This window comes from Salmo salar, unplaced genomic scaffold, assembly GCF_965601325.2.
Source record: "Salmo salar unplaced genomic scaffold, fSalSal1 ptg000588l, whole genome shotgun sequence".
Classification (NCBI taxonomy): domain Eukaryota; kingdom Metazoa; phylum Chordata; class Actinopteri; order Salmoniformes; family Salmonidae; genus Salmo; species Salmo salar.
In genome coordinates, this window is record NW_027675428.1 from 197,253 (window position 1) to 269,341 (window position 72,089).

The 72,089-nt window shown below is 43.5% G+C and overlaps 1 protein-coding gene across 1 annotated transcript; it reads right to left on the reverse strand.

Moving 5' to 3' along the window:
- Positions 1-4,867: 4,867 nt before the first annotated feature.
- Positions 4,868-26,691, reverse strand: LOC145876428 (deoxynucleoside triphosphate triphosphohydrolase SAMHD1-like). Its single transcript, XM_082972200.1, has 16 exons — positions 26,385-26,691; positions 19,586-19,652; positions 19,339-19,408; positions 17,289-17,449; positions 16,542-16,657; positions 16,338-16,408; positions 16,022-16,201; positions 15,467-15,567; positions 12,644-12,752; positions 12,410-12,501; positions 8,282-8,397; positions 7,873-8,012; positions 6,147-6,242; positions 5,877-5,981; positions 5,642-5,779; positions 4,868-5,446 (listed from the first exon to the last, which is right to left on the reverse strand). Exons 1-16 carry the CDS (start codon positions 26,566-26,568, stop codon positions 5,345-5,347), a joined length of 1,848 nt encoding a protein of 615 aa, XP_082828326.1. The 5' UTR covers positions 26,569-26,691; the 3' UTR covers positions 4,868-5,344.
- Between the last annotated feature and the right edge of the window lie 45,398 nt (positions 26,692-72,089).

Genomic DNA, 72,089 nt, shown 5'->3' on the forward strand with positions numbered 1-72,089 from the left:
GCTGATGTGTCTGGGTTAGAAGTGCAATGGGAAGTTCCACAAAATTTTGCTACACTGCAGAAGTCTGATGCAACCTTGAAAGGTTTATTTGATAAGGCCTTAGCTGGGGACAGCCAATCTTCATGTGGGGGAATATACACAGTAGACAACCACATACTCTACCTTGGGTCAGAAGCAGATAGCAGGAAGTTAGTGGTGCCATCTACATGTAGACCACTTGTTCTCAACCTTGCACATACAGTTCCATGGGCAGGCCATCTAGGGCAACATAAGACCTATCTTAGGCTAGGCTCCCATTTCTTTTGGCCCTCCATGTATACTGATGTACAAACATACTGCAAAACATGCCCCACGTGACAGAAAACCAGTGCTGTCCGTAGGTCTGACCGGGCTCCTCTATGTTCACTGCCAGTTATCTCTACCCCATTCAAGAGAATTGCAATGGACATTGTTGGACCCTTGGAGAAGAGTAGTGCAGGTTACCAGTATATATTGGTGATCTGTGACTATGCCACCCGGTTCCCAGAAGCCTTCCCACTCCGTTCCATAACCACTCCAAAAATAATCAGTGCTCTTGTTCAGCTCTTTTCTCGTGTAGGAATCCCAGATGAAATCCTGACGGACCAAGGCACAAACTTCACTTCACGACTGATGGTTCAACTCCACCGACAGCTGGGCATTAAAGGCTTGAGGACCACTCCCTACCATCCCCAAACGGATGGGCTTGTAGAGAGATTCAATCAAACGCTCAAGAATATGCTGAGGAAGTTTGTGGCTGACACTGGTAAAGACTGGGATAAGTGGTTACCCTTTCTGCTTTTTGCTTACAGGGAGGTGCCTCAGGCATCGACAGGTTTCTCACCATTCGAACTCCTCTATGGATGGCCAGTGCAGGGACCACTGGACCTGCTGAAGAAGTGCTGGGAAGGTTCCCCAGTAGCTACCTCAGGACAGGGGATTGTCCAGTACGTTCTCCAGATGCGGGACAGGCTGGAGCGGTACCGAGAGGAGGCTAGGGCAAACCACCAGAGGGGGACCGCAATGATGATACACAACCAGGACATCCCGTGGTCATTTTTATGGTGGGTTGCAACTTGCAGAATCCTTCCAAGGTTGAACCCACCAGATGGGGACTGTCATGACTCTCCTGACAGTGGAACATTATGACTGCTGAATATTTTTTGAAGGTAAGATGGACCCCTAAGCTCCACTCTACGTTTAATTCAAAATGCCTATTTCTTTCTAAATCAATTTTTTCAAGTATACATTCTTTCCATTGCAGGACAAGGATTGTCCTCACTTTCAAAAATTCCCAAATTGCTTCAACTTGCATTTCTGATTGACTGGCAAGTTTCACCATCCAATTATTTTAGATCTATAGGAGTGCAAGTTTCACCATCCAATTATTTCAGATCTACAGGAGTGCAAGTTTCACCATCCAATTATTTCAGATCTATAGGAGTGCTAGTTTCACCATGGGGTGAACTAGCCTAGGCAGCCGATAGCAGTGCTTCATTTTTGCTGGATCCTGCCAGCACAGGATCCAGCAGCACAGGATCCAGCAGCACAGGATCTTGTCAGCACAGGATCTTGTCAGCACAGGATCTTGTCAGCACAGGATCTTGTCAGCACAGGATCCAGCAGCACAGGATCCAGCAGCACAGGATCCAGCAGCACAGGATCCAGCAGCACAGGATCCTGCCAGCACAGGATCCTGCCAGCACAGGATCCAGCACCTCTCAGTTTTGGACTGATTCGTTCCGGAAACCATTTGCCAGGATTTGCCTCTTGAGCATTGACCACAAGTTCTCAATGGGATTAAGGTCTGGGGAGTTTCCGTGCCATGGACCCAAAATATCGATGTTTTGTTCTCCGAGACACTTAGTTATCACTTATGCCTTATGGCAAGGTGCTCCATCATGCTGGAAAAGGCATTGTTCGTCACCAAACTGTTCCTGGATGGTTGGGAGAAGTTGCTCTCGGAGGATGTGTTGGTATCATTCTTTATTCATGGCTGTGTTCTTAGGAAAAATTGTGAGTGAGCCCACTCCCTTGGCTGAGAAACAACCCCACACATGAATGGTCTCAGGATGCTTTACTGTTGGCATGACACAGGACTGATGGTAGCGCTCACCTTGTCTTCTCCAGACAAGCTTTTTTCCGGATGCCCCAAACAATCGGAAAGGAGATTCATCAGAGAAAATGACTTTACCTCAGTTCTCAGCAGTCCAATCCCTGTACCTTTTGCAGAATATCAGTCTGTCCCTGATGTTTTTCCATGAGAGAAGTGGTTCTTTGCTGCCCTTCGCCTTCTTCACAACAATTGAACCGCTCTCCTTGAAGTTCTTGATGATCCGATAAATGGTTGATTTAGGTGCAATCTTACTGGCAACAATATCCTTGCCTGTGAAGCCCTTTTTGTGCAAAGCAATGATGACGGCACGTGTTTCCTTGCAGTTAACCCTAGTTGACAAAGGAAGAACAATGATTCCAAGCACCAGCCTCCTTTTGAAGCTTCCAGTCTGTTATTCAAACTCAATCAGCATGAGAGAGTGATCTCCAGCCTTGTCCTCGTCAACACTCACACCTGTGTTAACGAGAGCATCACTGACATGATGTCAGCTGGTCCTTTTGTGGCAGGGCTGAAATGCAGTGGAATTTTGGGGGGGGAATTCAGTTCATTTGCATGGCAAAGAGGGACTTTGCAATTAATTGCAATTCATCTGATCACTCTTCATAACATTCTAGAGTACATGCAAATTGCCATCATACAAACTGAGGCAGCAGACTTTATGAAAATTTATATTTATGTCATTCTCAAAAGTTTTGGCCACAACTTTATATAGACCAAGGAGTGGCCATTGCTGTGGTGGGAGAACTAGGAGATTCAGTTTCTATAATCTCCCTCTCTCTCTCTGCTCTGATAGAAACGAGCCTGCAACTCTTATCTCTCCAGCAGTTGCACTTAATCATTTATTTCCTTATAGAATCATAGCCCCGCAGGAAGGGTGCTTGAGTTGGTGCAGCACCCGATACATTAAAATACATTTGCCTAAGTGATAGATTACTTCTGTCTGTTCAGAAAGAAATGAAATCATTCAGATTACTACACCAGGAGTAGGCCTGTAATTTAGCCAGAGAGGATCAATAGCTTATTTAAAAAAATAGCTGTGGATTGTGTGTAGCCCAATCACAAGGCATGCCTACAAGTTGGGAACATGTGGCAAATCTGTCAGTGATGCAGCTACAACAGGGCTTTCGCAATATTTCAAATACAATTGCAGGTTGGAAAGCAAATGGATCCTGCTGAAAAGAGAAGATTATTCTGTCTGTAGGCTACCAAGTTATCAACTTCCAAATAGGCCTATTGAGCGAGCAGCATTGTTAAGGTAAGGGTTAAGGTTAGGGGTTAAGGTTTAGGGTAGGAATGTCCCAAGGAACCCAGACAGCACTGACCCTCTCACAACGGGATGGAATGCATAGTATAACCTAAGATGAACGACTCAAGCCGTTTACCATAGACCCCCCCCAAGGTCTCGGTCTGTGTAAGTGTTAGCACACAGGGATACCTCTGCGGGTCAGGGGCAATAAGCAGACCAGAGTGGCCCCGCCCCGATCAGAAAACATTGAGTCGGATGTCTCAGCTTCCTCTTCCGTCTCTGGTATAAGGAGCAGCAGTAATTCCACTGAGGAATAATAACTGGAAACTGCGTCCAAGATGCCTGACCATTGTTTTCAAGGTAATCTACTCACTTTCGCATGCCGATTTATGGAACGTCTATATCCAGGTTACATCTGGTTTACGGCTGAGAGTTTCCTTTTGTGAGGTGGAGACTTCGCAAACCGGAACTCCCAATTTCTAATAGGTATGGACCCAGAACTAAATCACGCAGCTGATCAAATAACGCAAGATTTTTGTTCTGGGTTAACCGAGATTTGTTTTCTGTTCACCCCTATAATGGTTAAATTGAGGATTCAGGATGCTAGAGCTGTCTTCTACACAAAGTTCTAAGGAAACAGAACTCAGATAGCCAGGCAGAGAAGAGGGTTGTATTTCGCAGATGTGGCCGGTTACATTCTGTATTACAAAACCCTTCAAAAAGTGAGACTCTCCACCTCATTAGTCTTTCATTCAAAATTATATTATTTATTTAAAACAAAGTGCATAACTTAAATCAACAAACATGTCTGTCTGATCAACAGCTGTGGGCTCATCGAGGCAGACTTTAGGGTAAACATTGTGTTCATGTTGTTTAAATGAAGATAACGAGACTCCCAAATGATACCAAACACTAGACAGATAGCTGCTTGCCTCAGTAGGGTACATGGATGAAAACAAAGATAATATGATAACTTAACATTGTTTGTCAGTTAAAGTGGTGGCTTTTCTGAAGATAATTAAGCTACATTGTACCCTGATCTTTGATCTGTATGTGCTTAGCCAACTCCTACTTTAGTCTAGATACTGTAGATATGCATGACCAGGCTAACTATGGTAGCTGGGTATATAACAACTAAAACAGCGTAGAAACCATGCATAAAAGAAAGACAATGCCCTGAAACACAAACAACGGTTACCTGTTTGTTTGCATGTTGATCAATATAACACCAAGGATAAGTTCCCATTCAGCTTTGGGAGTATTACAAGGTAAAGCATGATTGTCCAAAGAGTAACTTCCACCAGGATGGATAAATATGTAAAAGTCGTTGCTTGGCTATCTGAAAGAGCCATGTGTGATAGTGGCACGTCAACATGCATAGCCTGGGAGAACAGGTATGTATACTCACATACTCCTACACTTATCTTATCATGAAATAGCATAACGTTAAGATAACCAAACCTAAAATGTACGCTTGAAATAAAACATCAAAAGTAAATAAAAGAAAGACTACATGATCTAATCCCTGGAAAACTGAATCAGAGTGAACAGAACCCTGAGTAAAGTGACTTCTTTCGAAAGCCTGACTCACATTTTCTTGAGGTGGTGGTCACCAACCCCTGGTCCTAGGGAGCAACAGGGTGTGCAGGCTTTTGTTCCAACCCATCGTGAACACACCTGATTCAGCTAGTCAGTTCATCTTAATGACCTAGATTAGCTGAACCAAGTGTGTTAGTGCTGGGTTGGAACAAAACCTTGCATACCCTGTGGCCCTCAAAGACCATGATTGGTAACCACTGCCGTAAACAGAAGGATTCTCTGTTGTTTCTCATCTTCCTCTTAAAAGAGTCTGGTCATCATTGATTGCAGCCCAGCCTCTTCCTCCCCTCATTATCCTCAGTGGCCCAGCCTCTTCCTCCCCTCATTATCCTCAGTGGCCCAGCCTCTTCCTCCCCTCATTATCCTCAGTGGCCCAGCCTCTTCCTCCCCTCATTATCCTCAGTGTCATTGTTGTGTGCCCAGCTTGCCTTAAGAGGGGTGAGCTCTGGTGCAATCACATCTCCATCCTAAACAAATGTGAACACAAACACACAGGGATACCAGTGTAAATTTTAAACATTGGGAAAATACTCTGTGTGGTGCAGGTAAGATAGTGATAGCTAGCTGGCTTGGCCTTGCACTGTCATCTTCCCCACACAATGTAAAAACGCTAAAAGCTTGAGGTAAAATGATATATAAAGGAAAGAGCGAGGCCTCCTGACCTGAGGTTTGGAGAAGTTCATATCCATACACCACTGGACAAAGTTCTTCTTAGCTGCCTCCATGGTCCTCTCATCAGTCTTCTTACAGTAGACCCTGATAAGCTGCTCAGCAAACCTTTCTGGCAGCAGCTTGGACACCTACAGGAACAACAATTGCCTTATATCATGTTTCCAAGCTCCAAAGATTATTGGATAATTCTAAAATAGGTATACGTAAGTGCATTGAAGTAGTGACCTGGTCCTTGCTGATCTGGTAAGCTTTGGTTGGGTCGTTCTTACAGTAGAAACGCATGTTGTTGATGGGGTTCTTCTCCTTCATACCCCAGTCCATGTTGATGATCTGATGGAGAGAAAGATAGGGAGGAGAGATGGACATGCAAAGAGATACCCATTTTCAACAGAGCAACTGGTAACAAAGGGTTACCTATAGAGAAGGCGGGGGGGATGGTATGGTAAAATGTATTCAATCAGTTCCCTGATTGAGGTGAAAAGACTGGACACTCACATGGACAACAAAGTCCCCTGGCTGCAGAGTAACATTTTGAAGGTCATTCTGAGGCCTGGACCTCGCCACACAGCCTGCCCAGTCCAGGAGCTTTTCCTGGGGGAAGAGAAGACGAGGATGAGAGGCACACAGGGGCGGAAATCACGACCCCCCCATCCTGGGAAAAATATGATTTGTCCCCCCCAATATATCACTGAAACATAACTATGTCATTTAAATAATATTCATAATACGCAATGAAAGCAATTGTGCTGATTATAGACACTTAATAGCGCGTTTTTAAGTTTCAAAAGATTGCGACACCCCCGCCCTTTGCCTCACAATGGTTTGATCCATTGCCAGTTCCTTAGCTTGCTAGGTAACAGAGAGGTCGTATCTACTGTCTGAAAGGCACTCAATGCACGTAACTGCCGTGAGGTTCATCCAGTCAATCGCGTGCACACACACTAGCTGAATATGCAGAGCTAGCGCGCAAATATTAACTATTAAGCTAGCTAGTACCAATTCCATTTATGTGGCCTCGTCAAAGATGGAATCAGCATGCAGATGATGTAAGTTACTGCTTCAAAGTCCCTGTGATAAGGTTAGCGATAAACTGAAGTCCAAACTGAACAGAACTACACTCTCTTCTACCATTGTCTTAAATATATTTAATGGTCTCGTTGCAAAAGCTAAATTGTCGCAAGGGAACTTTTATTTATTTATTTTATTTCACCTTTATTTAACCCGGGTAGCAAAGATTATAGCAAACACCACTGAAACTGAATTGGTGCTCGCTAGCTTTGCAAATTCAGCTATTGTTGGAAGCCAGCCAATATGAAACAAACTATTAAAATTACAAAAGGTTGCAGCATATGTTGTGTAAATGGTGAACTCATACAGCTGTCAACTCTTGTCATTTTAATCTGTTTCACATTTGCTAGCTACCTTTTAGATCGAAGCCCAAATAGAATGATTGAAGATGATAGAAGCCCATCTCCTACTGTAAATAACCTACACACTGTGTGTGTAGCCAGCCAGCCAGCCAGCCAGGTAGAAAAATGGCAGAAAAATAAAAGACGGACATCAGAGTATTTTTCAATACACCAAAACGCAAAGTAAGAACCCTAGTAGCCTAATATCTCAGACTAGTTGATAAAATGTTCATAAGAAAGAAATGAAATTCTAATGGAAATGTTTCACAATGATGTCATTAGGCAGAGCAGGCAACAGATGGCACACAGATAGCAGAGTTGGGGACAGATATGCAGGGACAGACTGGCAGAGACAGGGAGTCTCAGGTAAGTTTGTTGAGTCTTTGTTTGGCAACATTATGAAAGGTTCTCAATTTGTTTGACTTGTAAAATAGGAACATAATTGGAAAATGCCATGGATACCCCCACTCTCAACTTAAACTGGTGACTGAACTAAGATTTGTTAAAGGCAATGGTATTGCTGTTGTGATTAGTTGTGTAGTTTTGGGTACCGGTAGTTAGGAGTACGGCAAACACCTTATTTCTTTGGTTCCTCAATATACATTTACCATATTACAATGTAGGCTATGTGTTACAGCACTACTTTTGGTGTCCCCCTCAGGAATGGCTCTTGAGAAAATCTCATGTAATTGTCCCCTCCAAAGTGGATATCAGATTTTCGCCCCTGGAGGCACATAATATGAATCTCGTAGAAAGCTCCGCTAGTAAGCCCTGGAAGGATATCCTCTCTCCAAACACACGCACACACACACCTGTGAAACCTCCACGCGCTTCTCAGCCTGTGTCTCTCCCACACACTTGTAGAGGCGTCTGCAGGTGATGTTTTGGAGGATCTCTCTGGCCTCAGCCAGCTCAGAGGACGACGAGTACAGAATCTGCTCAATCACATGGTCTACAGGGGAAGGGAGGAGAGAGGGAGAGAGACAGGGGAGAGGGAGAGACAAGGTGATAAGGAGCGTGGGAAGATGATAGGTAATCATGCAAACCAAAGCCAGCAGTAATTGTATGGACAGGAATGTACCACACAAAAAAAACAGGTATGGCAAACCCAGCCTGTTTGGACAGCCTTGACGCATAAAACTCTCAAAGCTCTGGTTGTCTGGGTAAGTAGAACAGACCAGAGCCATTGTACACTTTATATTTCTATGGGGTTGAACGGACCAGTGAGTTTAGTGTAGGCCTCCATGTCGTCTATTGCTGTGGAGATGGTGAACATCTTTCCCCCTGAACCTTGAATCTGGATGTGGGGGTCCGCCTTGATAAAGGCCTCTGTGATCCTGAAAAAAGACAATATAACATCTCATTTTCAACATATAACATACAGCAGAAAAAAAACGAAATTTCTGAGAACCTGTATGAATGTATAAAAGATAGGAAATAAAACAGATATACAGTACCAGTCCAAAGTTTGGACACACCTACTCATTCCAGGGTTTTTCCCTTTGTTTTCTACTTTGTAGAATGATAATGAAGACATCAAAATTAAGAAATATTAAACAAATCAAAATATATTTTATATTTGAGATTCTTCAAAGTAGCCGCCCTTTGCCTTGATGACAGCTTTGCACACTCTTGGATCCTGGGGTAAACGTTGAACATTGTTATACTCAGAGTATAGGAACATTAGTTACAAAGGAGACATGAGGGGTCCATAATGAAGCTTGGGAGGGATATCATGTCTCTCAGGATTGGGTTAGAGGTTAGTTTAACATGGATCCAGATATCATGTCTCTCAGGGTTGGGTTAGAGGTTAGTTTAACATGGATCCAGATATCATGTCTCTCAGGGTTGGGTTAGAGGTTAGTTTAACATGGATCCAGATATCATGTCTCTCAGGGTTGGGTTAGAGGTTAGTTTAACATGGATCCAGATATCATGTCTCTCAGGGTTGGGTTAGAGGTTAGTTTAACATGGATCCAGATATCATGTCTCTCAGGATTGGGTTAGAGGTTAGTTTAACATGGATCCAGATATCATGTCTCTCAGGATTGGGTTAGAGGTTAGTTTAACATGGATCCAGATATCATGTCTCTCAGGGTTGAGTTAGAGGTTAGTTTAACATGGATCCAGATATCATGTCTCTCAGGATTGGGTTAGAGGTTAGTTTAACATGGATCCAGATATCATGTCTCTCAGGATTGGGTTAGAGGTTAGTTTAACATGGATCCAGATATCATGTCTCTCAGGGTTGGGTTAGAGGTTAGTTTAACATGGATCCAGATATCATGTCTCTCAGGATTGGGTTAGAGGTTAGTTTAACATGGATCCAGATATCATGTCTCTCAGGATTGGGTTAGAGGTTAGTTTAACATGGATCCAGATATCATGTCTCTCAGGATTGAGTTAGAGGTTAGTTTAACATGGATCCAGATATCATGTCTCTCAGGTTAGACGTTAGTTTAACATGGATCCAGATATCATGTCTCTCAGGATTGGGTTAGAGGTTAGTTTAACATGGATCCAGATATCATGTCTCTCAGGATTGGGTTAGAGGTTAGTTTAACATGGATCCAGATATCATGTCTCTCAGGATTGGGTTAGACGTTAGTTTAACATGGATCCAGATAGCATGTCTCTCAGGATTGGGTTAGAGATTAGTTTAACATGGATCCAGATATCATGTCTCTCAGGATTGGGTTAGAGGTTAGTTTAACATGGATCCAGATATCATGTCTCTCAGGGTTTGGTTAGAAGAAACCACACTTTGAAACCAAGATAAATAAAATAAAAGAATGATAGTAAAAAGCTTTGGAGCACATTGAATTAAATTCTGGGAAAAAGGCAAACTCAGCACCATAATTCATTGAAACAGATGGCTCATTCATCACACAACCAACTGATATTGCCAACTACATTAATGATTTTTTTCCATTGGCAAGATTAGCAAATTTAGGCATAACATGCCAGCAACAAACGCTGACACTACACATCCAAGTATATCTGACAAATTATGAAACAACAATAATTATTCTTTTGAATTCCTTAAAGTGAGTGTGGAAGAGGTGAACAAATTATTGTTGTCTATCAACAATGACAAGCCACTGAGGTCTGACAACTTGGATGGAAGTACTGTGGATAACAGGGGATGATGTTGACACATCTTCAATTTGACCCTACTAGAAAGTGTGTGCCCTTAGGCCTGGAGGGAAGTTAAAGTCATTCCGCTACCTAAGAATAGTAAAGCCCCCTTTACTTTTTAAAATAGCCGACCAATCAGCCCGTTACCAACCCTTAGTAAACTTCTGTAAAAATAGTGTTTGACCAGATACAATGCTATTTCACAGTAAACAAATTGACAGACTTTCAGCACGCTCATAGGGACACTCAACAAGCACAGCACTTACACAAATGACTGATGATTGGCTGAGAGAAATTGATGAGGAAATGATTGTGTTGTGAGACTTCAGTGCAGATTTTGACATTATCGATCATAGTCTGCTGATGGAAAAACGTATGTGTTATGGCTTTACACCCCCTGCTATAATGTGGATAAAGAGTTACCTGTCTAACAGAACACAGAGGGGGTTCTTTAATGGAAGCCTCTCCAACATAATCCAGGTAGAAGCAGGAATTCCCCAGGGCAGCTGTTTTTTCGATCTTTACTAATGACATGTCACTGGCTTTGAGTAAAGGGTTAGGGTTAGGCTTTGAGTAAAGGCAGTGGCATGCTGTCAACCTGTTGGGGCTAGGGGGCAGTATTTTCACGGCTGGATAAAAAAACGTACCCGATTTAATCTGGTTACTAATCCTACCCAGTAACTAGAATATGCATATACTTATTATATATGGATAGAAAACACCCTAAAGTTTCTAAAAGTGTTTGAATGGTGTCTGTGAGTATAACAGAACTCATTTGGCAGGCAAAAACCTGAGACATTTTCTTCCCCTGGTTTTGTCGCACCTGGACTACTGTTCAGTCGTGTGGTCAGGTGCCACAAAGAGGGACTTGGGAAAATTGCAGTTGGCTCAGAACAGGGCAGCACGGCTGGCCCTTGGATGTACACAGAGAGCTAAAATTAATAATATGCATGTCAATCTCATGGAAGAGAGATTGACTTCCTCATTACTTGTTTTTGTAAGAGGTGTTGACAAGCTGAAGGTACCGAGAAGTATTGACATGTTGAATGCACCGAGCTGTCTGTCTAAACTGCTGGCACACAGCTCAGACACCCATACATACCCCACAAGACATGCCACCAGAGGTCTGTCTAAACTACTGGCACACAGCTCAGACACCCATACATACCCCACCAGAGGTCTGTTTAAACTACTGGCACACAGCTCAGACACCCATACATACCCCACAAGACATGCCACCAGAGGTCTGTTTAAACTACTGGCACACAGCTCAGACACCCATACATACCCCACAAGACATGCCACCAGAGGTCTGTTTAAACTACTGGCACACAGCTCAGACACCCATACATACCCCACAAGACATGCCACCAGAGGTCTCTTCACAGTGCCCAAGTCCAGAACAGACTATGGGAGGAGCACAGTACTACATAGAGCCATGACTACATGGAACTCTATTCCACATCAGGTAACTGATGCAGCAGTAGAATCAGATTTAAACAGCTGATAAAAACACACCTTATGGAACAGCGGGGAGTGTGAAATAGGCACATACACAAGATAACAGATTTTTCGTTGTAGATGTGTAGTAGTGGAGTAAAGGCCTGAACACTCAGTGTGTTGTAGATGTGTAGTAGTGGAGTAAAGGCCTGAACACTCAGTGTGTTGTAGATGTGTAGTAGTGGAGTAAAGGCCTGAACACTCAGTGTGTTGTAGATGTGTAGTAGTGGAGTAAAGGCCTGAACACTCGGTGTGAATTCTGTAACGAATGTATTGTAATGTTTTTAAAATTGTATAACTGCCTTCATTTTGTCAGACCCCAGGAAGAGTAGCCGCCGCCTTGGATCCATAATAAATACAAGATACAAATACCCCCACACACAGGGCATGAGTGGTCACTGAATGGTTTGATGAGCATGAACATGATGTAAACCATATGCCATGGCTGTCTCAGTCACCAGATCTCAACCCAATTGAACACTTATGGGATATTCCACCACAATCAACAAAACAACAAATGATAGAATTTATTGTGGAAGAATGGTGTCGCATCCCTCCAATTGACTTCCAGACACTTAGAAACTATGCCGAGGTGCATTGAAGCTGTTCTGGCTCGTAGTGGCCCAACAGCCTATTAAGATACTGTGTTGGTGTTTACTCTATTTTGGCAGTTACCTATATTAAAACACCTGCTGAGGTGAGAGTACTTACATTGTCTCTATGATGTTGCCCACCTTGTGCTGGTAGGCTCTTCTATGCAGGCAGTTGCGTGTGTGGAACATGTCATACAGATTACCCACTTCCTGTATGTGGACAACACACATGGATATCACCACTAAACTAGGTTAATCCCTAACTACTTTACCAATAATGAAAAGTTGAAGGAAAACATAAATGAAGGGAATGAATGGGAGGTGTAATCGAGGGCCAAGCTGAAGCATTTACCTTGTCTCGGGTGCAGATGTGCTTCTTCCCGTCCACCTCACACACACGGGCAAACTTGAGAAAGCGACGGTAGTCAAAGTTATTTTGGATACCCAGGTGGAAGCAGTCCCTGTGGGGTGAGAAAGTGAGGGAGTCTCTGTTGGTTTTGTCTGGGTTTTCCTTTACCTGTCAAACTGTTTTTGATGTATCCATTATGTTAAAATGTTGTTTAAAAATAAAAATAAATAATAATTTCAATGTTCTTGTTGTCATTTATGTAAAAAAAAGATCTCACTAAACAAAATGTAAATGTTTATGCATTTCCTCGAGACTAGGGTTGCAAAGGGTCGGAAACTTTCCCGGAATTTTTCCATGGGAAGTTAAGCCCGGGAATTTTGCTTAAATTCATTAAAAAAAAGTTATTTTATAACAGTGAACCTTTTTTATGGGATACACATTAGGCAATTCTAGGTCTTGTGGCATATTTTGGTTAAACTATCCCCAATTCAATGGAATTGCAACCCTCTGCATGCACAGTGCATTCTTCCATCACATGTACAGCTGATTCTCAAGATCTGGTACTCTAATGAGATGCTATTGAGCCCACACTACTACACTGTCTGAGCCAAGGACTACATGCTTTCTGGTAAGTTTTGATTACAATACTGGGTGGGGTGAATATATTTTATGACAGATTATTTTTGGTTAACTAGTAAATAGTAGCCTACATCAAAGTGTGTTTAAATCATTTCTAACTTGTTAACAATTTCTGCTAGTTATTGCTACTATGTGGGTTTTAGCTTGAGCCTGTTAATTCAGCTGTTTTCATACATGTTTCATTTTAAAACATTTATCTGACAAATGAGTTGTTTAATCTAACTACTTAATTATTTATCTGTATATGGAATTGTATTTGTTGTTCTTTTACTCATGTTTTTCTAATCTTCACAGGAAAAGGCCACAGGCACTATCTGATGTGTGGAGACATTTCACTGCAGCTAATGTAGAAGGACAAGCTGTGTACATTTGCAAATACTGTTCCAAATCATATGTGAGACAGAATAGCAACAACAAAAAAACCAGAAAAACACATGTCAAAAATGTTATAAATTGATTAGCATTTTAATGAGGGAAATAAGTATTTGACCCCCTCTGCAAAACATGACTTAGTACTTGGTGGCAAAACCCTTGTTGGCAATCACGGAGGTCAGATGTTTCTTGTAGTTGGCCACCAGGTTTGCACACATCTCAGGAGGGATTTTGTCCCACTCCTCTTTGCAGATCTTCTCCAAGTCATTAAGGTTTCGAGGCTGACGTTTGGCAACTCGAACCTTCAGCTCCCTCCACAGATTTTCTATTGGATTAAGGTCTGGAGACTGGCTAGGCCACTCCAGGACCTTAATGTGCTTCTTCTTGAGCCACTCCTTTGTTGCCTTGGCCGTGTGTTTTGGGTCATTGTCATGCTGGAATACCCATCCACGACCCATTTTCAATGCCCTGGCTGAGGGAAGGAGGTTCTCACCCAAGATTTGACGGTACATGGCCCCGTCCATCGTCCCTTTGATGCGGTGAAGTTGTCCTGTCCCTTAGCAGAAAAACGCCCCCAAAGCATAATGTTTCCACCTCCATGTTTGACGGTGGGGATGGTGTTCTTGGGGTCATAGGCAGCATTCCTCCTCCTCCAAACACGGCGAGTTGAGTTGATGCCAAAGAGCTCCATTTTGGTCTCATCTGACCACAACACTTTCACCCAGTTGTCCTTTGAATCATTCAGATGTTCATTGGCAAACTTCAGACGGGCATGTATATGTGCTTTCTTGAGCAGGGGGACCGTGCGGGCGCTGCAGGATTTCAGTCCTTCACGGCGTAGTGTGTTACCAATTGTTTTCTTGGTGACTATAGTCCCAGCTGCCTTGAAATCATTGAAAAGATCCTCCCGTGTAGTTCTGAGCTGATTCCTCACCGTTCTCATGATCATTGCAACTCCACGAGGTGAGATCTTGCATGGAGCCCCAGGCCGAGGGAGATTGACAGTTCTTTTGTGTTTCTTCCATTTGCGAATAATCACACCAACTGTTGTCACCTTCTCACCAAGCTGCTTGGCGATGGTCATGTAGCCCATTCCAGCCTTGTGTAGGTCTACAATCTTGTCCCTGACATCCTTGGAGAGCTCTTTGGTCTTGGCCATGGTGGAGAGTTTGGAATCTGATTGATTGATTGCTTCTGTGGACAGGTGTCTTTTATACAGGTAACAAGCTGAGGAGCACTCCCTTTAAGAGTGTGCTCCTAATCTCAGCTTGTTACCTGTATAAAAGACACCTGGGAGACAGAAATCTTTCTGATTGAGAGGGGGTCAAATACTTATTTCCCTCATTAAAATGCCAATCAATTTATAACATTTTGACATGCGTTTTTCTGGATTTTTTTGTTGTTATTCTGTCTCTCACTGTTCAAATAAACCTACCATTAAAATTATAGATTGATCCTTTCTTTGTCAGTGGGCAAACGTACAAAATCAGCAGGGGATCAAATACTTTTTCCCCTCACTGTAAATGTGATCATACTTTTTATTCACAAATGCGAGTGAAATGCTTGCACTGTGGAGCCCTGACCACCCACCAACATGGCTGGTGAAATAGACATCTTACCTGCCAATGCCAAAATCTACCCGCATTTGGCAGGTGTTCATTTTAGGCCCTGAAGATAATTTAAGAAAAGTTGCCCATAGTGCACTATTTTCCTAATATACTCCAATGGTCCTATGTATTGTTACATCTCTAATATAGCTTACTCCAGAAATGATCATAGTTTCTAAAAGGGATAAACTCCAACTGGGGGACTCACCTGGCAAAGTAGTCCCACTTGTCCACGTCGATGCCGTTCCTTTTGTTGGCCACAATCTCATAGAGGAAGGACTTCTTCTCTGGTCGGCCCTTATATGGCCACTGTGAAGAGAAAAAGAACAGACTCAGAATCCTGTGAGAACCGAGCATGAAACTCCAAATTAAATTCAACCCGTAGACAATTAACTGCTAGAAAGCATAAATAAATCATATTCATGAAGTAATATTGATTGATGTTTGTTGACTGATTAATGCTGATAGATGATTGTAACGTTTACCGCCCCAGCGGTGAAGGTTTCAGTGAGGAGGCAACAAGGGTCAGAATGGCATGCTGCCGGATTTCAGGCGTTGATTGAGGTCTGGTTTCATTTGAGAGCTCTACTATGATTTGATTTATTCAGTTTACCCCCAATTTATATTTTCTGTTTTGTTATCGTCATCTTTGGGCCTCTTCACCGAAACTTCTACCGCTCGGGCGGTCTCTGTTACCATCGGTGTCAGAAGTGGGGAAACGAACCCACGCCTACATGATTCTTAAATTGATTGATTGACTAACCGGCTCACTGGCTGGCTGATTTACTCCCTGGCTGAGAAGGACAGTGTTCTGTGGTCCAGCAATCTGCTCCTTGATGAAGACCAGGTCATCAGGAAGGACCAGGCCATGCTCCTTCATCACCGGCTCTAAGGCGTTCTCACGCACCAGGTGGTCAAACATTGCCAGGGACGCCTCCTCGTGCTGCAACACACACAAGGTGAGCGTACACACAAATACAGGTGACCTGCACATTTTTGAGCAAACACAGGAAGATATAGACACAAACATCAGACATGGAGAGCGAAAAAGAAACAGAATGAGGAAAGAAAGGTCTTACCTTCCACTTAGATTCTGGACGCACTTTAGGGATGAACATCCCATCAAACATATGGGAGAAAGGACCATGACCTGGAGAGTGAGAGATATCACATTTATGAGACAGTAAGATTGAAAAAAGTGTGTATATATATATATATATATATATATATATATGTGTGTGTGTGTGTGTGTGTGTGTGTGTGTGTGTGTGTGTGAGACTCACCCAGGTCGTGACAGAGACTGGCGATCTGGACACACAATATGTCTCTATGGGAGATGAAGAGCTCTGGTTGTCTCTCATTCAACTCCTGGACCAGCAGACCTGCCAGGTAACCCACCCTGAAACACACAACCACAACAACCATAACAACCATTTTCCAACTCATGAAACCTGCTAGGTAACCACTGGGAACTGAGAGCTTAAGGAAGAGGCTGAAAAGGATTTTTCTGTTGTGCCTGTTCAAATCAATGACAAGACAAATTTCTTCAGCCTCCTGAGGTTGAATATTGCGCCTTCTTCACCACGCTGTCTGTGTGGGTGGACCATTTCAGTTTGTCCGTGATGTGTACGCCGAGGAACTTAAAACTTTACACCTTCTCCACTACTGTCCCGTCGATGTGGATAGGGGGGTGCTCCCTCAAGTCCACGATCATCTCCTTTGTTTTGCTGACGTTGAGTGTGAGGTTATTTTCCTGACACCACACAAACACTTTGAATGCAGGGTAGCGCCTCTAAAACCACATAGACTAAATCCCAATTTGCGCATTACACTCTGCATCATGGATTTAAAAAGGTGTACACACCCTCTATAGGTCAAGCCCACACACCTTTAAACTATGAAGTGCTCAGGCACCCACACTTGTACTCTATGCTAGTGCAAACTTACACACACTCCTACATACCCTATGGAGTGTTCAGGCACCCACACTTGTACTCTACGCTAGTGCATACTCACACACTCCTACATACCCTATGGAGTGTTCGAAGCGGTTGTGGGAGGCTCCAGGGAAGACGAAGTATGTTCCTCCCAGCTGCTTAATGTGGCGGAGCCTCTGGAACTGAGGGGTGTCGATGATACAGACCAACAGAGGATGCATCTCTATATGTCCATGGATGGGGTCATTAAACACCTACAGGAGACAATAATACATCTTAGTGCTGATACTACTTTTCCTCTATTGTTCCCTCTCTGGAATAGAAAAGGGTGCATCTCTAGTTATGTGGCCGTGGGTAGAGTAGGGTCATTACACTTGCAATAGAATTGAAAAACATTATAAAACAGGGAATAGAGAACATGATGGAATAGAAAAACAGCTATTACTCAGGGTGTTTTACTTCTTTCACCATAATAAATAAATAAATTAAATGAAGTACAATGTGGTTGAGGTGATTTTCTCTCCCATGGATTATTCTCTCTCTCTCCCTGTCCGTCAGTCTCTCTATGTGGGCTCAAAGTCAATGTTTCCCCTTTTGCTAATCATTTTCAGGATGGTCAAACGTTTTCAGTGTAAACTTAAATGACTAAAACCAGATATAAAGTATGTAGAAAAGACAGTGGAGCAATATTGTTTTTTAATAAGATCATATTTAAGAACTAACAATCACCAAAATAAAAAATAGACAAATCAGGGAGAATCTGAAATGTTGGGGCCTCCATGTATTTTGTTATAATGTTTGAGTCACTCAGATAGCATAAGAACAAGGCATAATGTTAACTCAGCCCCATGGCAAAGTGTGTAGAATTGCAGGATATTAACTTTGAAACTGCAACTTTTCTCTCAGCACAATGACAAATATGTAGAACAGCAGGAAACTAGCTTTAAACTTTAAAATGGTATTTCTGACCCATAGTAAAATGTGTAGAATTTCAGAAAATTCAGATTAAAAGAGCAACACTTGGGCTCTGCAGCCAAGAGGGCCTCTAAATCCTCTATTGTGTCCCCTGTGCTCTGCAGCCAAGAGGGCCTCTAAAACCTCTATTGTGTTACCTTGGGCTCTGCAGCCAAGAGGGCCTCTAAAACCTCTATTGTGTTACCTTGGCCTCTGCAGCCAAGAGGGCCTCTAAAACCTCTATTGTGTTACCTTGGGCTCTGCAGCCAAAAGGGCCTCTAAAACCTCTATTGTGTCCCCTGGTCTCTGCAGCCAAGAGGGCCTCTAAAACCTCTATTGTGTTACCTTGGGCTCTGCAGCCAAGAGGGCCTCTAAAACCTCTATTGTGTTACCTTGGCCTCTGCAGCCAAGAGGGCCTCTAAAACCTCTATTGTGTTACCTTGGTCTCTGCAGCCAAGAGGGCCTCTAAAACCTCTATTGTGTTACCTTGGTCTCTGCAGCCAAGAGGGCCTCTAAAACCTCTATTGTGTCCCCTGGGCTCTGCAGCCAAGAGGGCCTCTAAAACCTCTATTGTGTTACCTTGGTCTCTGCAGCCAAGAGGGCCTCTAAAACCTCTATTGTGTTACCTTGGGCTCTGCAGCCAAGAGGGCCTCTAAAACCTCTATTGTGTTACCTTGGGCTCTGCAGCCAAGAGGGCCTCTAAAACCTCTATTGTGTCCCCTGGGCTCTGCAGCCAAGAGGGCCTCTAAAACCTCTATTGTGTTACCTTGGGCTCTGCAGCCAAGAGGGCCTCTAAAACCTCTATTGTGTTACCTTGGGCTCTGCAGCCAAGAGGGCCTCTAAAACCTCTATTGTGTTACCTTGGGCTCGGCAGCCAAGAGGGTCTCTAAAACCTCTATTGTGTTACCTTGGTCTCTGCAGCCAAGAGGTCCTCTAAAACCTATATTGTGTTACCTTGGGCTCTGCAGCCAAGAGGGCCTCTAAAACCTCTATTGTGTTACCTTGGGCTCTGCAGCCAAGTGGGCCTCTAAAACCTCTATTGTGTTACCTTGGCCTCTGCAGCCAAGAGGGCCTCTAAAACCTCTATTGTGTTACCTTGGTCTCTGCAGCCAAGAGGGCCTCTAAAACCTCTATTGTGTAACCTGGGTCTCTGCAGCCAAGAGGGCCTCTAAAACCTCTATTGTGTTACCTTGGTCTCTGCTGCAATCTGCCACAGCTTCTTCAGGCAGTGCAGAATCTGCAGCCGTGTGCCAAGAGGCCTGAGGAGAGAGAGAGAGAGTCAGTTCATAATCATGACACCAAAATCAGAACATCACAATCCTCAAGAAATTGACTAAGAGAAATATGTCACAACAAATCAACCAAAATTAGAAGGTGCACATTAGATTGGAACACGGAAATGACCCCACCCCATACTGAAACCACACCACACATACCTTATGCCCATATTCTCCAGATGTGTCTCTGTGAGGTATCGTAACCCCACTCCTGTTATCTGTTGCTCTGTGTGGGGGAAAACCAAACAAAAAGGACAGATCATCTTTCCTGTGTGCAAGTCTACCAACCTTCTTCTTCATCAGATGAATTCAGTTATTTGGCTGGAACAACCTTGATGCTGGGCACTAACAGATACCATAGAGAAAGTAAGGAGGGTAGATTGTGATGGGGGATGGATGGGTGGTTACTTAGCCCAATAATGGATTAAAGAAGCCTTATGGTCGGGGTGGGAAATGTACTTTTTGGTCTACCAACAGTAGTGGCTGGTGGATGCCCAAATTTTACCAGACACATTTTGGGGGGCAAAATTCATAAAGAAATCACAGAAAATGCATGCACATGTTTTGTAATGTTAAAACACTTACTGAATGGTTGTGAAATTGATTGAAAGTGATTTCAAAGAAAAGAGCGCAACAGATCGAGACAGACAGTAGTGGATATCAGTGTGTGTTCCAGCCGGCAAGGTCTCCATATTTCACTCTCTTGTTTGAACCTATGCTGCACCCCACCCCATTTTCACCACCGTAATGTTGAAAATATTCTCTTACAGAGCTGACACACACACACACACACACACACACACACACACACACAATGGGCTTTGGATCCCAAAAATATTCTCAGAAATGCGCTGTGTGACCACCTGCCAATGTGGATGGAAATATTAGACCTTCTACCTGCCAATGCCAAAATGTACTAACATTTAGCTGGTGGCTGGTGTTAATTTCCCACCCTGCTTATAGTCCAAGGACCTTATATGTTCAGTTTAAAAGGTTGAATTGGCTCTGGAACCCAAAACAGCCAAATACTCCATCTAAACGTAAATCGATTCTCGATTGCGATACGGTTCTAGAAACATAAATCACATCAAAATAATTTCACAACTGAAAAATACAGACTTACTGTACACTGTTTTAACAGAGTTGCAGCAGGCAGTACTTTCATATCACATCAAAATACAGAGTTACTGGACACTGTTTAATACAGACTTACTGGACACTGTTTAATACAGACCTACTGGACACTGTTTAATACAGACCTACTGGACACTGTTTAATACAGACTTACTGGACACTGTTTAATACAGACTTACTGGACACTGTTTAATACAGACCTACTGGACACTGTTTAATACAGACTTACTGGACACTGTTTAACACAGACTTACTGGACACTGTTTAACACAGACTTACTGTACACTGTTTAATACAGACTTACTGGACACTGTTTAATACAGACTTACTGGACACTGTTTAACAGAGTTGCAGCAGTATTTTTCAGTAACAAGATGTTTGTGGTGTCCGTCTTCCGGTTACACACAGGTGTTTCGAGACACAGCTAGCTAATTAGCACAGGTAGACTATTCTGTTGTAGTCTGATGGCTGATGGGGAAAATGGTGGAAGTGAATGCTGAGTTTGAATCAAGCAGCACGTCGAGCAAAGGTTGATGAAGATTAATGTTCTGAATGGACAACAGTAGTGTCAAACTGGAACAAAAAAAGAAATTGTCAAAAATTGGAGTGAAGGATACGTCTATGAATGGTAACGAATCGCTTCCTGTTGGGATGCGTTTGTTGAGTAAGGATGCATACAGTATTTGGGAAACCCACTTGAGGTGTTGAAAATAGTGAAGTGTGTGCTGGGAAAAGTCAAGACTGTCAGAGTGACCAAGAGTGGTCTTATTTTGATTCATTGCAGTGGGCCTTAATAAAATAATCCGGACAACAAAAGTTTTGTACTTTGAACTTCGGAGTAGAGAGCCCGTCAAAGGAGTCATCTCAGGGGTGACGACAGATGTTCAGATTTAATACCTGAAGAGAATTCCTGGTGTGGTTGGTGCCTGGAGTCTGACTAACTGGGTGAATGGAGAAAGAGGAAAGACACAGGAGCTCCCCAGAGCTGAGTACCGGCACCTCAAATGTTCTATTGCTTGAGCTCCTCTTCCTCTTATAGAATATCAGCTCAAAAGTATAGTGGAGCTCCTGCACCTCAATATAAACAGTCCCAGCACCCAAAATGAGTACCAGAACCTATTTCAGTCCAAGTCAAGCACTGATAAGAAGTAATCTGGTAGGCATATTTTATAATGAAAGGAAGAGAGCTGGAAAGATTTTTAAAATACATTGAGGAACTATTGTAATTCTCAATGGATGTAAAAACAGACGTTTGTTTGCTTGCTATTTGAGGTGAAGAAAACATTACTTTGAGAAGCTCCACAGGTGGTGGTGCGATAAGCAAATCAGAAATACTATCAGTTCCCCAAATGTGCACATGTATATGGGTTAGGGTTAACCCACATGTATATGGGTTAGGGTTAACCCACATGTATATGGGTTAACCCACATGTATATGGGTTAGGGTTAACCCACATGTATATGGGTTAGGGTTATCCCACATGTATATGGGTTAGGGTTATCCCACATGTATATGGGTTAGGGTTATCCCACATGTATATGGGTTAGGGTTATCCCACATGTATACGGGTTAGGGTTAACCCACATGTATATGGGTTAGGGTTAACCCACATGTATATGGGTTAGGGTTATCCCACATGTATATGGGTTAGGGTTAACCCACATGTATACGGGTTAACCCACATGTATATGGGTTAGGGTTAACCCACATGTATACGGGTTAACCCACATGTATACGGGTTAGCCCACATGTATACGGGTTAGCCCACATGTATACGGGTTAACCCACATGTATACGGGTTATCCCACATGTATACGGGTTAGGGTTAACCCACATGTATACGGGTTAGGGTTAACCCACATGTATACGGGTTAGGGTTAACCCACATGTATACGGTTAGGGTTAACCCACATGTATACGGGTTAGGGTTAACCCACATGTATACGGGTTAGGGTTAACCCACATGTATACGGGTTAGGGTTAACCCACATGTATACGGGTTAGGGTTAACCCACATGTATACGGGTTAGGGTTAACCCACATGTATACGGGTTAGGGTTAACCCACATGTATACGGGTTAGGGTTAACCCACATGTATACGAAATATGGCCGTGTGGGAACCCTATCCACAACCCTTTTTTTTTTAAACAATTATTTCTCCCTGCTATGCTTCCAAAACCGTACCGCAAGCGATGCATGTTAATGTTCAGACCAGTAGTATACTGGAGGTGATGGATTTGTTACTGTGTAGTTAAATGTTTTTGCACCAAAGAAAACAACAATACAGATAAAAATGAATAAATAAACGGTGTGCAGGTGTAGTTAGAAGCTCAGGGGCTTGTATAAAAACCACACCACCAAAAACTATATACAATACGTACAGTTGAAGTCGGAAGTTTACATACACCTTAGCCAAATACATTTAAACTCAGTTTTTCACCATTCCTGCCATTTAATCCTAGTAAAAATTCAGTTAGGATCACCACTTTATTTAAAGAATGTAAAATGTCAGAATAATAGTAGAGAGAATGATTTATTTCAGCTTTTTTTCTTTCATCACATTCCCAGAAGGTCAGAAGTTTACATAAACTCAATTAGTATTTGGTAGCATTGCCTGTAAATTGTTTAACTTGGGTCAAACGTTTCAGGTAGCCTTCCACAAGCTTCCCACAATACGTTGGGTGAATTTTGGCCCATTCCTGACAGAGCTGGTGTAACTGAGTCAGGTTTGTAGGCCTCCTTGCTTGCACACGCCTTTTCAGTTCTGCCAACAAATGTTAATTAGGAATGAGGTCAGGGCTTTGTGATGGCCACTCCAATATCTTGAATTTGTTGTCCTTAAGCCTTTCTGCCACAACTTTGGAAGTATTCTTTGGATCATTGTCCATTTGGAAGACCAATTTGCGACCAAGCTTTAACTTCCTGACTGATGTCTTGAGATGTTGCTTCAATACATCCACATTTTCCTACCTCATGACGCCATCTATTTTGTGAAGTGCACCAGTCCCTCCTGCAGCAAAGCACCCCCCACAAAATGATGCTGCCACCCCCGTGCTTCACGGTTGGGATGGTGTTCTTCGGCTTGCAAGCCTCCCCCTTTTTCCTCCAAACATAACGATGCTCATTATGACCAAACAGTTCTATTTTTGTTTCATCAGACCAGAGGACATTTCTCCAAAAAGTATGATCTTTGTCCCCATGTGCAGTTGCAAACTGTAGTCTGGCTTTTTTTATGGCGATTTTGGAGCAGTGGCTTCTTCCTTGCTAAGCGGCCTTTCAGGTTATGTCGTTTCCCCCAGCATCTTCACAAGGTCCTTTGCTGTTGTTCTGGGATTGATTTGCACTTTTTTCGCACCAGAGTACATTCATCTCTAGGAGACAGAATGCGTCTCCTTCCTGAGCGGTATGATGGCTGCGTGGTCCCATGGTGTTTATACTTGCGTACTATTGTTTGCACAGGTGGTACCTTCAGGCGTTTGGAAATTGCTCCCAAGGATGAACCAGACTTGTGGAGGTCTACAATTTTTTTCTGAGGTCTTGGCTGATTTCTTTTGATTTTTCCCATGATGTCAAGCAAAGAGGCGCTGAGTTTGAAGGTAGGCATTGAAATACATCCACAAGTACACCTCCAATTGAGTCAAATGATGTCAATTAGCCTATCAGAAGCTTCTAAAGCCATGACATCATTTTCTGGAATTTTCCAAGCTGTTTAAAAGGCACAGTCAACTTAGTGTATGTAAACTTCTGACCCACTGGAATTGTGATACAGTGAAATATAAGTGAAATAATCTGTCTGTTAACAATTGTTGGGAAAATTACTTGTGTCATGCACAAGGTAGATGTCCTAACCGACTTGCCAAAACTATAGATTGTTAACAAGAAATTTGTGGAGTGGTTGAAAAACGAGTTTTAATGACTCCAATCTAAGTGTATGTCAACTTCCGACTTCAACTGTAGTTGGCCTAGCTAGGGTACTATAGTTCAAAGGACAATGTAAATTAGTCTTTAGGGTAGTGCGAACGGCCCAGTACATCACTGGGGCCAAGCTTCCTGCCATCTAGGACCTCTATACCAGGCGGTGTCAGAGGAAGGCCCTAAAAATGGTCAAAGACTCCAGCCACTCAAGTCATAGACTGTTCTCTCTGCAACCACATGGTACCGGAGCGCCAAGTCTAGGTCCAAGAGGCTTCTAAACTGCTTCTACCCCCAAGACATAAGACTCCTGAACATCTAATCAAATGGCTACCCAGACTATTTGCATTGCCCCCCCCTCCCCTCTCCACACCACTGCTACTCTCTGTTGTCATCTATGCATAGTCATTTTAATTAACTCTACCTACATGTACATACTACCTCAACTAACCGGTACTGTTATTTTTTTACTGCTCCTCTTTATTACTTTTATCTCTTATTCTTATCCGTATTTTTTTAAACCGCATTGTCGGTTAGGGGCTCGTATGTAAGCATTTCACTGTGAGGTCTACTACACCTGTTGTATTCAGCATTTCACTGTGAGGTCTACTACACCTGTTGTATTCAGCATTTCACTGTGAGGTCTACTACACCTGTTGTATTCAGCATTTCACTGTGAGGTCTACTACACCTGTTGTATTCAGCATTTCACTGTGAGGTCTACTACACCTGTTGTATTCAGCATTTCACTGTGAGGTCTACTACACCTGTTGTATTCAGCATTTCACTGTAAGGTCTACTACACCTGTTGTATTCAGCATTTCACTGTGAGGTATACTACACCTGTTGTATTCAGCATTTCACTGTGAGGTCTACTACACCTGTTGTATTCAGCATTTCACTATGAGGTCTACTGCACCTGTTGTAATCAGCATTTCACTGTAAGGTCTACTACACCTGTTGTATTCAGCATTTCACTGTGAGGTCTACTACACCTGTTGTATTCAGCATTTCACTGTAAGGTCTACTACACCTGTTGTATTCAGCATTTCACTGTAAGGTCTACTACACCTGTTGTATTCAGCATTTCACAGTTTTTTTTTCAATTTGATTTGATTTTAGCAATTACTCTGCTGCTGGGTCAGCAGCATCATGTGTATGTAGCTAGTTAGAGAAGACATGCAAAACAGTGATCAGTCAAATATCATGTGTATGTAGCTAGTTAGAGAAGACATGCAAAACAGTGATCTGTCAAATATCATGTGTATGTAGCTAGTTAGAGAAGACATGCAAAACAGTGATCTGTCAAATATCATGTGTATGTAGCTAGTTAGAGAAGACATGCAAAACAGTGATCAGTCAAATATCATGTGTATGTAGCTAGTTAGAGAAGACATGCAAAACAGTGTTCTGTCAAATATCATGTGTATGTAGCTAGTTAGAGAAGACATGCAAAACAGTGATCTGTCAAATATCATGTGTATGTAGCTAGTTAGAGAAGACATGCAAAACAGTGATCTGTCAAATATCATGTGTATGTAGCTAGTTAGAGAAGACATGCAAAACAGTGTTCTGTCAAATATCATGTGTATGTAGCTAGTTAGAGAAGACATGCAAAACAGTGATCAGTCAAATATCATGTGTATGTAGCTAGTTAGAGAAGACATGCAAAACAGTGATCTGTCAAATATCATGTGTATGTAGCTAGTTAGAGAAGACATGCAAAACAGTGTTCTGTCAAATATCATGTGTATGTAGCTAGTTAGAGAAGACATGCAAAACAGTGATCTGTCAAATATCATGTGTATGTAGCTAGTTAGAGAAGACATGCAAAACAGTGTTCTGTCAAATATCATGTGTATGTAGCTAGTTAGAGAAGACATGCAAAACAGTGATCACAACAATCGAACCTGTGAATTTCTCCTCCCATGCCCCGAGACCTTCCTGACGCAGGTATCTGCAAGTGTCCTCGACATCCCACTGCCTTAAGTCCCCGTCCCGCGACAACCCGGTATAAACGCTCTGCTCCGGGGTTTTGAAATGGTCACTGTCAGCGGTCGGTAAATCTTCTCTGGAACGCTTTCGCCTATCCATATTGATCGGTAATAGAAAAGCGCCGGTAACACAATAAAGCAGTACTCTCGATCACTACTGTAAGTCGCTCTGTCTGCTAAATGACTAAAATGTAAATGTCAAAAATGGTAAACCACACCTTCTTCTTTGGGATTGGGTTGGCGGATCGTAGCCAACTTTTAGGCGCATACACTGCCACCTAATGTATTGGAGTGTGGAGCCAGTCACAGCCTACCGACATGAACGTCCGGTAATACAAAATTGGGAAAAAGGAAAATGACCCTGCCAACTATTAGCCCTCATGAAACTCTCCACATTTCACTATTTAAAATATTCTGCAGTAAAACCTTGCAATACCAAGTATTTCTCTACAGCTGCCACCACAACCTCTATTTCTGTGACCTACATTCTATTTCAGCAGTTAACAACTATGAATACTAAGAAACCCACTTTACTGAAGCACATATTATTCCTATCCCACTCTATTGGTCTCTGCCTACTCATCCTATCAGGATCCCTCACCCTGTACCCATCTTCCTCTACCACTCTCTTCACATTGTTACTCAATTTGAGTCATTTGTGACTCACCACCTGGATTCGGTCTTATGTAGCAAATTTAGAAATTGTGTTTTTTATATTGGATCATTTATATTGGATCATTTATATTGGATCATTTATATTGGATCATTTTATATTGGATCATTTATATTGGATCATTTATATTGGATCATTTATATTGGATCATTTTATATTGGATAATTCCGACGATACCCCCGGACAGGGCCGGGGGTATCGTCGGATGGGGCCACAGTGTCTCCTGATCCCTCCTGTATGCCTCCAGTATTTAGGCTGCAGTAGTTTATGTGTCGGGGGGCTAGGGTCAGTCTGTTATATCTGGAGTATTTCTCCTGTCTTATCCGGTGTCCTGTGTGAATTTAAGTATGCTCTTTCTAATTCTCTCTTTCTCTCTTTCTTTCTCTCTCTCGGAGGACCTGAGCCCTAGGACCATGCCTCAGGACTACCTGATAAGATGACTCCTTTCTGTCCCCAGTCCACCTGGCCGTGCTGCTGCTCCAGTTTCAACTGTTCTGCCCGCAGCTATGGAACCCTGACCTGTTCACCGGACGTGCTACCTGTCCCAGACCTGCTGTTTTCAACTCTCTAGAGACAGCAGGAGCGATAGAGATACTCTCAATGATCGGCTATGAAAAGCCAACTGACATTTACTCCTGAGGTGCTGACTTGTTGCACCCTCTATAACCACTGCGATTATTATTATTTGACCCTGCTGGTCATTTATGAACATTTGAACATCTAGGCCATGTTCTGTTATAATCTCCACCCGGCACAGCCAGAAGAGGACTGGCCACCCCTCATAGCCTGGTTCCTCTCTAGGTTTCTTCCTAGGTTCCTGCCTTTCTAGGGAGTTTTTCCTAGCCACCGTGCTTCTACACCTGCATTGCTTGTTGTTTGGGGTTTTAGGCTGGGTTTTTGTACAGCACTTTGAGATATCAGCTGATGTAAGAAGGGCTATATAAATACATTTGATTTGATTTGCTTTGAAAGTTGATAAACTTGTTTTGCTCTCTGAGCGCACACTTGATGCTCTGACTGATGATTTATTTACCTCTGGATAACATGAAAACAGCCTAACCAGCTCTGCTGGCAACAACTTCATTACGCTTTTTTGCAGATGTTTACTGACACCGGCCATATTCAATGGGTAAACAATGAACCTAGCTAGGTAAACAACGTGTAAGATCACACACGTCACATAACGAGCCAGCCAGCTAGTTAAGGGAAACTGACCTGACCTCAACCCCCTTGAGGCCTAATCCGAAGATCTCCACCCGCCTCCCCTAACACATTCCACAGCCATCTGTCTCCTACAGATACCATTAACTTCTGATGTAAAAACCAGTCTCTTTCACTCTTTTATATCAAATCAAATCAAATTTATTTGTCCCATACACATGTCCCATACACATTAGCAGGTGTTAATGCAAGTGTAGCGAAATGCTTGTGCTTCTAGTTTTCGACCGTGCAGTAATATCTAACAAGTAATATAACCTAACAATTCCACAACAACTACCTTATTATACACACAAGTGTAAAGGAATGAATAAGAATATGTACATAAAAATATATAAATGAGTGATGGCCGAACGGCATAGGCAAGATGTAATAGATGGTATGGAGTACAGTATATACATATGAGATGAGTATTGTAGTGTATGAAAACATATAAAGTAGCACTGTTTAAAGTGGCTAGTGATACATCTAATTACATCAAGATGGCAAGATGCAGTAGATGGTATAGCATACAGTATATACATATGAGATGAATAATGTAGGTTATGTAAACATTATCTAATATAAATAATATAAAGTGGCAAGTGATAAATTGATTACATCAATTGTCCCATTATTAAAGTGGCTTGAGTTGAGTCAGTATGTTGGCAGCAGCCACTCAATGTTAGTGATGGCTAACACACCTCTCTATCGCTCCTGCTGTCTCTAGAGAGTTGAAAACAGCAGTCTGATGGCCTTGAGATAGAAGCTGTTTTTCAGTCTCTCGGTCCCAGCTTTGATGCACCTGTACTGACCTGGCTCGGGAGGTTGCTGTCCTTGATGATCTTTTTGGCCTTCCTGTGACATCGGGTGGTGTAGGTGTCCTGGAGGGCAGGTAGTTTGCACCCGGTGATGCGTTGTGCAGACCTCACTACCCTCTGGAGAGCCTTCCGGTTATGGGAGGAGCAGCTGCCGTACCAGGCGGTGATACAACTTGACAGGATGCTCTAGATTGTGCATCTGTAAAAGTTTGTGAGTGCTTTTGGTGACAAGCCGAATTTCTTCAGCCTCCTGAGGTTGAAGAGGCGTGTTAGGTGTTTGGTTTCTCTCTGTGGGATTATCCAACAGGCTTTTATATCATTCTAAATTAATAATAATAATCGCTTTGTTTTAAATAATAACAATACTTTGGAGATTTCGTTTTTCAAATAATGTAAAATGAGCGAGGAAAAAAGCCAGTCTTGAACATGGGGTGAGACATTGTTACTAATTTGTAAATAAAGCCAGTTTGTTATTTAGAATGATTTATTTCTGTTTTTAGAAGGAGAGAAACCAAACACCAACATTCATCTCATGGGTCTCCCAGTCGAGGCCGGCACAGGTATTGAACCAGCATCTGTAGCAATACTGCAGTGTCTTAGACAGTTGAGCCACTCAGGCGCTGTACAACGTGACCGGTCGGGAGTGGTACTACAGGAAGAGCAAAACTATCCTAACAAAATAAAATAATAAAAACCTTAGTGTAACAACAGGTTTAGTAAGTAATACTGAAGTGCTGCACATTTATCAGTTTCTATTTAGGGTTATGTTGCCCATTCATTGTCAGTTAGAGACACAGTAGGACCCAAAAGCATAATCAGGTCTCTAACTCCCCCTTGTGGTGGTCTGGAGCAATGAAGTGGTGAAGCAGGGTATCGTACTCAACCACAAATTAACTCCAAGTCCGGCAGCATAATTGCAACATTTTTAGTGGAGCAACCACTGTATGCTCACTTACACCAACAGATGTACACACAGACATGTTGTTGAGCTGTGTATTTACTGTCACTTTGTGCATCTCTCTTTCAGATCTGCCATGTACTCCACCACTACCTGACAGCCTTACCCAGAAGACACTGGGCCTATCAAGACTGACACAGCAGAGATGGATGGCTGACAAGGAGAAATAAAACATGCACACACACACATTATCCACAATGTAAATACATTGAAATGACTTGTTTATTTAATGTTTGCTCTGTTTTATTTTAGGATTGTAGATATCTACTCCTTCATATCCATTCTCAATATCAACATAATTACCCTAAATATCTATCAAATCAAAGTGTGATTGATAATATTGTAGAAGAATATTGCTTAATGTGTACAGTTTGAGGAAATTCTGTGCTTTTTTCTGAGTTGAAAAACATGCCTCCCTCACACACACACACACACACACACACACACATTAGACACAATGTAAATACATTGTTTATTTTATGTATGCTCCATTTTATTTGAGGATTGTGCGCATTAAAGTACCTTCACAGTTAAAGCAACAGTTTGGTTTATTGGATATTTCTCTGATTAAAATGAATGGTTAGCAGTTGGCAGACCTGCAAACCTCTGGGAGTGTGTGCTGGTTTTGTCATCTGGAGCTGAAAGAGGGCCCGATCAGCCCTCACATATGTACAGGGTTCCCAGGAGTTGCAGGAAAAGATGTTTGTCTTGCAAAAGTATTTTTTATGTGCCAAGGCCATTCCCTGGCTACCCATCCACATCACTCAGGCCAAACTGATGTTTGTTCACCACAATAAATGAACACTACCGTTCAAAAGTTTGGAGTCACTTAGAAATGTCCTTGTTTTGAAAGAAAAGCAATTTTTTTTGTCCATTGAAATAACATCAAATTGATCAGAAATACAGCGTAGACATTGTTAATGTCGTAAATGACTATTGTAGCTGGAAACAGCAGATTTTTTATGGAACATCTACATAGGCGTACAGAGGCCCATTATCAGCAACCATCACTCCTGTGTTCCAACGGCACGTTGTGTTAGCTAATCCAAGTTTATCATTTTAAAAGGCTAATTGATCATTAGAAAACCCTTTTGCAATTATGTTAGCACAGCTGAAAACTGTTGTCCTGATTAAAGAAGCAATAAAACTGGCCTTCTTTAGACTAGTTTAATACATACAGTTGAAGTCGGAAGTTTACATAAACTAGTTTTAATGACTCCAACCTAAGTGTTTCAACCACTCCACAAATTTCTTGTTAACAAACTATAGTTTTGGCAAGTCGGTTAGGACATCTACTTTGTGCATGACACAAGTAATTTTTCCAACAATTGTTTACAGACATATTATTTCACTTATAATTCACTTTATCACAATTCCAGTGGGTCAGAAGTTTACATACACTAAATTGACTGTGCCTTTAAACAGCTTGGAAATTCCAGAAAATTATGTCATGGCTTTAGAAGCTTCTGATAGGCTAATTGACATCATTTGAGTCAATTGGAGGTGTAGCTGTATTTCAAGGCCTACCTTCAAACTCAATGCCTCTTTGCTTGACATTATGGAAAAAAATCAAAAGAAATCAGCCAAGACCTCAGAAAAAAATGTGTAGACCTCCACAAGTCTGGTTCATCCTTGGGTCAATTTCCAAACACCTGAAGGTACCACGTTCATCTGTACAAACAATAGTACGCAAGTATAAACACCATGGGACCATGCAGCCATCATACCGCTCAGGAAGGAGACGTGTTCTGTCTCCTAGAGATGAACGTTCTTTGGTGCGAAAAGTGCAAGTCAATCCCAGAACAGCAGCAAAGGACCTTGTGAAGATGCTGGAGGAACAGGTACAAAAGTATATCCACAGTATAACGGGTCCTATATCGACATAACCTGAAAGGCCGCTCAGCAAGGAAGAAGCCAACACTGCCATAAAAAAGCCAGACTACAGTTTGCAACTGCACATGGGGACAAAGACTGTACTTTTTCGAGAAATGTCCTCTGGTCTGATGAAACAAAAATAGAACTGTTTGGCCATAATGACCATCGTTATGTTTGGAGGGAAAAGGGGAGGCTTGCAAGCCGAAGAACACCATCCCAACCGTGAAGCACGGGGGTGGCAGCATCATGTTGTGGGGGTGCTTTGCTGCAGGAGGGACTGGTACACTTCTCAAAAAATATGGCATCATGAGAGAGGAAAATTACGTGGATATATTGAAGCAACATCTCAAGACATCTGTCAGGAAGTTAAAGCTTGGTTGCAAGTATGTCTTCCAAATGGACAATGATCCCAAGCATACTTCCAAAGTTGTGGCAAAATGGCTTCAGGACAACAAAGTCAAGGTATTGGAGTGGCCATCACAAAGCCCTGACCTCAATCTTATAGAACATTTGTGGGCGGAACTGAAAAAGCGTGTGCGAGCAAGGAGGCCTACAAACCTGACTCAGTTACACCAGCTCTGTCTAAGGAATGGGCCAGAATTCACCCAACTTATTGTGGGAAGCTAGTGGAAGGCTACCCGAAACGTTTGACCCAAGTTAAAAAATTTAAAGGCAATGCTACCATATACTAATTGAGTGTATGTAAACTTCTGACCCACTGGGAATGTGATGAAATAAATCATTCTCTCTACTATTATTCTGGCATTTCACATTCTTAAAATAAAGTGGTGATCCTAACTGACCTAAGAGAGGGAATTTTTACTAGGATTACATGTCAGGAATTGTGAAAAACTGAGTTTAAATGTATTTGGCTAAGGAGTACGTAAACTTCCAACTTCAACTGTATGTGTGGGTGCCTCTCTCTCCCCCCCTCTCTCTTTCTCCCTCTTCCCCCTCTCTTTCCCTCTCTTACTCTCTCTCTCTCCCTGTGTGTATGTGTCTCTGTATATATGTGTGTGACCTTATATTCCCAAGTCTTGTCTTCTTTTCACAATGTATTGTGATTTCAACTCTCTTACCCTTTGTATGTTTATCTGTGTCCAATAATGTTTCTAGTCCTTGTGCTATTACAGTGTTGGGCTTTTGTCTTGTTGTGTCACTATTATGTTATTGTCATGTGTACCTACCCCTAACTCTAACCCTTCATCACTTTAAGTCCATCCCACTCAACCCCTCACCTTTACCTGAACCCCTCACCCCAAAACCAGTTTCCTGCCACACGGCATAGCAACACAACGGACCAATCAGAATGGCCCGCACCACCTGGGCTACGCCCACCTAGCACTAGGGGAGCAGTACACCTCTCCACTCTTCTCATAACTTCACAGAGGCACAACAGACAACACATCTCTCCACAAATTCAACGAGGACTGTGACGGGGGCAAAGAGCACCACACTACACCTTCTCACATACAGACACACATTTTTACAGTCAGGAACGGTTAAACCCCCAGTAACGACTTTTTGCACTTTTTTGCATTTTTCTTTTCTATCTCCCTGCTACCTGATGAAACCGAGTTAAGGCAGAAATGCGTCGTGGACCCTCTTAGTTCCGTTGTGCAGCTGTAAGGAAGGCAGGATCCGCAATGGACTTCAGGAGGGCCTCTTTTTGGCTACTTTTTTCTTAATTAGAAATGTATTATCTCCTTAATTTGAGTTTTACATAGCTCCACACACAACGGCGAAGGACGAGACGCGGCGGAGCTGGGCCCCCAGCACCTCAACACTCCACGCTGAACAGGTTCCACGAGGGATAACACACATGACCAACAGCACTACCACTCCATCACATCAATTCAACCGACTCTACACTTCACTCAACAAGCTGTACGACAAGGGGCGGACGTAACGGCAGGACCCCATCGTCATTAGCCACCGTGGGAGCAACAAACGCGCATGCTGAGGCGACAACCCTCCTGTGTCTCAACACCATATCGACCAACACCCTCCCACCTACCCACTCACCAATCTACCAATGAACCCCACCACGTGGACACCCCCAACACCTCAAGAAATCCACTCTACAACCCACCAACAAACCCTACGACCGTTAGGACCTAAACACTCCTCCAACCTTCGGTCCCTTGACACCTGCCAACGGGCTGAGCCTCCCTAGCAAATCAGGCCCATCCAAATCTTAGCACTAAAGGTTGCAAACTATGTTAAAGAGGTGGCCTTCCAAATATGCCTATGGGACTGGATGGAGGGTCTTCCCCTCTCCAAATCTACCCTTCAACCACATCTTTAAGGCCTTCACGCGACCCTCACCCCCGCTGCTCCGAGGGGCCCAGAGTTGAAGTGCACCTTGGATTCATGCATGGGATAAGACGCTCTATCAAAGAGATGCTGCCCTACGCAAATCCGTACCACCAGACACTCTCACCGAAGAGTATGCAGGGCTTGACTAGCGGCCAATGACACGCATTCGCTCCCGGCAGAGCTACCCTGTAAGCCACTGGCCTGCTGATTCAGTACCTTGACAGAGTGAGTCGGGAAGTTCAGCCAGGCGAACCGCCAGCACCGGCTGGTGCTGCTTGATGTCTCCGATGGAGTGTTGGTGAAATGGACTCAGCGCCTCGAAACCTGGTTGGGGCCTCGGAACCTGGAAGGGAGACCAGGTGCAGTGTGACGGGGAAGAGGATCCGTCAGATATTAAAAAAAAAACTGCTTCGTCGGACACTCTGCGGACACCCGGCCCCGTCTCACTCATACTGATCCTACAAGACTTGAACAACATAGCGACAATAACTCACTGGCTAAGAATGACACCCTATGGGGACCCACAATCCTGGAAGGGAGTGGCCTCACTAGTTCTTGCCATCTGAACCACTGAGTACGAAGGACTGACACTTGGGGTGGATGCATGACAACCGTAGAGGAGGTTATACTTCCTGGGTTTTTGTCTGCTCAAACTCTCAAGGCCAACTGACTGACATGCTTGGGATGGACACATGGCAACCGACTGGGAAGCTGGGTTCCTGGAAGGGAGCAGCCCTCTATGGATTTTGCCTGGCCCTAAACCAAGTATGTATCTACGAGGACGATGGACAGAGCTCAAAGAGTGAATGTATGACAACCGTAGAAAAGGTTCACCTTCTGGGTTTTTGTCTGCTCAAACCACCTGAACTCAATGACGGATCATATCGGTATGGACACATGGCAAGCAACTGAGACACTAGACCCGCACACGGTACGCAACTCAACCATGTTGCCTGATCCTACACCAAGCACGCCGCGACAGCACCAGCTAGATGTGAATACATGGCAATCGCTTTATAGTAAGGATCCTGGAAGGGAATTACTCTTAAACGAATTGACGAACGAAAACATCCAGGACCTAACGACAGACGAACACGGGGTGGACACTTGGCTAATCAGCAGGAGAAGATGGTTCCGAGGGCGAATTTCTCTCTGATGGCCTTTTTTTCACCACCGTCGACACTTAGACACATAGGAGGACTTCCCTAACCTATCCTAACCCTAACCCCACCCTTATCCTAACCTCAACTTTACCCCAACCCTAACCTTATCCCTAACCCCAACCTTAACCCCAACCTTAACCCTAACCTTAACCCCAACCTTAACCCCAATCCTAACCTTAACTCCAACCTTAACCTTAACCCCAACCTTAACCTTAACCCTAACCTTAACCTTAACCCCAACCTTAACCTTAACCTTAACCCCAACCTTAACCCCAACCTTAACCTTAACCCCAACCTTAACCTTAACCCCGACCTTAACCTTAACCCCAACCTTAACCCCAACCTTAACCTTAACCCCAACCTTAACCTTAACCCCAACCTTAACCTTAACCCCAACCTTATCCCTAACCCCAACCTTATCCCTAACCTTAACACTCTCTGCAGAACTCTGGACCAGGCACTGACTCCTGACCTGGGCGAACAGCCCACACCTATTCTTAACCCTTTCCTGATTCTGGGTCCGTGTCCCTATACCCCCCATCCTATCCCTGTCCTCCACCCTCAGACCTTTCCCAGACCCCCTGTTCCTATTCCCCCAACAGACACAGAACCCCAGATTATACCGATCATCAGCACCTTCTCTGACGTAAACAGACTCCTTCAATCCAGACTCAAAGCCGCTTTCACCCAAACACAACGTACATTGCCCCCACTCCAGGAATTTAGACCCATATCAGCTTTCCGCAGAAACCCCAACCTAAGGGATCTCTTCATTTTTGCACAATTTTCCAATAAACCCACTCCTAATCTACCCATTGAACAACAGTATTATAGACAACTTTCACACATTCAAAATCCACATGCACAAACCTCCAGTCCTATCTCACAACTCATGACCATTCAAAGCACCAATATTGTCTACGCCATAACATGCACACTATGCCATAACATTTATATAGGAGAAACCGGTCACACAGTTTTGACAACCCTCAAACAGCACCTCTACACAATTGGAAAAAACATATTACAAACACACCTGGTCCAACATTTTCAAACCCACCCGGTCCAACCTTTTCAAACCCACCCAACCACCTCCCTCCGTATTACCGGTCTGGAGATGAAATCCACCTGGACCACAGGCCAGAGGAAAGCGGCCGAATCCAGGTGGATTTCCAAACTTAATACTTTGGCTCCACTTGGAATGAATATCAAGGAATCAAGGAATGTATTCAAGCTACATTGAATGACATGTTGATGCATGTAATATCCATCATAAAACAATATATAGACATATACTATATAGGCAATGTATCTATAGACCCATTTTTTGTTTACAAACAGACGTCATGTTCAAGTGATGTGTGGCATCCCTGTACCAAAAAGCTCTGTAGCAGGACAGATGACGCTAGACGGGACCTTGACAATATTAACAGTGAGTGAGAGATGACCATGAAATCATGCAAAACTGACTGCTATAGCTATGTTGAACACAGCTATTATTCTTCTGGCTTTATCAAGCTCTAATTGGGATGTTTTTACCTTGCCTCGCTGGCTTACTAGCTAGGTAGGCTAATGAATCCTCTGATGACATCTGCGATGTTGTAGATGATTACCATCTGATTACTTGTTTGTTAACTTGACGAGATGCATTTGAAATTGCATGTGATTGTATCCACTGCTAGGTTAACAAAGATTCTTCTGAGTCCAACTGTGCACACAACTTTTCATGACTGTAATAGAGTACATGTCAACAAAACTAAAACAAGTCATAATGGATCCAGTAGTCAACACTATGAACCAAGTGAGAACATTACACAGTAGTTAAATCTATGAACCAAGTGAGAACATGACGCAGTAGTCAAAGCTATGAATCATGTCAGAACATTACACAGTAGTCAAAGCTCTAGAACTGATCCAGTAGTCAAAGCTCTAAAACTGATCCAGTAGTCAAAGCTCTAGAACTGATCCAGTAGTCAAAGCTTGAGAATTGATCCAGTAGTCAAAGCTAGAACTGATCCAGTAGTCAAAGCTCTAGAACTGATCCAGTAGTCAAAGCTCTAGAACTGATCCAGTAGTCAAAGTTCTAGAACTGATCCAGTAGTCAAAGCTCTAGAACTGATCCAGTAGTCAAAGTTCTAGAACTGATCCAGTAGTCAAAGCTCTAGAACTGATCCAGTAGTCAAAAGCTAATTACCAAGTCAGAATGCTACAACTCTTCATAATAAAAGTATGAAGTTGAGGAAGACTATATTTTAAATATTTTAATGTTATGTTCTGTGCCTTTTCAGAATGGAGGGCGTATAAAATAGCATTGTCCCTTTATAGTTAAAGAGATAATCATATCAATTAAATTGTGAACAAGATCAGTTCTAAATGAACAGTTTCAGTAGGGTTAAGGTTTAGGGCTGGGGCGGGCAAACTATGGCCCTCGCTCCGGCAGAAAATTATTATTTTGGATTAGAAAACCCCTCCAGGGCCTCCCGAGTGGTGCAGAGATCTAAGGCACTGCATCACAGTGTTGCAGTGTCACTACAGCCTGGGGTTTATCGCGCTCTAGCATCTCTCTGTGGCGGGCCGGGCACCTGCAGGCTGACTTCGGTCATCAGTTGAACAGTGTTTCCTCCGACACATTGGTGCAGCTGGCTTCCAGGTTAAGCAAGCAGGTGTTAAGAAGCGAGGTTTGGAGGACGCATGACTCGGACTTCACCTCTCCCGAGCACGTTGGGGAGTTGCAGCGATGAGACTAGATCGTAATCACGAAAAAGGGAGCTATAAATTACGAACATATATAAAAACAATCCAGAACACTTGAATGTCGAAAACTAGATTGAAACTATGTAGAAATTATAATGGACCTATATATTTTCAAATAACTGCACTTTTTCTGGCCCACAAATTGATTTTGATGAACAAATTGGTAAAAAGAAATCTGTGCTGCCCTCCGTTGAATTTCTAAATCCTGATGTGGCCCTCGAGCCAAAAGGTTTGCCCACCCCTGGTTTAGGGTTCGGCAGATGATTAGGTTTTCGGTAATACCAGAGTGATATTGTGTACTGAGAGGTTTCTGTCTTGCTGTTAGTGCATAGCAACAGGAGCAGCATAGTCATTTTGGGGTTGGTGTGGTGATGGTGTTGTGGTTTGGGTGGTGGTTTGGGTGGGTGGGGGGGGTTGGTGTGGTGATGGTGGTGTGGTTTGGGTGGGGGGGGTTGGTGTGGTGATGGTGGTGTGGTTTGGGTGGGGGGGGTTGGTGTGGTGATGGTGGTGTGGTTTGGGTGGGGGGGGTTGGTGTGGTGATGGTGGTGTGGTTTGGGTGGGGGGGGTTGGTGTGGTGATGGTGGTGTGGTTTGGGTGGGGGGGTTGGTGTGGTGATGGTGGTGTGGTTTGGGTGGGGGGGGTTGGTGTGGTGATGGTGGTGTGGTTTGGGTGGGGGGGGTTGGTGTGGTGATGGTGGTGTGGTTTGGGTGGGGGGGGTTGGTGTGGTGATGGTGGTGTGGTTTGGGTGGGGGGGGTTGGTGTGGTGATGGTGGTGTGGTTTGGGTGGGGGGGGTTGGTGTGGTGATGGTGTTGTGGTTTGGGTGGGGGTGGTTGGTGTGGTGATGGTGTTGTGGTTTGGGTGGGGGTGGTGATGGTGGTGTGGTCTCTGTGAGACATTGTCTTGGTCTGTAGTGCTCCTCCTCCCGCTCCTCTTCAACTGGCAGTGATCTTTGTCCAGGATGGGGATATTCTCTTTCCACTGGGGCTGGGTGTGGGGCTCTGTCCTGCAGTTGTGGTGGTGGTTAGGGTGTTTAGGAGGGGGGTTTGTAGGGTGGTGGTGGGTATGTGATGGTCTGAGAGGTGTTTCTTTCTCCTCTCTGCTCTGCGGGCTGGGGGTGCTCGTCAGCCTGGTTGTCATGGGAACCCTTCCTCTTCATCGCAGATGGTTTATTAATTCTCTCTCCATCCTCCGATTAAAAAACATAATAACAATCATACTCATCGTCATCATTATCATCATCATACACGGACAAATGAAAATCATTGTAATGGGCAGTAATTTTTGATATGTGTATATTATAAATGCATTACATACGACTTGTAAGAAGACTATGCACTTAGCCTGTTAAAATGTTTATCTAACTCAATTAAGATAATTAGCAATATGCATGGTTGAGTTACAGTAACAGAACACTATAGTTACAGTAATAGAACACTATAGTTACAGCAATATAACACTATAGTTACAGCAATATAACACTATAGTTACAGCAATATAACACTATAGTTACAGTAATATAACACTATAGTTACAGTAATATAACACTATAGTTACAGTAATAGAACACTATAGTTACAGTAATAGAACACTATAGTTGAGTTACAGTAATAGAACACTAAGGTTGGAGTCATTAAAACTTGTTTTTCAACCACTCCACAAATTCATTGTGAACAAACTATAATTTTGGCAAGTCGGTTAGAACATCTACTTTGTGCATGACACAAGTAATTTTTCCAACAACTGTTTACAGATTATTTCACTTATAATTCACTGTATCACAATTCCAGTGGGTCAGAAGTTTACATACACTAAGTTGACTGTGCCTTTAAACAGCTTGGAAAATTCCAGAAAATTATATCACAGCTTTAGAAGCTTATAATTGGCTAATTGAAATCATTTGAGTCAATTGGAGGTGTACCTGTGGATGAATTTCAAGGCCTACCTTCAAACTCAATGCCTCTTTGCTTGACGACATAGGAAAATCAAAAGAAATCATCCAAGACCTCAGAAAAAAAATTGTAGACCTCCAAAAGTCTAGTTCATCCTTGGGAGCAATTTCCAAAATGCCTGAAGGTACCACGTTAATCTGTAAAAACAATAGTACGCAAGTATTAACATCATGGGACCACGCAGCCGTCATACCGCTCAGGAAGGAGACGCGTTCTGTTTCCTAGAGATTAATGTACTTTGGTGCAAAAAGTGCAAATCAATCCCAGAACAACTGCAAAGGACCTTGTGAAGATGCTGGAGGAACAGGTACAAAAGTATCTATATCCACTGTAAAATGAGTCTTATATCGACAATCTGAAAGGCCGCACAGCAAGGAAGAAGCCACTTCTCCAAAACGCCATAAAAAAGCCAGACTACGGTTTGAAACTGCACATGGGGACAAAGATCGTACCTTTGGAGAAATGTCCTCTGGTCTGATGAAACAAAAATAGAACTGTTTGGCCATAATGACCATCGTTATATTTGGAGAAAAAAGGGGGAGGCTTGCAAGCCGAAGACACCATCCCAACCGGGAGGCACGGGTGTGGCAGCATCATGTTGTGGGGGTGCTTTTCTGCAGTAGGGACTGGTGCACTTCACAAAATAGATGGTATCATGACGATGGAAAATTGTGGATATATTGAAGCAGCATCTCAAGACATCAGTCAGCAAGTTTAACCTCTATGGGCTATGTGGGACGCAAGCGTCAACAAAACAAACCCAATCAACAAAAGGTGAAATATCAAGAGCGCCAAATTTGAAAACAATTAAATGTCATAATTCAAAATTCTCAAACATACAACTATCTTACACCCTTTGAAAGATAAACATCTCCTTAATCTAACCACGTTGTCCGATTTCAAAAAGTCTTTACGGCAAAAGCATAAAGTTAGATTATGTTAGGAGAGTACATTGACAATAGCTGTGTGTAATGTTTTATCAATTCAAAGACAGGCGTCACCAAAAGCAGAAAACCAGCTAAAATGATGCACTAACCTTTGACAATCTCCATCAGATGACACTCCTAGGACATTATGTTAGACAATGCATGCATTTTTTGTTCTATCAAGTTCATATTTATATCCAAAAACAGCATTTTACTATGGCGTTGATGTTGAGGAAATCGTTTCCCTCCAATAACCGCCAGTCAAGCAGCACAACAAATTAAATAATTACTATTCGAAAACATTGGTAAAATATTATATTGTCATTCAAAGAATTATAGATTTACATCTCTTGAACGCAACCGGATTGCCAGATTTAAAAATAACCTTACTGGGAAATCACACTTTGCAATAATCTGAGCACTGCGCCCAGAAAAATACGCTTTGCGATACAGACTAACCGCCATGTTGGAGAGATCTAAAATCGAAAATACTATGTAAATAATCCATTACCTTTGATTCTCTTCATCAGATGTCACTTCCAGGAATCCCAGGTCCATAACAAATGTAGTTTTGTTTGAAAAATCTCATAATTTATGTCCAAAAAGCTCTGTGTTGTTAGCACATGATCTATGCCAGCCGGACTTCTCGTCATGAATGAGGGGAAAAAAAATATTTACGTTCGTTCAAACGTTGTGTAGCATAAATCATTAGTGCCTTTTTTAACCAGAACATGAATAATATTCAAGGCGGACGTTTGCATTCTCTTTTAAAACGTTTTGGAACGAGAGTACCCAACATGAACTCGCGCGCCAGAGTCTAATCGGCCACCACTGTTCCAAGGCTCTTGTTCGTTCAGTTCTCACAGTATGAGACTCAAAACACTTTCTAAAGACTGGTGACATCTAGTGGAAGCCATAGGAAGTGATCAAACATTAATAAGCCCCTGTGTGTTTCAATGGCATATGCTTAAAGGTAATTCAACAAATCAGGTATCCACTTCCTGTCAGAATTTGTCTCAGGGTTTTGACTGCCATATGAGTTCTGTTATACTTACAGACACCATTCAAACAGTTTTAGAAAATTCAGAGTGTTTTCTATCCAAAACTGAACAATAATATGCTTATTCTAGCTTCTGAGTTGGTGTAGGAGGCAGTTAAAAATGGGCACATATTTTTTTCAAAATTCTCAATACTGCCCCCTAGCCCCAAGAGGTTTTAAGCTTGGTCGCAAATGGGTCTTCCAAATGGACAATGACCCCAAGCATACTTCCAAAGTTGTGGCAAAATGGCTTAAGGTGTCACGTCCTGACCAGCAGAGGGAGCAATTGTATTTGTTTTGGTCAGGACGTGGTAGGGTTTTTGTGTGTTAAGTGTTGTGTTGGTGATTGGACTCCCAATTGAAGGCAGGTGTGTTGAGTTGCCTTTGATTGGGAGTCCTATATAGTAGTGTGTGTTTTTCTTTGGGGTTGTGGGTAGTTGTTCTTGCATTGCGTTTTGTGTGCCTGCAAGGCTGTTCCTGTCGTGTGTATTGTTTTTTGTCCGGTGGATGCTTTACTCTTTTTTTGAATTAAAACTATGAGTATCCACATTCCCGCTGCGCCTTGGTCTTCTCTCCATGACGACAGTTGTGACATAAGGACAACAAAGTTAAGGTATTGGAGTGGCTGTCACAAAGCCCTGACCTCAATCCCATAGAACATTTGTTGGCAGAACTGAAAAAGTGTGTGCAAGCAAGGAGGCCTAAAAACCTGACTCAGTTACACCAGCTCTGTCAGGAGGAATGGGACAAAATTCACCCAACTTATTGTAGGAAGCTTGTGGAAGGCTCCCCGAAATGTTTGATTCAAGTTAAACATTTTAAAGGCAATGCTACCAAATACTAATTGAGTGTATGTAAACTAATGACCCACTGGGAATGTGATGAAAGAAATAAAAGCTGAAATTAAATTATTCTCTCTACTATTATTCTGACATTTCACATTCTTAAAACAACTGACCTAAGACAGAGAATTTTTACTAGGATTAAATGTCAGGAATTGTGAAAAACTGAGTTTAAATGTATTTGGCTAAGGTGTATGTAAACTTCCAACTTCAAACTGCATCTCTGAAACTCACTTAGATAATACCTTTGACGATTCAGTGGTAGCAATACAAGATTAGAACATTTATAGAAAAGATACAAATGCCAATGGTGGAGGTGTTGCTGTTTATATTCAGAACCACATTCCTGTAAAGATTAGAGAGGATCTCATGTCAAATTCTGTTGAAGAAATATGGCTACAGGTTCATTATGTGGAAATTGAGCAAGTTGAGGTGACTAAAATGCTTGGAGTTACCCTGGATTGTAAACTGTCATGGTCAAAACATATTGACAGTAGCTAAGATGGGGAGAAGTACAGTATGTCTATGATAAGGCACTGCTCTACCTTCTTGACAGCACTGTCAACAAGGCAGGTCCTACAGGCGTTAGTTTTGTCGCACCTGGACTACTGTTCAGTCGTGTGGTCAGGTGCCACAAAAAAGGACTTAGGAAAGTTGCAATTGTCTCAGAACAGGGCAGCATGGCTGGCCCTTGGATGTACACAGAGAACTAATATTAATAATATGCATGTCAATCTCTCTTGGCTCAAAGTGGAGGAGAGATTGACTTCATCACTGCTTGTATTTATGAGAGGTATGGACATTTTGAATGCACTGAGCTGTTAGTTTGAACAACTGTGGTAGTGGTGGAGTAGGGGCCTGAGGGCACTCAGTCTGAATGTATTGTAATGTTGTAAAATTGTATAAACTGCCTTAATTTTGCTGGACCCCAGGAAGTGTGGGGATCCATAATGAATAGAAATACAAATACAGCTGGGTTAGTAAAGGTTCTATACAGCTGGCTTAATAAAGTTTATAAACATTAAAGATAGGTTGTATATGTTATTTTCACCCTCCGTCTTTTCTGCTCTTCCTCTCTACCTCTTGTCTTCTGTTGTCCAGGTGTTATCAAGGCTGATCAAGACCAGGGGCAAGTCTCAGACCAAGCATCTCAACGTACAGATGGTGGCTGCAGACAAGCTGGCCCAGTGCCCAACGGTGAGAGTAACCTAATCATAACAACCATAACCCTACCATAATAACCCTAACCCAAAGCTTATCCTCCCCTAACTGTCCCAGTATCCCATGTTGAGAGTAACCTTAACCCTAACCATAATACCCATAGGCATAACCTAACCGTAATAACAATAACCCTATCCCAAACCTTACCCTCACCCTAATCAGCCCAGTGCCCCACAGTGAATCACCTTAACCCTATCCCAAACCTTACCCTCACCCTAATCAGCCCAGTGCCCCACAGTGAGTCACCTTAACCCTATCCCAAACCTTACCCTCACCCTAATCAGCCCAGTGCCCCACAGTGAATCACCTTAACCCTATCCCAAACCTTACCCTCACCCTAATCAGCCCAGTGCCCCACAGTGAGTCACCTTAACCCTATCCCAAAACTTACCCTCACCTTAACCAGCCCAGTGCCCCACAGTGAGTCACCTTAACCCTATCCCAAACCTTACCCTCACCCTAACCAGCCCAGTGCCCCACAGCGAGTCACCTTAACCCTAACCCAAACCTTACCCTAACCAGCCCAGTGTCCTTTTTGTGAATTTTCTATATGACCATGACAGTCTGATAACCAGCCTGAGTGTATGTTGATTCTACCGGGATAACAGATGGTATCTGCTATTTGGTTTTTGATCCTGTATGTATCATGGCCAACTCTCAGCTAAGAACTTTTTAACTTCTCATTCCATTTTAAATGTGCACCAATTGTCAAAATGTAATCAAATCAAATGTATTTATAAAGCCCTTTTTAAATCAGCAGATGTCACAAAGTGCTATACAGAAACCCAGCCAGTATGAAAAAAAAAAAAGTATGAAATGTATGCATTCACTACTGTAAGTCGCTCTGGATAAGAGCGTCTGCTAAATGACTAAAATGTAAAATGTAAATGTAAAACCCCAAACAGCAAGCAATGCAGTCTGGTTTTTAACCTGGACACACTTTTAACCATTACTTTGTCATTCAAAGGTTGACTGAAATAGACCTGGATCAGGCTTCTTGCAAGTGGTTTGAGAAGGATCTGTCAGACAGGATGTGATTTCTAAAGGTGTTAAATGTAATGTCCTGGATATTACACAATGTGGACTACAGGGGTCAGTGTTGGGACCAATTTCTTTTTACTCTTTATATATACTGAACAAAAATATAAATGCAACATGCAACAATTTCTAAGATTTTACTGAGTTACAGTTCATATAATGAAATCAGTCAATTGAAATAAATTAATTAGGCCCTAATCTATGGATTTCACATGACTGGGAATACAAATAGAAATTTGTGGGTCACAGATACTGTACCTTAAAAAAAGGTAGGGGCGTGGATCAGAAAACCAGTCAGTTTCTGGTGTGACCACTATTTGCCTCATGCAGCACAACACATCTCCTTTGCATAGAGTTTATCAGGCTGTATGCAGGCCATGGAAGAACTGGGATATTTTCAGCTTCCAGGAATTGTGTACAGATCCTTGCGACATGGCGCCGTTCATGCTGAAACATGAGGTGATGGCGGGGGATGATGAATGGCAGGACAATGGGCCTCAGGATCTCATCACGGCATCTCTGTGCATTCAAATTGACATCAATAAAAATGCAATTGTGTTCATTATTCGTAGCTTATACCTGCCCATACCATAACCCCACTGCCACCATGGGGCACTCTGTTCACAACGTTGACATCAGCAAACCGCTCGCCCACACAATGCCATACACATTGTTGCTTTATTCCGGGATAATGTAGACCGCCCAGACTTTCAATGTAGCAACTGTTTGCTTGCAGAGGACTACAGGGGCAAAGTGGCTACTCTTAGCAAACATGTAGCAATCCTACACAAGCTACTGGGGAATCCTACACAAGCTACTGGGGAATCCTACACAAGCTACTGGGGAATCCTACACAAACTACTGGGGAATCCTACACAACCCACTGGGGAATCCTACACAAGCTACTGGGGAATCCTACACAAGCTACTGGGGAATCCCACGCAAGCTACTGGGGAATCCTCCACAAGCTACTGGGGAATCCTACACAAGCTACTGGGGAATCCTACACAATCCACTGGGGAATCCTACACAACCCACTGGGGAATCCTACACAACCCACTGGGGAACCCTACACAACCTACTGGGGAACCCTACGCAAGCTACTGGGGAATCCCACCCAACCTACTGGGGAATCCCACCCAAGCTACTGGGGAATCCTACACAACCTACTGGGGAATCCTACACAACCTACTGGGGAATCGTACACAACCTACTGGGGAATCCTACACAACCTACTGGGGAATCCTACACAAGCTACTGGGGAATCCTACAAAAGCTATTGGGGAATCCTTGCCCACCTACTTTTTCTTTCTCTTCCAACCCAGTAGCCAGACGCCGCTCTGGCCTGGTAGAAGTGTCACCGCCATGTCGGCTTTCCACAGCTGACTGGCCAGTACTCTGCAGGGATCCCTGCCAGAAGGGGTCTCCCCCTTGCCTGGAGAATGGAGTTGGTGGGATGCTGGTGGCATCCTTGTCCCGTGGGGCTCAGTTGGTAGAGCATGGTGCTTGCAATACCAGAGTTGTGGGTTTGATTCCCACAGGGGACCAGTATGATAAAGAAACGTATGAAAATGTATTCACTTGCTATTGTAAGTTTCTCTGGATAAGTAAAAAAAATTCAAATAAAATGTAAAGGCTCCTGGATGACTTGGTGGAAGTTCCTGCTCTTAATCCTATAAACCAGCCATGGAGCTGTGTCACTTGCCATGGAAATCCTCTGGCAAAAGTGATCTCCTTGGAGATGTTAAGCCTGGATTGGACAGAGACTAGAAACAACTTTGCTGCACTGGATCCACAGGCTCTGGAGGCTTTTGATTCAAGATTGGATCTGGAAGTTCCTCTGTTCTGTCTTCCTCTCTGGTGGCTTCTAATTCGGGTTCCTATCCTCAGGGCTCAAACCCTCATCAGACCGTGAGGCTGTCTGAGACTCCCGCCTGTTCATCATCCACAATGGATACTGCAGCTGGCTCTGGTCCATCGGGCCCCACCACCCTTTGGTCCTTGAGGGGATTGCAAAAGAACAGCCAAACCTCCTCAGCAGTTGCACCGGCTGTCGTCATCGGCAGTTTTATGATAAGAAACATCCTGGTTCTTGGTGGAAAAACTCAGTGCTATCCTGGAGCACGAGTGCAGGACATTACAAGGCTGCTCCCAACCATTCTGTGATGCTGTTGTAGTCCACGTGGGTTCAAACAACATTAGGAGGGATAGCTCATAACTTCTGAAATTGGATATTAACCTCTTGGGGCTAGGTGGGACGCTAGCGTGCCACCCGTGGTGCACTCCATCAACAGCAGGTGCATTTCAAGAGCGGCAAATTTGAATCCAAATAAATGTCAAAATTCAAATTTTTCAAAAATACAACTATGTTACACCATTTGAAAGATAAACATCTCCTTAATCTAACCACGTTTTACGATTTCAAAAAGGTTTTACGGCGAAAGCATAAATTTAGAGTATGTTAGGACAGTACATTTACAAGAGTTGTGTGTAATGTTTTGTCAAGTCAAAGACAGGGTCACCAAAACCATAAAACCAGCTAAAATGATGCACTAACCTTTTACAATCTCCATCAGATGACACTCCTAGGACATTATGTTAGACAATGCATGCATTTTTAGTTCTATCAAGTTCATATTTATATCCAAAAACAGCGTTTTACTATGGCATTGATGTTGAGGAAATCGTTTCCCTCCAATAACCGGCAGTCAAGTCAGCGTCAGAAATTAAATAATTAAAATTAGAAAACATTGGTAAAATATTATATTGTCATTTAAAGAATTATAGATTTACATCTCTTGAACGCAATCAACTTGCCAGATTTAAAAATAACCTTACTGGGAAATCACACTTTGCAATAATCTGAGCACTGCGCCCAGAAAAATACGCGTTGCGATACAGACTAGACGTCATGTTGGGGAGATCTAAAATCGAAAATACTATGTAAATAATCCATTACCTTTGATTCTCTTCATCAGATGTCACTTCCAGGTATCACAGGTCCATAACGAATGTAGTTTTGTTCAAAAAAGCTCATCATTTATGTCCAAAAATCTCCGTCTCGTTAGCACATGATGTAAGCCAGCCGGACTTCTCGTCATGAACGAGGGGAAAAAATATATTTCCGTTCGTTCAAACATGTCAAACGTTGTATAGCATAAATCATTAGGGCCTTTTTTAACCAGAACATGAATAATATTCAAGGTGGACGAATGCATACTCTTTTATAACGTATTGGAACGAGGGTACCCAACATGAACTAGCGCGCCAGGTGTCTAATGGGACATCACCGTTCCATGGCTCTTGTTCGGTCAGATCTCCCTCCAGAAGACTCAAAACACTTTGTAAAGGCTGGTGACATCTAGTGGAAGCAATAGGAAGTGCCAAAATATTCCTAAACCCCTGTGTTTTTCAATGGGATAGGTTTAAAGTCAATACAACACATCAGGTATCCACTTCCTGTCAGAAAATGTCTCAGGGTTTTGCCTGCCAAATGAGTTCTGTTATACTCACAGACACCATTCAAACAGTTTTGGAAACTTTAGAGTGTTTTCTATCCATATATAATAAGTATATGCATATTCTAGTTACTGGGTAGGATTAGTAACCAGATTAAATCGGGTACATTTTTTTTATCCAGACGTGCAAATGCTGCCCCCTAGACCCAACAGGTTAAAGAACTGATTCTAGAACTGAAAGATTCCAAAAAGGGGGAAATTATTTCAGGTCCGGGACCATCATTTGGCTGCGGGTTTGAAAGATCCAGCAGGCTGCTGGCATTACACACCTGGCTAAAAGATTACTGTAGCTTTGTTGGAAATACTTTTATAGATAACTTTGAAGTCTTTTGTAAACAGAAGATGATCTACAGGAATTGATGGAGTCCATCCGAGTAATATTAGCTCCTGGACTCTGTCCATGCACTTCAAGGCTGTGTTGAGACAATGACTTATCAATGATCCAAGCCCAGCTCAGATAAACCCTACCATTGTGTCGCTGAGTTGTCATAATGAAAGCTGAATTACTTGATCTAAAGTGCAGAAGTATGAAGAATAATATTTTTAGAATGGGAATAAAGGAAAACTATCATTCAACGGAGGAAAAAGTAAGTGTTCATGAAACGTAATCTCAAGATGACGGATGAACAGTTTTTCAAAGGGCTCACCATTTTTTCGGTGGCAGAGGGGAGGGAAGGCCCCGTCCGATCGGAGCAGTGCTAACTCATTACAAAATGAAGATTACGTTGTTACAACAGGGTAAGGAACTGAAGAACACACCGTTCTCTATTAACCTCCCTGGGCAAGGGCCAGTGGAATGCTATAACTTCAATTTCTCAAACATATGACTATTTTACACCATTTTAAAGACAAGACTCTCATTAATCTAACCACATTGTCCGATTTCAAAAAGGTTTTACAGCGAAAGCAAAACATTGGATTATGTCAGGAGAGTACCCTGCCAAAAATAATCACACAGCCATTTTCAAAGCAAGCATATATGTCACAAAAACCAAAACCACAGCTAAATGCAGCACTAACCTTTGATGATCTTCATCAGATGACACTCCTAGGACATTATGTTATCCTCTTACATCTAGGCGTTCTGCTAGCAGAACACCTGCTCCAATATCCAATGATAGGCGTGGCGCAAATTACAAATTCCTCAAAAATACAAAAACATAAATTTTTCAAACATATGACTATTTCACAGCATTTTAAAGACAAGACTCTCCTTTATCTAACCACACTGTCCGATTTCAAAAAGGCTTTACAGCGAAAGCAAAACATTAGATTATGTCAGCAGAGTACCAAGCCAGAAATAATCAGACACCCATTTTTCAAGCTAGCATATAATGTCACAAAAACCCAGAAGACAGCTAAATGCAGCACTAACCTTTGATGATCTTCATCAGATGACACAGCTAGGACATTGTTATACAATACATGCATGTTTTGTTCAATCAAGTTCATATTTATATCAAAAAACAGCTTTTTACATTAGCATGTGACGTTCAGAACTAGCATACTTCCAGGGAATTTGCTAACAATTTACTAAATTACTCACAATAAACGTTTACAAAAAGCATAACAATTATTTTAAGAATTATAGATACAGAACTCCTCTATGCACTCGATATGTCCGATTTTAAAATAGCTTTTTGGTGAAAGCACATTTTGCAATATTCTAAGTACATAGCCCAGCCATCACGGGCTAGCTATTTAGACACCCGGCAAGTTTAGCACTCACCAATATCAGATTTACTATTATAAAAGTTTGATTACCTTTTGTTGTCTTCGTCAGAATGCACTCCAAGGACTGCTACTTCAATAACAAATGTTGGTTTGGTCCAAAATAATCCATCGTTATATCCGAATAGTGCCGTTTTGTTCGTGCGTCCCAGACACTATCCGAATGGTAAAGAAGGGTCGAGCGCATGGCGCAATTCGTGACAAAAAAATTCTAAATATTCCATTACCGTACTTCGAAGCATGTCAACCGCTGTTTAAAATCAATTTTTATGCAATTTATCTCGTAAAAAAAGCGATAATATTCCGACCGGGAATCTCCTTTTCGGCAAACAGAGGAAAAATCACAAAGACGGGGGCAGCCAGGGCACGCGCCTAAGCCCACAGTCCCTTGATCGGCCACTTGAGAAAGGCGATAATGTGTTTCAGCCTGGGGCTGGGATGACGAAATTCAGGTTTTTCCCGGGCTCTGAGCGCCCATGGAAGACGTAGGAAGTGTCACGTTAGAGCAGAGATCTTTTGTAAAAGATAGAGATGGCAAAGAAGTTCAAGAAATGGTCAGACAGGCCACTTCCTGTAAAGGAATCTCTCAGGTTTTGACCTGCCATTTGAGTTCTGTTATACTCACAGACACCATTCAAACAGTTTAAGAAACTTTGGAGTGTTTTCTATCCAAAGCCAATAATTATATGCATATTCTAGTTACTGGGCAGGAGTAGTAACCAGATTAAATCGGGTACGTTTTTTATCCAGCCGTGAAAATACTGCCCCCTAGCCATAACAGGTTATACAATACATGCATGTTTTGTTCAACCAAGTTCATATTTATATCAAAAAACAGCTTTTTACATTAGCATGTGATGTTCAGAACTAGCATACCCAACGAAATCTTCCGGTGAATTTACTAAATTACTCACAAAATACTTAGTTATTTTAAGAAATATAGATACAGAACTCCTTTATGCAATCGCGGTGTCAGATTTTAAAATAGCTTTTCGGCGAAAGCACATTTTGCAATATTCTGAGTACATAGCCCGGCCATCACGGCTAGCTAATTTTGACACCCACCAAGTTTGGCCCTCACCAAACTCAGATTTACTGTAAAAAAAATTGGATTACCTTTGCTGTTCTTCGTCAGAATGCACTCCCAGGACTTCTACTTCAACAACAAATGTTGTTTTGGTTCCAAATAATCAAGTTATATTGAAATAGCTCCGTTTTGTTCGTGCGTTCAAATCATAATCCGAAGGGTGACGCACGAGCGCATTTAGTACTTCGAAGCATGTCAAATGCTGTTTAAAATCAATTTTTATGCAATTTTTCTCATAAAATAGAGATAATACTCCAACCGGGCGACGTTGTATTCATTCAAAGGCTGAAAGAAAAACATGGAGACTTCTCTTGACCGCGCATCTCCAGTGTCACTGTCCCCAGGCAGGCCGGTAACAAACAGAGCTGCTGTACTTAGCCCAGAGACTGCAGACCTCTCATTCCACTTGCTGGCACCTTCTGAGAGCCAATGGAAGCCTTAGAAAATGTCACGTTACAGCACAGATGCTGTATTTTCGATAGAGAGGCTACAGAAGGACAATAAATTGTCAGACAGGGCACTTCCTGTATGGAATCTTCTCAGGTTTTGGCCTGCCATATGAGTTCTGTTATACTCACAGACACCATTCAAACAGTTTTAGAAACTTTAGTTTTTCTATCCAAATCTACTAATTAATCTACTAATTATATGCATATTCTCGTTTCTGGGCAAGAGTAGTAACCAGTTTAAATCGGGTACGTGTTTTATCCGGCCGTGCAAATACTGCCCCCTAGCCCCAACAGGTTAATGTTGTTACTTCGACGTTGTCTGCATCTGGGTCTTACCTGAAACGTGATAGTACGAACTGGCTATGACTGACCCATCAGACCCGGGCCAGCTGCGCAATGCCATCTCCTCCCAAGGAGCCACCATAGGTAGACACAAGGTAGACACAAGCTTTTTAGACTTATGGAAGGGGTCCAAACGTTGGCTGAACGCCATGACCATTGGACATTTTGCTGGAGCAATTCCGAGGGTTGTCTGGGAGGCAGCCTACCATGGTGGTAACCTCACAGCCCCTCAGTAACTCAGCTGTTTGCTGACTGGGCGTTCCGGGACCTCAAACATAGCTTCACCACAGCTCCCATCTTGGTTCATCCTGACCCTTCCCGTCAGTTTGTGGTGGAGGCTGATGCTTCTGATGTAGGAGTGGGGGCGGCCCGTTCTTCCCTGGACCTGAAGCTTCATCCCTGTGACTTCTTCTCCCATTGCCTCAATGCCAAGGAGAAAAACTATGATGTTGGGAATTGTGAGCTTCTCGCAGTGAAGATGAATTTGGAGGAATGGAGGCACTGGATGGAAGGGGCAGAACATCCGTTCATTGTGTGGCCCGACCGCAAAAACCTGGAGTATCTCCGCACCGCCAAACGCCTCAACTCCAGGCAAGCTAGATGGGCCCTGCTGTTCACACGGTTCACTTCTCCCTCTCATATCGGCCAGGATCCAAGAATGTCAAGACGGATGCACTGTCCCGCCGCTATTGCCCCACTGCTATTACCCCGGAGAAAGGCAGGGCAGGATAGATATAGGTCTGTAGCATTGGGTCTAGAGTGTTTCCCCCTTTGGCAGCTTTCCAATCTTTGGGGATCTCAGACGATACGAAAGAGAGGTTGAACAGGCTAATAATAGGGGTTGCAACAATTTCGGCTGATCATTTTAGAAAGAGAGGGTCCAGATTGTCAAGCCCTGCTGATATGTCGGGGTCCAGATTTTGCAGATCTTTCAGAACATCAGCTATCTGGATTTTGGTGGAGGAGAAATGGGGGAGGCTTGGGTTGCTGTGGCGGGTGCAGGTCTGTTGACCAGGTTAGTGGTGGCCAGTTGGAAAGTATGGCCAGCCGTAGAAAAATGCTTATTGAAATTCTCAATTATTGTGGATTTATCGGTGGTGACAGTGTTTCCTATCCTCAGTGCAGTGGGCAGCTGGGAGGAGGTGCTTTTATTCTCCATGGACTTTACAGTGTCCCAGAACTTTTTGGAGTTTGTGCTACAGGATGTACATTTCTGTTTGAAAAAGCTAGCCTTTGCTTTCCTAACTGCCTGTGTATATTGGTTCCTAGCTTCCCTGAAAGGTTGCATATCGCGGGGGCTCTTTGATGGTAATGCTGTACACCACAGGATGTTTATGTGCTGGTCAAGGCCAGTCAGGTCTGGAGTGAACCACGGGCTATATCTGTTCCTGGTTCTACATTTTTTGAATGCGGCATGCTTATTTAAGATTGTGAGGAAAGCACTTTTAAAGAATAACCAGACATCTTCTACTGACGGCCTGCTCGCTGAAGTGTTTTAGGGAGCGTTTGACAGTGATGAGGGGTGGTCGTTTGACCGCAGACCCATTATGGACGCAAGTAATCAGGCAGTGATCTCTGAGATCCTGGTTGAAGACAGCAAAGGTGTATTTGGAGGGCAGGTTGGTTAGGATGATATCTATGAGGGTGCCTGTGTTTACGGATTTGGGGTTGTACATGGTAGGTTCATTGATAATTTGTGTGAGATTGAGGGCATCAAGCTTAGATTGTAGGATGGCCGAGGTGTTAAGCATGTCCCAGTTTAGGTCACCTAACAGCACGAGCTCTGAAGATAGATGGGGGGCAATCAATTCACATATGGTGTCCAGCGCACAGCTGGGGCAGAAGGTGGTCTATAGCAAGCAGCAACGGTGAGAGACTTGTTTATGGAAAGGTGGATTTTTAAAAGTAGAAGCTCAAATTGTTTGGGCACAGACCTGGATAGTAAGACAGAACTCTGTAAGCTATCTCTGCAGTAGATTGCAACTCTGCCCCCTTTGACAGTTCTATCTTGTCGGAAAATGTTATAGTTAAGGATGGAAATGTCAGGGTTTTTGGTGGTCTTCCTAAACCAGGATTCAGACATAGCTAGGACATCCAGGTTAGCAGAGTGTACTAAAGCAGTGAATAAAACAAACTTAGGGGGGAGGCTTCTAATGTTAACATGCTAACATCAGTTCCATGTGGCTCAGTTGGTAGCACATGGTGTTTGCAACGCCAGGGTTTTGGGTTTGATTCCCACGGGGGACCAGTACGGGGGGAAAAAAAAATTTAATTATGAAATGTATGCACTCACTACTGTAAGTCGCTCTGGATAAGAGCGTCTGCTAAATGACTAAAATGTAAACATGCATGAAACCAAGGCTTTTACGGTTACAGAAGTTAACAAATGAGAGGGCCTGGGGAATGGGAGTGGAGCAAGGCACTGCAGGGCCTGGATTAACCTCTACATCACCGGAGGAGTAGGATAAGGGTACGGCTAAGGGCTATAAGAACTGGTCGTCTAGTACGTTCGGAACAGAGAGTAAAAGGAGCAGGTTTCTCGGCGCGGTAGAATAGATTCAATGCATAATGTACAGACAAAGGTATGGTAGGATGTCAATACAGTTGAGGTAAACCTAGGTATTGAGTGATGATAAGAGTGACAATAAGAGAGGTTTTGTCTCTAGAGACATCAATTAAACCAGGTGAGGTCACCGCATGTGTGGGAGGTGGGACAAGAGGGTTAGCTGAGGCATATTGAGCAGGGCTGGAGGCTCTACAGTAAAATAAGACAATTATCACTAACCAAAACAGCAATGGACAAGGCATATTGACATTAGGGAGAGGCATGCGTAGCCGAGTAATCATAGGGTCCAATGAGTAGCTGGATGGGCTGGAGACATGGTAATTCAGACAGCTAGCGGGCTGGGGCTAGCAGGCTAGCAGAAGAGCCTTAGAGGGACGTCGCGACGGAAGAAGTCTGTTGTTGTAGCCCCCTCATGCGGTTACGTCGACAGACCAGTCATGATGGATCAGCAGGGGTCTGTGTAGTAAAAGTGTCCAGGCCAATTGGCAAAATAGGTATAGTAGCCCAAGAAAATTGACTGATGGACAACTTCAGCTAACAGTCCGGTATGCTCTAGACAGCTAGCGGGCCGCTCTGAAATCGGAGTAGATAGCTAGAGCGCCTTCTTCACCATACTGTCTGTGTTGGTGGACCATTTCAGTTTGTCTGTGATGTGTACGCCGAGGAACTTAAAACTTTCCACCTCCTCCACGGAGTCCTGTCGATGTGGATAGGGGGGTGCTCCCTCTGCTGTTTCCTGAAGTCCACGATCATCTCCATTGCTTTGTTGATGTTGAGTGAGAGGTTATTTTCCTGATACCACACTCACAGAGCCCTCACCTCCTCCCTGTAGGCTATCTCATTGTTGTTGGTATTCAAGCTTACTACTGTTGTGTCATCTGCGAACTTGATGATTGAGTTGGATGCGTGCTTTGCCATGCAGTCATAGGTGAACAGGGAGTGCAGGAAGGGGTTGAGCACGCACCCTTGTGGGGCCCCAGTGTTGAGAATCAGTGAAGTGGAGGTGTTGTTTCCTACTTTCATCACCTGGGGGCGGCCCGTCAGGAAGTCCAATTGCACAGGGCAGGGTTCCGACCCAGAGCCTCGAGCTTGACGATATGTGATATGATCCTTGACTAGTCTCTCAAAGCACTTCATGACGACAGAAGTGAGTGCTACGGGGCGATAGTCATTTAGTTCAGTTACAGGGACAATGGCGGCCATCTTGAAGCATGTGAGGACAGCACACCAGCCAGCTGGTCGGCACATGCTCTGAGGATGCGGCTTGGGATGCCGTCTGGGCCGGCATCCTTGCGAGGGTTAACACACTTAAATGTCTTGCTCATGTCGGCCACGGAGAGGTATTATTAAAGGTATTATCTAAGTGAGTTTCAGAGGTTGTCAGAATATGAATGTCATCTGTTACTAGCATGTTATTGATTTGATGAACCATGTTTCTTAGGATACATATGTTCATGTGGGCTATTTTTAGCACTTTTCTGGGATGCTTGCTTGTTTTAATTTCTTTACTTGGAAGCTTAGCAGAAGTAGACATGCTCATGTTTGTTGTGTTTGAGCTGACATCCTACTAGGGCACACCGCCTCAATGCTATGAGTATAACTGGTTCACAGGCCCATGATTACTGCATAAAGTAGCTGCAGGATCAACAGAGGCATTCAGGGCAGTTAGAGGGACATAAATTAACCTCTTGGGGCTAGGTGGGACGCTAGCGTGCCACCCGTGGTGCACTCCATCAACAGCAGGTGCATTTCAAGAGCGGCAAATTTGAATCCAAATAAATGTCAAAATTCAAATTTTTCAAAAATACAACTATGTTACACCATTTGAAAGATAAACATCTCCTTAATCTAACCACGTTTTACGATTTCAAAAAGGTTTTACGGCGAAAGCATAAATTTAGAGTATGTTAGGACAGTACATTTACAAGAGTTGTGTGTAATGTTTTGTCAAGTCAAAGACAGGGTCACCAAAACCATAAAACCAGCTAAAATGATACACTAACCTTTTACAATCTCCATCAGATGACACTCCTAGGACATTATGTTAGACAATGCATGCATTTTTAGTTCTATCAAGTTCATATTTATATACAAAAACAGCGTTTTACTATGGCATTGATGTTGAGGAAATCGTTTCCCTCCAATAACCGGCAGTCAAGTCAGCGTCACAAATTAAATAATTAAAATTAGAAAACATTGGTAAAATATTATATTGTCATTTAAAGAATTATAGATTTACATCTTTTGAACGCAATCAACTTGCCAGATTTAAAAATAACCTTACTGGGAAATCACACTTTGCAATAATCTGAGCACTGTGCCCAGAAAAATACGCGTTGCGATACAGACTAGACGTCATGTTGGGGAGATCTAAAATCGAAAATACTATGTAAATAATCCATTACCTTTGATTCTCTTCATCAGATGTCACTTCCAGGTATCACAGGTCCATAACGAATGTAGTTTTGTTCAAAAAAGCTCATCATTTATGTCCAAAAATCTCCGTCTCGTTAGCACATGATGTAAGCCAGCCGGACTTCTCGTCATGAACGAGGGGAAAAAATATATTTCCGTTCGTTCAAACATGTCAAACGTTGTATAGCATAAATCATTAGGGCCTTTTTTAACCAGAACATGAATAATATTCAAGGTGGACGAATGCATAGCCTTTTATAACGTATTGGAACGAGGGTACCCAACATGAAGTAGCGCGCCAGGTGTCTAATGGGACATCACCGTTCCATGGCTCTTGTTCGGTCAGATCTCCCTCCAGAAGACTCAAAACACTTTGTAAAGGCTGGTGACATCTAGTGGAAGCAATAGGAAGTGCCAAAATATTCCTAAACCCCTGTGTTTTTCAATGGGATAGGTTTGAAGTCAATACAACACATCAGGTATCCACTTCCTGTCAGAAAATGTCTCAGGGTTTTGCCTGCCAAATGAGTTCTGTTATACTCACAGACACCATTCAAACAGTTTTGGAAACTTTAGAGTGTTTTCTATCCATATATAATAAGTATATGCATATTCTAGTTACTGGGTAGGATTAGTAACCAGATTAAATCGGGTACATTTTTTTTATCCAGACGTGCAAATGCTGCCCCCTAGACCCAACAGGTTAAGTTACTTGCATTGTGTCTGCCAACACCCCTGTGATAATGTACATTATCTGCAGCATTATGACAACTCGGCGACACAATTGTAGGGATTAACTGAGTCCAGGAGCCAAGATGATTTGGATGGACTCCATCATTCCTGTCGAGCATCTTCTGTTTCCAGAAGGTGTCAAAGTTATCTATGAAAGTGATTGCAACAGAGTTACAGTTACAGGTGTGTCATGCCAGTAGCTTTTGAAACCCGCTTTTTGGAATGTTTCTGTTCTAGAATCAGTTATACTGTATCAGTCTGTATCAACCTACATCAATCTGTACCAGTTCGTATCAGCCTGTAGCACCCTGTATCCATCTGTAGCAGTGTGTATCACCCTGTATAAGTCTGTATCACCCTGTATTGGTCTATCAGTCTGTATAAGTCTGTATCACCCTGTATTGGCCCATCAGTCTGTATAAGTCTTTATCAGTCTGCATCACCCTGTATCACCCTTTATCCCCCTGTATCACCCTTTATCCCCCTGTATCAGTCTCTATCACCCTGTATCAGTATGTATCAGTCTTTATCAGTCTCTATCAGTCTGTATAAGTATGTATCAGTCTGCATAAGTCTGTCAGTCTATATTAATATGTATCACCCTGTATCAGTCTGTATCACCCTGTGTCAGTCTGTATCACCCTGTACCATACTAGCAGTCAGTATCAGTCTGTATCACCCTGTACCATACTAGCAGTCAGTATCAGTCTGTATCACCCTGTATCATACTAGCAGTCAGTATCAGTCTGTATCACCCTGTATCATACTAGCAGTCAGTATCAGTCTGTATCACCCTCTACCAGTCTGTATCACCCTGTATCATACTAGCAGTCAGTATCAGTCTGTATCACCCTGTATCATACTAGCAGTCAGTATCAGTCTGTATCACCCTGTACCAGTCTGTATCACCCTGTATCACCTTGTATCATACTAGCAGTCAGTATCAGTCTGTATCAGTCTGTATCACCCTGTATCATACTAGCAGTCTGTATCAGTCTGTATCAGTCTGTATCACCCTGCATAATACTAGCAGTCAGTATCAGTCTGTATCAGTCTGTATCACCCTGAACCAGCCTGTATCACCCTGTATCATACTAGCAGTCAGTATCGGTCTGTAGCAGTCTGTAGCAGTCTGTATCAGTCTGTAGCAGTCTGTATCACCCTGTATCAGTCTGTATCACCCTGTATCATACTAGCAGTCTGTAGCAGTCTGTATCACCTTGTATCACCCTGTACCAGTCTGTACCAGTCTGTATCACCCTGTATCATACTAGCAGTCAGTATCCGTCTGTATCCCCCTGTATCGGTCTGTATCACCCTGTACCAGTCTGTATCACCCTGTATCATACTAGCAGTCAGTATCCGTCTGTATCCCCCTGTATCGGTCTGTATCACCCTGGTCTATGCCTCTCCATGCTGAATCTGTCCTTGTTATCTGAGATTACGTTCTTTCTTTCCATCCTGCCTAAATCATGCTCCTAATCAGAGATGTGCTTGATTTGATTATCAGATAGTGTTATTTGAAGTAACTGGTATCCAAGGGGACTGGTAAAGCAGCAGCAGTGACATGGATTCAGTCTGAATGACACTAACACCCTGTCTGGCCTGCAGGAGATGTATGACGTAATATTGGATGAGAACCAGCTGAGTGATGCCTGTGAGCACATAGCTGACTACCTAGAGGCCTACTGGAGGGCCACCCACCCCCCAGAAACAGAACCTGTTAACCCCTTACTGGAGAAGCTGGCAGAGAACACTCTGGCTACCAGCCCTGCTCCTAAGGTAACCCTAAATCTAACCATAACCAACCTCAACCCTAAATCTAACCACAACCCAACTTCACGTTAGAACGCCACCATAGTAAGAAGAACATAATTATAATGTCGACATCGTTATAATGTCAACATCGTTATAATGTCAACATAGCAATGTCACCGTAGTTATAATGTCACCATAGTTATGTCACCATAGTAATAATGTCACCATAGTAATAATGGCACCATAGTTATAATGTCACCATCGTAATAATGTCAACATAGTAATGTCAACATGGTAATGTCACCATAGTTATAATGTCACCATAATTATAATGTCACCATAGTTATGTCACCATAGTAATAATGGCACCATAGTAATAATGTCACCATAGTTATGTCACCATAGTAATAATGTCACCATAGTAATAATGTCACCATAGTAATAATGGCACCATAGTTATGTCACCATAGTTATGTCACCATAGTAATAATGTCACCATAGTTATAATGTCATAGAAGTTAGAACGTCACCATAGCTGTACTCAAACTCCTGTTTTCATTTTCATCATGTGTCATTTCTTCTCCTTCTTTACTAATATCCTGTGGGAAATACCAGAAGTGAGACATCTTTTTCTGGTGAGTCACCACGTAGACACCATCTACCGTCTACACCATAGACACACATATAAACACCATATATACCCCATATATACACCATATGTACACCAAATACAGTATACACCATAGACACACCATATAAAGTATACATTATATACACACCATTTACACACCATATGTACACCATATACACACCATTTACACACCATATACAATATACACCATATATACAGTGCATTTGGAATGTATTCAGACCCCTTGACTTCTTCCACATTTTGTTACGTTACAGCCTTATTCTAAAATGTATTAAATCGTTTTTTCCCTCATCAATCTACACACAATACCCCATAATGACAAAGCAAAAACAAATGTATTCAAAATAAAAAAATAAAAGGTCACATTTACATAAGTATTCAGAACCTTTACTCAGCACCTTTGGCAGCGATTACAGCCTCGAGTCTGCTTGGGTATGATGCTACAAGCTTGGCACACCTGTATTTGGGGAGTTTCTCCCATTCTTCTCTGCAGATGCTCTCAAGCTCTGTTAGGTTGGATGGGGAGCATCGCTGCACAGTTTTTTTTTATGGTGTCTCCAGAGATTTTAGATCAGGTTCGAGTCCGGGCTCTGGCTGGGCCAGAGCTCCTGCGTTATCTTGGCTGTGTGCTTAGGGTCGTTGTCCCGTTTGAAGGTGAACCGTCCTGAGCGCTTTGGAGCAGGTTTTCATCATAGATCTCTCTGTACTTTGCTCCGTTCATCTTTCCCTCCATCCTGACTAGTCTCCCAAACATCCACACAGCATGATGCTGCCACTACCCTGCTAGACCGTAGAGGTGGTGCTTGGTTTCAATAGGCCAGAGAATCTTGTTTCTTAACCTGTTGGGTCTAGGGGGCAGCATTTGCACGTCTGGATAAAAAAAATGTACCCGATTTAATCTGGTTACTAATCCTACCCAGTAACTAGAATATGCATATACTTATTATATATGGATAGAAAACACTCTAAAGTTTCCAAAACTGTTTGAATGGTGTCTGTGAGTATAACAGAACTCATTTGGCAGGCAAAACCCTGAGACATTTTCTGACAGGAAGTGGATACCTGATGTGTTGTATTGAGTTTAAACCTATCCCATTGAAAAACACAGGGGTTTAGGAATATTTTGGCACTTCCTATTGCTTCCACTAGATGTCACCAGCCTTTACAAAGTGTTTTGAGTCTTCTGGAGGGAGATCTGACCGAACAAGAGCCATGGAACGGTGATGTCCCATTAGACACCTGGCGCGCTACTTCATGTTGGGTACCCTCGTTCCAATACGTTATAAAAGGCTATGCATTCGTCCACCTTGAATATTATTCATGTTCTGGTTAAAAAAGGCCCTAATGATTTATGCTATACAACGTTTGACATGTTTGAACGAACGGAAATATATTTTTTCCCCTCGTTCATGACGAGAAGTCCGGCTGGCTTACATCATGTGCTAACGAGACGGAGATTTTTGGACATAAATGATGAGCTTTTTTGAACAAAACTACATTCGTTATGGACCTGTGATACCTGGAAGTGACATCTGATGAAGAGAATCAAAGGTAATGGATTATTTACATAGTATTTTCGATTTTAGATCTCCCCAACATGACGTCTAGTCTGTATCGCAACGCGTATTTTTCTGGGCACAGTGCTCAGATTATTGCAAAGTGTGATTTCCCAGTAAGGTTATTTTTAAATCTGGCAAGTTGATTGCGTTCAAAAGATGTAAATCTATAATTCTTTAAATGACAATATAATATTTTACCAATGTTTTCTAATTTTAATTATTTAATTTGTGACGCTGACTTGACTGCCGGTTATTGGAGGGAAACGATTTCCTCAACATCAATGCCATAGTAAAACGCTGTTTTTGTATATAAATATGAACTTGATAGAACTAAAAATGCATGCATTGTCTAACATAATGTCCTAGGAGTGTCATCTGATGGAGATTGTAAAAGGTTAGTGTATCATTTTAGCTGGTTTTATGGTTTTGGTGACCCTGTCTTTGACTTGACAAAACATTACACACAACTCTTGTAAATGTACTGTCCTAACATACTCTAAATTTATGCTTTCGCCGTAAAACCTTTTTGAAATCGTAAAACGTGGTTAGATTAAGGAGATGTTTATCTTTCAAATGGTGTAACATAGTTGTATTTTTGAAAAATTTGAATTTTGACATTTATTTGGATTCAAATTTGCCGCTCTTGAAATGCACCTGCTGTTGATGGAGTGCACCACGGGTGGCACGCTAGCGTCCCACCTAGCCCCAAGAGGTTAAGGTTCGAGAGTCCTTTAGGTGCCTTTTGGCAAACTCCAAGTGGGTTGTCATGTGGCTTTTACTGAGGAGAGGCTTCCATCTGGCACTCTACCATAAAGGCCTGATTGGTGGAGAGTTGTAGAGATGGTTTTCCTTCTGGAAGGTTCTCCCATCTCCACAAAAGAACTCTGGAGCTCTGTCAAAGTAACCACCGGGTTCTTGATCACCTCCCTGACCAAGGCCCTTCTCCCCAGATTGCTCAGTTTGGCCGGGCAGTCAGCTCTGGGAAGAGTCTTGGTGGTTCCAAACTTCTTCCATTTAACAATGGATGCCACTGAGTTCTTGGGGATCTTCAATGCTGCAGAACATTTTTGGTACCCTTCCCCAGGTCTGTACCTTGACACAATCCTGCCTCAGAGCTCTATGGACAATTCCTTCGACCTCATGGCTTGATTTTTGCTCTGACATGCACTGTCAACTGTGGGACCTTATATAGACAGGTGTGTGTCTTCCCAAATCATGTCCAATCAATTGAATTTACCACAGGTGGACTCCAATCAAGTTGTAGAAACATCAAGGATGATCAATGGAAACAGGATGTACCCGAGCTCAATTTCAAGTCTCATAGCAAAGGGTCTGAATAGTTATGTAAATAAGGTAATGTCGGTCCGGGCGGCGAAGGTGGAAATCACGGATGATGTTGGAGTCCAGAATGTACTGCACCAGAACCCAACACCCCTCTCAGTCCACCAGATACTGGACCCGGCCCCCATGACGTCGGGAGTCCAGTAGGGATCTGACAGCATACGCCGGGCCCCCCTCGATGTCCAGGGGGGGTGGAGGTGTGTTGTGGGGGACAGCATCAGCTAGGGGACAAGGAACCACCGGCCTGAGAAGGGAGACATGAAGAGGGTGAGATATGGTAGTGACAGGGTAATTGTAACCTGTATGTCACCTCATTGACCCTCCGGAAAACCTTGAATGGCCCCACAAACCGGGGGCTCAGTTTCTTGCAGGGCAGGCTGAGTGGGAGGTTCCTGGTAGAGAGCCATACGCAATCCCAGGATGGAACACAGGGGTCTCACTGCGGTGACGGTCTGCCTGCTCCTTCTGATGGACGGCACGCTGGAGTCAAGTGCGCATTGTTCCACACCTCCTCTGCGCGCCGGAACCACTCATCTACTGCAGGAGTCGCGGTCTGGGCCGGGGTTCACAGGGCCAGGGCCGACTGGAAACCCAACACACTGGAAGGGGGTCAACCCAGTGGAGGAGTGATGTAGAGAGAGTTCTGGGCGTACTCTGCCCAAGGAAGGAAACATGCCCACTCACCCTGCCGGTCCTGACAGTGACTCCTCGACTCCGTCGTAATTCCTCATTGCTGGCGACAGTTTCTTGGAGAAGAGAGCACAAGGATACAATTTTAGTGGGTCCCCCTGTCTTTGTGACAAAACTGCACCCACACCCACCTCCAATGCACCTACCTCAACCGCAAAAGGTAGCGTGGGATCTGGGTGTTTTATCAGGGGGGCAGAGGTGAAACGCCCCTTGAGGAGATGAAAGGCCTCGTCGGCTGCTGGAGACCAAACCAACCTACGAGGCCCACCCTTGAGGAGGGAGGTGAGAGGGGTGGCGACGGCACTGAAGTTCCTGATGAAGAGGCGGTAAAAGTTGGCAAACCCCAAAAACCATTGTAACCCCTTTGATGGTGGTTGGGACTGGCCATGACCTTACCGTATCTAACTTCTTGTCCTCCATCCTCACTCCCTGTGGGCTGATTTGGTAGCCCAAGAAGGAGACAGCCCTCTGATGGAATTGGCACTTCTCCGTCTTGATGAACAGGTGGTTATCCAAGAGGTATTCCAGGAGTACTCAAACGTGAGCGATGTGATCCTCCAGGTTGGTCGAGAAGATCAGGATGTCATCGATGTACACAATCACTTGACATCCGAGCATGTCCCTGAACACCTCGTTGACAAATGCCATGAACACTAACGGAGCATTGGCTAAACCAAAGGGAATAACCAAGTACTCGTCGTGACCAGACATCGTGATAAACGGCGTCTTCCACTCATCGCCCTCCCGTATGCAAATTAAATTGTAGGCACGCAGGTCCAGTTTGGTGAAGAACCGGGCCCCGCGGAGCTGCTCGATGGTACCGATACTTCGTGGGGATGTCATTGAGTCCACAGTAATCGATACAAGGGTGTAAACCTCCCTCCTTCTTGGCCACGAAGAAGAAACCAGCCGACGCAGGGGACGTGGACCTGCAGATGAAACCCTGTTGGAGCGCCACTTGAATGTAGTCCTCTGCCACTGACAGAGGGTAGATGTGTCTGCATGGAGGTGTAGCACCAGAAGACAGGTCAATGGCACAGTCCCAGGGGCGATGAGGAGGGAGACAGGTAGTGCGGGTCTTGGAGAATACCTCCCTTAGATCCTGATATTCCTCCGGGATGTTGGGCAACCACAGGACTCTAAACCGACGTGGAACCACAATGGACAGGAAAACAGGTCTTCCGGCATTCAAGTGACCAGTCAATGATTCTCATCCTCAACCATGAGATGATAGGGTTATGGAGCTGGAATCCACTAAAGCTGTAGACAGGGCATGAGGGACAGTCAGCCAGAGTGATGGTTACTAAAAACAGTCTAACAGGAAGAGCAGTAGATGGAATACTCACTCCTGGTACAGGAGATGTAACATCACGTGACCGTCCCTCTGCTCTAGTGGATCCCGGATTCTGAAGTAACGGACACAGCTGGCGTTGTGCCCTCCTTGGCCACAGTACAGACAGAGCCCCAGCTGCATCCGTCTGCAACGTTTCGCCGTGGGAAGGCGTGTGACCCCTACCTCCATGGCTTCAGGCTCTGATCCCGAACACTCGCCAAAGGAGGGAGAGAAGCGATGTAGATGCCTACGCTACCGGAGGAGGTTATCCAGACGGATGGCCATCGCAATGAGTGCATCCAGGGTGAGGTTGTCATCTCGGCAGGCCAGTTCCATCTGGACCTCCTCACGCAGACCTCTTCTTAATAACGTGCTGATCGCCGGCTCATTCCATCCACTGGAAGCTGCTACTGTCCGAAAGGTCTGATTCCCCTGCTGGAGCTGCAGACACTCACCTCCCTCTCTGCCATCCGCGGGATGATCAAAAATACATTTAAAAAAGAGCCATGAACCCCTAATAAGACTCCTCCTCTCCTCTCTCCCAGGCGGCTGTAGCCCATTCCAATGCCAGCACAGTCAGCAGAGAAATCACCGTGGCCACCTTAGACCTCTTGGTGGTGGGAGCTCCCATCTGATGTGTGAAATAGAGGGAGCACTGAAAGAGGAAGCCACGGCATTTGGATGTTGTCCAGTTATATCTCTCCAGGAGGGATAGATGGGCATCGCTGACCTGAGCGGGTTGCTGAATGGGCTGGTGTGCTGACTCGTTGGGTAGACTGGCTCTATAATATCCTCCACTGTTGAGACGTTGTAGACTGCGGAGAACCTCTTCAATGGTCATCCCCAGTTGAGCCAGCTGATCATAGTGTTGACGAAGAAGGTCACCTTGTTCATTGATCGTCCGGTTGTCCTGCTGCTTCCATATTTTAAGTTGGTAATGATAATGAATGTATGTAATGTAACTGTAATGATGGGGCGGTGAGTCAGAAGCAGGTGCAACATTTTAATAAAACAATAAAACCACGAACACGTCACTAACATAAGGCAGAACGCCGATACACCAACTGGTGAGTGAACCTGGGCGAGTGACATATAAAGGGGAGGAAATGATTAAGGTAATGGAGTCCAGGTGTGGGTCATAATGATTTACAGGTGTGCGTACTGATTAATCCCAGGACCGGTGGTTAGTACTCTGGCGACGTCGTACGCCCGGAGTGGAGGAGCAGGAGCAGACGATGAGTGAAGATGTAATGTGTAATTGTATTTGTATTTATTATGGATCCCCATTAGTTCCTGCCTAGGCAGCAGTTACTCTTCCTGGGATCCAGCAAAATTAAGGCAGTTTATACAATTTTAAAAACATTGAAATACATTCACAGATTTCACAACACATTGTCTGCCCTCAGGCCCCTACTCCACCACTACCACATACCTACAGTACTAAATCCATGTGTATGTGTGTGTATAGTGAGTATGTTATCTATGTGTGGCCAAAAGTAATGCAATCCGCCCTGGCATGCTGCCAATTATCTTCTGGGCCACATTCTGACAGATGGAAGCCCATTCTTGCATAATCAATGCTTGGAGTTTGTCAGAATTTGTGGGTTTTTGTTTGTCCACCCGCCTCTTGAGGATTGACCACAAGTTCTCAATGGGATTAAGGTCTGGGGAGTTTCCTGGCCATGGACCCAAAATATCTATGTTTTGTTCCCCGAGCCATTTAGTTATCACTTATGCCTTATGGCAAGGTGCTCCATCATGCTGGAAAAGGCATTGTTCGTCACCAAACTGTTCCTGGATGGTTGGGAGAAGTTGCTCTCGGAGGATGTGTTGGTACCATTTTTATTCATGGCTGTGTTCTTAGGAAAAATGATGAGTGAGCCAACTCCATTGGCTGAGAAGCAACCCCACACATGAATGGTCTCAGGATGCTTCACTGTTGGCATGACTGTAACGGCTGTCGTAGAGAGGGGACCAAAGCGTAGCGTGTTGATTGCTCATGATGAATATTTATTACAAGTCAGAACACTGAAGAAAAATTAACAAAGAGAAAACGAAAGCGCACAGTTCTGTCAGGTACAGAAAACTAAACAGAAGACAACTACCCACAAACACAGGTGGAAAAAAACCCTACTTAAGTATGATCTCCAATTAGAGACAACGAGGACCAGCTGCCTCTAATTGGAGATCATCCCCCCAAAAAACATAGAAATAGAAAAACTAGAACCTAAACATAGATATACAAAACATAGAAAACCACAAAACACCCCCTGTCACGCCCTGAACTACTCTACCATAGAAAATAACATCTTACTATGGTCAGGATGTGACAATGACACAGGACTGATGGTAGCGCTCACCTTGTCTTCTCCGGACAAGCTTTTTTCCGGATGCCCCAAACAATCAGAAAGGGGATTCATCAGAGAAAATGACTTTACCCAAGTCCTCAGCAGTCCAATCCCTGTACCTTTTGCAGAATATCAGTCTGTCCCTGATGTTTTTCCTGGAGAGAAGTGGCTTCTTTGCTGCCCTTCTTGACACCAGGCCATCCTCCAAAAGTCTTCGCATCACTGTGTGTGCAGATGCACTCACACCTGCCTGCTGCCATTCCTGAGCAAGCTCTGTTCTGGTGGTGCCCCGATCCCGCAGCTGAATCCGCTTTAGGAGACGGTCCTGGCACTTGCTGGACTTTCTTGGGCACTCTGAAGCCTTCTTCACAACAATTGAACCGCTCTCCTTGAAGTTCTTGATGATCCGATAAATGGTTGATTTAGGTGCAATCTTACTGGCAACAATATCCTTGCCTGTGAAGCCCTTTTTGTGCAAAGCAATGATGATGGCACGTGTTTCCTTGCAGTTAACCATAGTTGACAGAGGAAGAACAATGATTCCAAGCACCATCCCTCCTTTTGAAGCTTCCAGTCTGTTATTCGAACTCAATCAGCATGAGAGAGTGATCTCCAGCCTTGTCCTCGTCAACACTCACACCTGTGATAACGAGAGCATCACTGACATGATGTCAGCTGGTCCTTTTGTGGCAGGGCTGAAATGCAGTGGAATTTTTTGGGGGGGATTCAGTTCATTTGCATGGCAAAGACGGGCTTTGCAATTAATTGCAATTCATCTGATCACTCTTCATAACATTCTGGAGTATATGCAAATTGCCATCATACAAACTGAGGCAGCAGACTTTGTGAAAATTAATATTTGTGTCATTCTCAAAACTTTTGGCCATGACTATGTGTCTGTGCCTATGATTGAGTTGCTTCACAGTCCCCGCTGTTCCATAAGGTGTTTTTTTATCTGTTTTTAAATCTGATTCTACTGCTGCATCAGTGACTTGATGTGGAATAGAGTTACATGTAGTCTTCACTCTATGTAGTACTGTGCTCCTCCCATAGTCTGTTCTGGACTTGGGGACTGTGAAGCGACCTCTTGTGGCATGTTTTGTGAGGTATGCATGGGTGTCTGAGCTGTGTGCCAGTAGTTTAGATAGACAGCTCGGTGCATTCAACATGTCCAATACCTCTCAGAAATTCAAGTAGTGATGAAGTCAAGTTTTCCTCCACTTTGAGCCAGGAGAGATTGACATGCATATTTTTAATATTAGCTCTCTGTGTACATCCAAGGGTCAGCCGTGCTGCCCTGTTCTGAGCCAAATGCAATTTTCCTAAGTCCTTTTTTGCGGCACCTGACCATACGACGGAACAGTAGTCAAGGTGCGACAAAACTAGGACCTGTAGGACCTGCCTTGTTGATAGTGTTGTTAAGAAGGCAGAGCATCGCTTTATTATGGACAGACTTTTCCCCATCTTAGCTACTACTGCATCAATATGTTTTGACCATGACAGTTTCCAATCCAAGGTTACTCCAAGCAGTTTAGTCATCTCAACTTACTCAATTTCCACATTATTTATTACAAGATTTAGTTGAGGTTTAGGGTTTAGTGAATGATTTGTACCAAATACAATGCTTTTAGTTTTAGAAATGTTTAGGGCTAACTTATTCTTGCCACCCACTCTGAAACTAACTACAGCTCTTTGTTAAGTGTTGCAGTCTTTTCAGTCGCTGTAGTAGCTGACATGTATAGTGTTGAGTCATCCGTACACATAGACACTCTGGCTTTACTCAAAGCCAGTGGCATGTCGTTAGTAAAAATTGTCACAATCTTCCGAGAACTTGAAAACAACATTTATTTAGTTTTGACCGTATGAAATCAGTAAGGGCTTCCTGCACAACCACAAAATGGAACTGTAGGCAGGTCAGCAGAGGTATTTTTTATATATATATATATATATATATATATATATATATATATATTTTTTTTTTTTTCACCTTTATTTAACCAGGTAGGCTAGTTGAGAACAAGTTCCCATTTACAACTGCGACCTGACTAAGATAAAGCAAAGCAGTTTGACACATACAACAACACAGAGTTACACATGGAATAAACAAAACATACTCAATAATACAGTAGAACAAAAGAAAACAAAAAGTCTACATACAGTGTGTGCAAATGAGGTAAGATAAGTAAGTTAAGGCAATAAATAGGCCATGGTGGTGAAGTAATTACAATATAGCAATTAAACACTGGAATGGTAGATGTGCAGAAGATGAATGTGTAAGTAGGAATACTGGGGTGCAAAGGAGCAAGATAAATAAATAAATACAGTATGGGGATGAGGTAGGTAGATAGATGGGCTGTTTAAAGATGGGCTATGTACAGGTGCAGTGATCTGTGAGCTGCTCTGACAGCTGGTGCTTAAAGCTAGTGAGGGAGATATGAGTCTCCAGCTTCAGAAATTTTTGCAGTTCGTTCCAGTCATTGGCAGCAGAGAACTGGAAAGAAAGACGACCAAAGAAGGAATTGGCTTTGGGGGTGACCAGTGAGATATACCTGCTGGAGCGCATGCTACTAGTGGGTGCTGCTATGGTGACCAGTAAGCTGAGATAAGGCGGGGCTTTACCTAGCAGAGACTTGTAGATAACCTGTAGCCAGTGGGTTTGGCGACGAGTATGAAGCGAGGGCCAGCCAACGAGAGCATACAGGTCACAATGGTGGGTAGAGTATGGTGCTTTGGTGACAAAATGGATGGCACTGTGATAGACTGCATCCAGTTTCCTGAGTAGAGTGTTTGAGGCTATTTTATAGATGACATCTATATAGGGTCGCCTGCCCGGCTGGTGGGCGACCCTGGCTGCGCCCCGCTGGTGGGCGACCCTGGCTGCGCCCGGCTGGCAGGCGACCCAGGCTGCGCCCGGCTGGCGGGTGACCCAGGCTGCGCCCGGCTGGCGGGCGGCTCTGGCGGCTGCGGACAGGCGGGCGGCTCTGGCGGCTCCGGACTGGCGGGCGGCTCTGGCGGCTCTGGCGGCTCTGGCCCAGGATTCACCAGGCTGGGGAGACCCACTGGAGGCCTGGCCCGAGGAGGAGGCACAGGATAGACCAGGATGGGGAGACCCACTGGAGACCTGGTCCAAGGAGGATGCACAGGATAGACCGGGCTGTGGGGGAGCACTGGAGTTCTGGTGCGTAGGCTTGCCACCCCTACTCCAGGCTGAATGCCCACTCTTGCCCGGCACGGGCGGGCGCAGGCATAGGACGAACTGAGCCCTCCCAGCGCCCCGGAGACAAAGTGCGCAGAGCCGGCGCAGGATAGCCTGGACCGAAACGGCGCAGTGGAGACAATCCGCCCTGGCTCGATGCCCACATTCGCATGGCACTTGCGGGGGGCTGGCCTATAGCGCACCGGACTATGACCGCGCACTGGAGACACCGTGCGCTTCACAGCATAACACGGTGCCTGACCAGTACCACGCTGCTTCCGGTAAGCACGGGGAGTTGGCCCAGAATTCCATCCTGGCTCTGCCACACTCTCCATATGCCCCTTTTGGGGCTGCCTCTCGTGCCTGTTGCGCTCTCTTGCCTCATACCATCGCCTCTCCGCTCTCGCTGCCTCGATCTCCCACTGCAGGCGGCGATACTCCCCAGCTTGAGCCCATGGTCCTGCCCCGTCCAAAATTTCCTCCCAAGTCCAGGAGTTCATAATGCTCCTCTCTTGGTGCTGCTCCTTCCTCCGCTGGTGCAGCGGAGGATGTGTTCATCTTAAATGAATTTATTCAAGAAAGAACACGTTAGACAAAAAACAAGAAACCGACAGCCAAACAGTAATGTCAGGTGCAAACACTAAACAGAAATTATTCAACCACAAACCCCAAAGGAAAAACAGGCTGCCTATGTATGGCTCTCAATCAGCAACAACGACCTACACCTGTTCCTGATTGAGAGCCATACACGGCCGAAACAAAGAAAACCACCAACATAGAAAAAGAAACCTAGAACGCCCACCCATGTCACACCCTGGCCTAACCAAAAATAGAGAACAAAAAACCCTCTCTATGGTCAGGGCGTTACACTGGAATTTTCCAAGCTGTTTAAAGGCACAGTCAACTTAGTGTATGTAAACTTCTGACCCACTGGAATTGTGATACAGTGAAATATAAGTGAAATAATCTGTCTGTAAACAATTGTTGAAAAAATTACTTGTGTCATGCACAAAGTAGATGTTCTAACCGACTTGCCAAAATTATAGTTTGTTCACAATGAATTTGTGGAGTGGTTGAAAAACAAGTTTTAATGACTCCAACCTTAGTGTTCTATTACTGTAACTCAAC

Excerpts from the sequence above, each read along its gene's own strand:
- LOC145876428 (XM_082972200.1), bottom strand. The coding sequence starts at position 26,568 with ATGGATAGGCGAAAGCGTTCCAGAGAAGATTTACCGACCGCTGACAGT. Across the intron at positions 19,653-26,384 it reads ATGGGAGGAGAAATTCACAG|AGCAACAGATAACAGGAGTG; the intron begins GTTCGATTGTTG and ends TCCCCCACACAG. Across the intron at positions 8,013-8,281 it reads GGCCTACACTAAACTCACTG|ACCATGTGATTGAGCAGATT; the intron begins GTCCGTTCAACC and ends CTTCCCCTGTAG.